Source organism: Glycine max, chromosome 9 (genome assembly GCF_000004515.6).
Source record: "Glycine max cultivar Williams 82 chromosome 9, Glycine_max_v4.0, whole genome shotgun sequence".
In the NCBI taxonomy this organism is placed as follows: Eukaryota; Viridiplantae; Streptophyta; class Magnoliopsida; order Fabales; family Fabaceae; genus Glycine; species Glycine max.
In genome coordinates, this window is record NC_038245.2 from 9516530 (window position 1) to 9588618 (window position 72089).

Below are 72089 nucleotides of genomic sequence, written 5' to 3' on the forward strand. Positions count from 1 at the left end.
GGTAGACCTTGCTTACCTTGAGTTCTTGTGGAGACGGAACTTAGCAACAGAGTGGCTCACCAAGGGTGAACCTTTGGTTTAAACAAGCCTTGGACGAGGGACATGTTTTCCCTAGGTTTGGTGAGGCTCACCAAGGGCTGACCTTGAGTTTCACAAGCTTGTAGAGTTGCGTCGAGGCTTACCAAGGGCGGGCCTTGGGTTTGACAAGCCTTTGGAGAAAAGAGGCTCACCAAGGGTGAACCTTAGGTTTGATAAGCCTTTGGAGAAAAGAATAAAGACGTGTCTGTCCTGGGTTTTGGCGAGTTTCACCAAGGGCGGGTCTTGGGTTTTGCGAGCCTTTGGAGAACTAAGACTCACCAAGGGTGAAACTTGGTTTGATGAGCCTTTGGAGAAGTGAGACTCACCAAGGGTGGACCTTGGGTTTTGTGAGCCTTTGGAGAACCAAGACTCACCAAGGGCGAACCTTGGGTTTTGCGAGTCTTTGGAGAATCGACCAGCGACGTCTATCCTGGATTTTGGCAAAACTCACTAAAGGTAGACCTTGGGTTTTGTGAGCCTTTGGAGAATCGAGACTCATCAAGGATGGACCTTGGGTTTAACAAGCCCTATAAAGTTGACACAAGAAAATCATAAAAATGAAGGGATGTAGAATTTTATTCAATGTAGTTGATTAGGTACAAATTCTCTTCATTACCCCTAGATGTGCCTCATGAAAACCTCTCAAGCCAAAACCCTAATTTTTCTCTTTTGAGACAAAAGGCTTTAGTAGGAAAAAGGTACAACACCCGATCTTGCAGTAGGTCAACTAAAGTAGAACTTCAAATGGGTAAGGTTCCACGTTCTTGGAATCGCTTTGCCATCTAGTTCCTGTAGTCTATACGCTCCATTGTCTAGGCTTGTTGTGACCCTTAATGGGCCTTCCCAATTGGGATCAAGCTTTCCTGCTTGGGGATCTTTTCTGGCTTCGCCTTGGACTCGCCATTCGAGGTTGTCGGGTTGAAAAGCTCGTGGTTGAACCTTTGTATTGTATCTTCTTGATTCTCGAAGCTTGGTAGCTTCTTCCCTAATTCTAGCCATTTCTTGAACTTCATCTGTTGTCTCGAGCTCTACCCTCATGTTTTCTTGATTTTGTTGTTGCAGGAACAATAATCTCCTTGTCAATGATTCCCTGACTTTGACGGGGATCATGATGTGTTTGTTATATATGAGTTGGTAAAGAGTTTCATTGGTCGTTGTTTGGGGTGAGTAATGGTAGGTCCAGAGTATACTGAGGAGTTCCTCTTTCCATAAACCCTTAGACTTGTCGACTCTAGTGTGTAGGACCTTGAGGATAATTTTGTTGGCTGCCTCTACCTGACTGTTGGTCCGAGGATGTTCGACAGAGGTGACGAGATGCTTGACCCCTAGCCTCGTCAGGAAGTCTTCATAAGCTTGAGTTTTGAATTGGGTGTCAGTTTTCGGTGACAATGGCGTAAGGGAGGCCATAACTGCATATGAGGTGTTTCCAATTGAACTTTTTCACTTCGTTGGCTGTGATTTCTCGTAGTGGTCTTGCCTCGATCTACTTGGTGAAGTAGTCGATAATGACTAGTAAGTATTTGACTGCTCTTGGGGCTTTTGATAGTGGTCCCTGTTAGTCATTATTTACAACTAACTTTTATATTGAATAGTTTCATTAAATTAGCATCTTTCCCCCAATTTATGGTTCTTTTTGTAGGAATTGTACATATTTTTATGTTTAGTTTGATTTTACTCAGTAGATACTCCCAATTTTGTGAATTAATGTGAATGAACTTCAGTTTCAGGCCAAAAGAAGAGAAGGTCTAGCAGCTGGTGTCTCGCCAAACGAGGTAGATGCGCTTAGTGAGTGACATTCACTAAGCGAGGCACTCAGCTCGCTTAGCGGGTTGGGAAACCCTATAAGAGGATCAGTCTCATATGCCCACGCCCAATGCGCCGCCAGCTCGCCCAGCAAGTCGTTTGTCCCTTCTCGCGCTTAGTGCGCCCAGCTTGCTAAGCCAAAATTCACTAACTTGCGCTTAGCAAGAAAATCGCGCTAAGCGAGCCTTCAGAATCTGAAACGTCAATGAGCCTTTAAAACACTGAAGTTGACATAAAATAAAGGGGAGTCAAAAAACAGGGCAAGAAAGGAAGCTAGAGCGACATAACACTAGCCTTCAAGAGAGTTTAGGTTAAAGGAGTGATTTTAGGGTTCTAGAGGTTAGAGGAGACATCCTCAACCATTTGTAGCCTTAGTCTTTTCTCAAAATCTATCCTTTGTGCTGAAAGTTGCTAACTTGTAATGGAAGGCTAAACCTCTTGTTGGGGAGTTCTGTTGTCCCTTTGATGTAACACTCTCTTACAATCTATTTAAAGTTGTTTTTTATGTGTTCGTTGCTTCTATATGCACTTATTTCTGTATGCTTGTGGCTTGATCACCCATTTGTATGCATAGTTAGGATTTTTAGTACTAGGAAGTGCTTTAAAGCCTTAGAACTTGATAGAGCAGGCTAGAGAACTGTAAGTCCGGGGACGAAGTGCAGTGATTTAGTTTCTATTATGCTGTAATCTTAATGCGACTCATTTAGACTAAGTTTGCTGAGAGATCAAGGACGAAGTTTAGATAGAGTTAAGACCATTCACTCGAGGGATCTTGGTTTGGGTAATTTATTTTTAGCATAAGAACACTAAAACAATGTTAAATAGAGAAAAATATTTCAATCATCAAAGTAAGTTTAGTAGAACAACCCAACGCCTTTACTTGACTGTTTTACTTCTCAACTTATAGATATTTTAGTTTGTAGTTAAGTAGATTTTCATATAAAAACCTCTTTTAATATTTACTTGCTTTATACAAATGTTTGCTCATTGGACATATATTTTCTAAATGAAACAAGTTCCCTGTGATTCGATACTCAATTCTTTTCGTTTTATATTACTTGTGCAACTCAGTACACTTGTTGATTAGCATCATGGATTATTATCGAAAAAGATTACTCCCGAACAAGTTTTTGCCGTGAACAATAGTCCCAGTATGTCCATTCCCTACATGGTGAAGGGTCAGGCTGTGGAGAATGCTAGAAGGGGTGCTCGTAATGTCTGCAAACTCTTGGCATCGTCTGCATCTCTTTGTGAAATCAAGGGCATCAACCATGAGTATCTGCCAATAGTAGCCGGCGCACACCACTTTGGTGGCAAGGGAGTGTCCCCTTGTATAAATGTATAAAGGCCACAAATCCCTTTGTGAAGATCTTTCATGATATAGTCTGCCTATTGGGTGTTTAGGCATTTTAACAAGGATATTGTCAACCCTCTTTTGAATAGCTCACCAACAAGGATGACGTAGTAGCTGGGCTTCCTATTCAGGCGTTGGGCTTTATTCTCATCTGATAGCAACACCCTTTAAATTAGAAAATTCTCGTATGGGTTCATCCAATCTAGTTCCTCCTCTTCTTCAGCCATAACTTCTTCAGTGTCTATGGTGAGAGTTTGGAGCATCTCCCGAATGATAGTTTTGAAGTGCCCATTCTTTTTGGTGCTAGCCAACTTGGAGAGCAAGTCTGCTCTGGTGTTGCTCTCCTTGGGTATGTAGTACATCTCAAAGCATTTGAAGTTGTCAATAATGAGAGTTTTGGCAATATGGTAGTACTTGAGCAACACTGTTTCCTTGGTCTGGTATTTGTTGGCAACCTGTCCCTGGACAAGCTGCAAGTCTGTGTAGCATCATAGCTTCTTGACCCCGACTTCTCTTGCTAGTTTTAGCCTTGCAATGAGCACATTGTACCCAGCCTGATTGTTTGAGGCTTTGAAGTTAAGCTTGAAGGCTTGCTCTAGAGTGACATTGTTAGGGCCTTCGAGGATGATTCCTGTCCCGCTCCCCTTCACATTGAACACACCTTCAACATAGAGGATCCACCAGTTTGGGGTGGCTTTGTCGTTTCCAGCAAATTCTGCTAGAAAGTCTGCCAAGAACTATGTCTTCATTGTTCATACTGGGGATCAAACTAAAAGTTCTACAAACCATGCCACTATCCTCCCTGCCAGTTCAAGTTTTCAAAAAACCTGTTTGATGGGGTAGTTCCTTTTGACTACCACTTGGTGACTCTGAAAGTATGGCCTAAGACGTTGGGTCGCGGTAATGAGTGCTAGCACCACATTTTCTATCATTTGGTAGTGTTTCTTAGCGTCATGAAGTATGCGGCTGGTGAAGTAGATGGGAAGTTGGTGTTTTCCTTCCTCTTGTATGAGGGCTGAGATAATGACTTTGTCAGCTATTGAGAGATATAGGAGTAGGGGTACTCCTGGCCTAGGTCGACCCAGGACTAGTGGTGTGGCAATGGTCTTCTTGAAAGCTAAGAAGGCTTGTTCGCAAGCATCACCTCCACGCCATCTAGGACAATGTGTCTAAACCTGTCCATGAATTTCTGGAGGAATTCATCAGATGCTTGTTGCAGGCTAGGCAGAGCGGCCGATGTCATACGATGTGACCGTGGTCGCATATTACGCACTAAAGCGCTCGATAAGAGTGTCAAAGTTGTCGATGGATCTTGGAGGAAGTCCACCATACCAGGTTAATGTTGCCTCTTTGAGGGACGTTGGGAAGACACGACACAAGATTACATCATCATTGGTGTACAAATTTGCTTGGGTGAGGAAAACATCCAGATGTTCATTCGGATCGACGGTTCCATCATACCGCTTTAGGTTGAGTGCTTTCCAACCTAGAGGCATGTCAGCTTCCATGAAGAAGGGGTGTCGACGAGTAGTCCGCCCCGTAGGACGGTGCATGTGGGAGAAAGTTGGATCATCTTAAGTGTTGATTGTATGTCGGGGGTGTGATTCCCTTTGAGTGCGCTTAGGTAATATGTGAGCAAAGTGCTTGTCGCCCTGGAGGCGTCTCACACGAGCCTCGAGCTGGTAGTGGTCAACCTTTAGGTTTCTCAGCTCCTCCTTATGGCGTTGTTCCATCTCTACAATGCGATTTTGGAGTTGCTGGAGAGTATTAGTATCTGGCATGGTTACTAAAGGAGGATTAGAGCCTTCGAAAGGGGTCTCGCATTGGAGGCTAGACCGTGTGCTAACCATGGGTGAAAAAGAGAGAGAGATCGTGGGTTATGTTTTACCGTGGCCCCATGGTGGGCGTCAAATGTACTTACCAAAATCCGGAGCTGGCACAAATCATGGTGGACGTGGCTAAGTTAGGCTCCTGACTTCGCACGTCAGACCGAGAGTAGTTTTTATTAAGAGGACAAAAGGGGTAACCTGCAAAATAAAAAAATTCGACGCTCAAGTAAGTACGTGAGTTAGGAGAGTATGAATGAGTGAGAATGTATATATGTAAAGAGTGCGAGGGAACCTGGTACTTATAGTATGGAGAAAAAGCTGTGGGTCCTTGTTGATATGGGTTGTTACGGTGATGTAATAATCCTTGCAGATAATTATCGGCTTGTAAATAATAGCTAGTAGATAAATGTGGCTTATAGATAATATTAGAGATAATGTATAGCTTAGAGATAAAAGCTAGTAGATAATTGTTACTTACAGATAATGTATAGCTTTGTTGATAATTGAATGTCTGCCAAGAGATAAAAAAATGATGATATTTGAATAATTAAATGGTTAGAGATAACTTGTCTGTTGAGAGCCCAACTGCTAAGGACTGATTTTTCGTGCTCCTGTGGCAAGACTGACATAGAAGACTAACGTGTGTAATGAAGTGTCATGTAACTTGTCACGTGTATTTTGTGAATCCTAAATAGTATAGTTTTCCTTGCTCTCTCTATATATCTAAAGTATATGCTTTCTTTCTTTAATATATGCTATATAGGGAAGCAAAGATAAGAAGCATAACACTAACTAAATAGAAAGGGCAAGAAACACACATAAAAAAAGACTTGCTTGTATCGTGGATTTAAATAGTAGTTTAGTTTTTAATTTTAGAGATTATTGCTTTATATGATAATTAATAAGTATTTTGTGTATTATATGAATATTATTAAAATTTAGGTAAATTATAACAATATAAATCAAAAGAAAATTATTTTTAAAAAATTGAGATTAATAAAAACAGGCATTCAAATATGTTGAACATGTGGTCTCAGAAATCTTAAGAAGGAGTGAATTAATTTCCCACTAACAAACTTTTAACCCTCTTCTAAAAGAGATAGGCTCAGAATGCAGAACAAGCAACAATCAATTTAATAATGTTCTTTAAACATGAAAGACAAAATTGATTGCAACAAAATAAATGAGATAAGGGAAGAGAGAATGCAAACACGGTTTTTATACTGGTTCGGCAAAGTCCGTGCCTACGTCTAGTACTCAAGCAACCCACTTGAGATTTTCCACTCCCTTTGTAAAAATCCGTTTACAAAGTCTGAACCACACAGAGACAACTCATCCCTTGTGTTCAGGAATCCTTACAACTTAAGAGACCCTCAATCCCTTAATCAATCTCTTTGAATGAGAAGAAAGAAAGAAGAATTCTCTCTTGAAGAGAAGGATATTACAATTGAAGTCCATGGAAAAACTCTTAATGGATTTTGATCGAGGCCGTACCCGAATCAAATAAACATTAAAAATGCAGTATCTAGGAAGTGATCCTAGGTCGTCTCCCAACGAGCAATGGTCAACCAAACGTTCATAACAGACAGTAATAAATCAGTAATGAATTGGGGGGGGGGGGGGTTTGTTTGTTTTTGTAAATTAAACAACGAGCAAATTCGAATTAAAGAAATAGCAGAATTAAAACATGTTGTTTCACCTTGATTCACAAACAAGTGTCTTATCCTAGGTTACGAGAATTTATCCCTAATCAGTTCAACCACTTAAGCCAACCCTAAATTAAATTACTAAGCGAATATTAACATAAGGCTGTCATTATGTGATTAAGCAACACATACACCAATTAATCATGAATGAAACTGATCATTAAGCATGAATGTAAATTAAGCGCAAAGACAATTAATCAAGCACTAAGCATGCATGGATTAATAGCAACAAATACAGAGTAATTGGTGAAGAGGAAAAACTTATCAGAATTCAATAGTAATAACAAAACCTCAAAGAGAGTTGTGCTTGATCCTCAAGAGAAAACAACATTGGAGACTTAGCCTTCCATTAATCAGTAGAAAACGAAATTGTAGATTGAAGGATAAACGAAATTGCAGAAAACAAATTTTATTCTACGTGAACAGTGCACATGAACAGTAAAAACTGGAATTCTAAAACCCTAGAATTATTATCCTCTCCCAAAAACTCCTAAACTAAAACCCTAGTGCTATTATATAGGTCCTCAGCCTCAAAGCTTACAAATCTATTTTAAGTCCAAGCCCAAGCCCATAAACGAAATAAAATAAAATCTGGACAAAATAAGATAAGATTGGATGAAATAAAATCTGGACGAAATAAAATCTAGATGAAATAAAATCTGGATAAGATAAGATTTGATAAAATAAAATTGTATGCTCTCTTCAAGTCCAAGCCCAATTCCGAATTCAAGCCCAATTGCTTATAATTCTCCTGAAATTAAATTAAAAACACAAAATTAGTCAAGTAGGCCCAAATGATAAAACTGCATAATTAATTTGACAATTAAGGCTAATCAGTAATTAAAATGGTGGCAAAAAAGGTTAAGAAATAGGAGAAAATAATGACACATCAGATTTGCAAGTGTTTGCCCAAGAGTTTCTTTTGAGAGAGCATTTGACAATGAAATTCTCTTGGAATCTCTCTCATTTCCTTTTGAGAGGATAAGACATTTTGAACAGACAAAACTCTCTCTTCAAAATTTGTGCCCAAGTCACCTATTTATAGGCCTTTGATGACCATTCACAAATCCAATCAAAAGATGTGACTGTTGGCAGATTTTCTGAAAACTCTCCACTGGTAATCGATTACAATATTTGTATAATCGATTACACAGTTATAATTTGAAGGGTTATGACTTTTGAATTTGAATTTCCAAAGTTCCGTTGTTGATAATTGATTACAAACATATGGTAATCGTTTACATGTTCAAAATTCAAATTCAAAACCCTTTTCAACAGCTCTTTCTCATTTTTCCCTTCTAGTAATCGATTACACTTCCTGGTAATCGATTATCAGAGCCTTGCATGACTTTGAAACCCTTTGTTTTGAGGCAAAGCTTGATATTTAGTGAATCTTGAAACAAGGTTTTGTTTGTTGAACCATTCTTGAATTAATTTTGAAGCAAATGCTTATCCTTTAAAGCGGCCTTGTTTGGTTCTTCTTTGGCATCATCAAAATTCATGTATTGATACATTTACAAAATACATAGCTAAGGTTATATGTAAATAATTCATAGAAAGACGAGTATTTTTGTAAACAAAATAAATTAATTTGGGTTGTATAAGTAGTGAAAAAATTGAGATGGAAAAAATTAACTTAATGTTTTCAGAAAGTAATTAATATTTTTTAAAATTCAAAAATAAATATTAAATAATAATAAAAGCAAATGGCATAATTAAAGAAAAAAGAGAGTATAATAAAAGTTACTCATTCTTAAAAATGATGACTATATTTTGGAAATGTAGACTGCTAGCGTACAATATGGAAGTAGTGAAAATTACTTTCACTGATACACTGCATGTTTGGTTTTAAGTTCAAATTGTTGCCGCACTAATTTTGAAAATAAATATAATGGACCAATATAAAAGGTAACTAAAAGGAAAGATTCTAATATGATTGCATTTAGTATGGCCTCACCAAGTTCAACCAAACATGCTTATAGAAGTGTTAACAACTTTTCTCTAGTAAGATTCTAGTTAAAATACAATTAAGTTTCGCTACCCTCTCACTTAAATTAGCACAAAAAATTAATAAAAAAATAGATTTAAATATAATTTTGATTCTTATAATTTAATAGTTTTTTACTTTTAGTCCTTCCAAATTATATTTATTTTAATATCTTAAAGACTAAAAATAAAATAAATATAATTTATAAGAATTAAAATAAAAAAAATATTTTACAAAAATAAGAAACATAAAATTGATAAATTATAAAAATTAAAAATGTATTTAATCATAACACAAAGTTGTGTTATGACAGACTATCTTTTACCCACTATTTTGAGCAGGTAGCTTTTAATTCTTCTTTTGATGGAATCCATTGAGCGCAGGTCCAAATTTTACTTTTCAGTGGGACAATAAATAGTTTTAATTTGGTTAAGAGGTTTTTTTAAATTTATTTATTAGGTTTAATTTAGTTTCTTTATTTTTAAATTTTTTAATTAGGTCATTTATTTTTAAAATAAGTTTAATTTGATCTTATTTTTTAAAAATATTCAAAGATAAATGAAGAAAAATAAGATCAAATTGAACACATTTAAAAACTAAAGGGCCTAATTGAATATTTTAAAAATAAAGAGTTAATCTAATAATAAATTAATAAACTAAGAAATCAAATAGAACATTTTATTAGATTAAATTAAACCTAAAAAATAAATTAGAAAATAATATATTAATTAAACTTAAAAATTACAAAGATAAAATAATATAATCAGTATAAATTATTATTTATTATTTCTTATATTTTTATATTCATTTTTAAAAAAATATCTTATAGTAGTGACAACTGCCTCGACACCCTTATACATGAATCCGCCCGTGGACCCATTTAAACTGATAAAAAAACATTGCATGAGTAACAAAATATAAATTAATCATAATTAATAGATAAATAAAATAAATCGTAAACAAAACAATTAGTGTTCAACAAATGTCAAAGTTGTCAGGGTTGTGAGTTTTGGTTTGCTACTAGCTCATAATAATCTTGTTGTTTAGTGATATATATCTATTACTAAATCACCAAATTAGCCAATAATAATTGGTGTATTTTATAAGGATCAACTCATATCTTATAAGAATATAAAATTATTTTTAATCGTTAGCGCATAAATTTTTTCTTTAATTAAAAATATAGATTATATATGTTTTTATTTCCGAGGAACGAATCAACTCTTAAAGAAAATGCGCATGAATCAAGTAATGTTTATTTTAAACTCCAAAAAAAAAAATCGTCTCCTCTGATCCTTTATTTTTAAAAATATGTCAAATATAATTTTTTTCCTTTTTTAAAAAGAAAATAAAAAAGTTCTATCATTTTATGAATAAAGATCACATATACACATTTAGATTAAAAGGAAACAATTAATTTTTGAGAGACTAAACTAAACTAAACAATATACTATTTACAGAGGCTAAAAATCATATCTGATCCTAAAGATATTTGATACTCCTTAATCATTACTCTGACTTCTAATGGCACTTTTTAATATTATTATACATTTACATTTACAAAATAGACAAATATGATTTTAAATTATGGTTCGCAATAATTGTAATTGTGGACGTAACATAAAAATATTTCAATTCACCGCAATCGCACGTTAATCTCATTTTTATGTAATTACTTAAAACGTAAAGATTTTTTTATTCACGGTGTGATAGTAACACAATTTAAAATTATGAGTATCATAGCTTTGTAATGACTAAATTCAAACAAGACTGGCTCTATATATGCTGAAACGTGAAGCAATGAGCACCCTTTCACGCCTTTGAAACAATTGCAATTGAGACTGCCAAGTTACACGTCTTGCTGAGTCAGACAATGTCCTGTTTGGATAGAGATATGTGGCAGTGAAAACAGAAACCCATCTCATTTAATCGCAGCTTGATGACGCACTTATCTTGGACCAGAACAACTTTCCTTAAAGAAGTAACAATGGACCACATAACCAATACACAAGCCTGGCTTGTGTGTCATACGAACGTATGCAAACTTAGGTCTTTCAAGCCAATCATTACTCCACACAGTGTAGTGTAGGCAGCTTGTGTTAAAAATGTTTAAGAATCACTCAATAACACACGGACCTACTTCTTTGTTCTCCTTTTTTGTGTTGTTCTCATACTGTCCCTTCAAAAGGACATAATTTTGATTTAAAATGATGTTATTTTGAAAACAATTTTTAAAACGATGTCATTTAAAAAGAACAGAACGGAAACAATACGAAAAATGACAGCAAAAAAATTAGTTTCGTAACACATAAGTTTACAATGAAAGAGGATGATTTTGAGTTTAATTTTTTATAGAATATATATTTTAAAAGAATAAAGAATTTTAAGTGTGATTAACAATTTGTTTAGTTGCGTGTAAAAAGTTATGAAGATGAATCTAATAAAAATATGTTATATTAGCTTTTATGTCCATTTTAAAAGATTAGATGTCAAAATTTTAGAATATATAAGTATGAAATATTTAATCAAATATACTAAATTTTAGATCTAAGATTAATCTTAGAATCCCTTTAAAAAACCAAACAGCTTCATTGTAATAGTTAAGAAAAAAAAATGTCTAAGGATCACACACATATTTATATTTATTTGATTGACAATGCGGGACTTTTCTTTCTCTTTCACTCATCCACGTGTTGCTCTTCCTCTTCAAGAGTGTGATTAATTCAATAATTCCTCTGTAACATTGAGGAGGGCCTTCACCCTTCATCAACCCTTATTGGGTATGTAGTTATGTGCTGCCTTCAACAACGGTTTTGCTGCTTGGAGGGTTATGGCATGTAGAGTTTTTTATTTTTTGGATAAGGGAGGTTAAAAAATGAAGTTGGAATTGATTGAGGGCCTATAGGTCTTCATCAACATTCGCAGATAAAAACACCATTGATAGGATTAACCTCGCCTACCGAGGACACAGATGAATAATCATGATTGAATAATCGGTAAATTTTAATTTATTAATTTTATTAAAAATATTAATAAAAGAATTCAAACATATAACATCTCTCTATTTCTCCCTTCACCCTTCAAATCCCCATACTATAACAAGACAACTTTATGTCTTTTCTATTTCAACCTATGGATTGAATATGCTCTTTAATGTTACGGTGTGAAGAACATCAAGAATAAAAAATACTTATGTTAGTTGGACACAATTTTTTTTTACATTATTTTTATGTTAATTAAGGATGACTTTCAGATAAACTATTAGCATATTATTAATATATTATTCAATTTATAGTATATACAGTAATAATTATATGAAAATTTCCGCATGCCAAAATGGTTTGAGAAGTAAGAACAATAACAAATACAAATAAAAAAATATGAAAGAGAGAAATGGAAAAAGACAGAAACAGGAAGAAAGAGAGTCGAGAGAGGAGAGGAGAGAAATTTGAAGAAACAGCAAAGGAAAATTTCCAATTTTGATGTCTTCTCTTTTACTGTATGTAATGTGAGTCATGTCACTTCCCAACACCTACCACTGATAATTCCATGCCTTCTTCTTATTAACCCCACCACTTGCCTCTCAGAATTTCATGTGCCTCATCTTGTGTTCTCCACTTCCCTCCAACTGCACCACAACAGGGCCTGGTTAGTGCCATTGCTGTGACCTCCTCCTTCAAGTGATGAGAGGGGGTCTCAGAAGTTCACATTTCAGGTTGGAATCAGACACCCTTTTGAGCAATTAAGAAAAGCCAGAAAGCAAAATCTCAAATTGGTAAGGTTTTGTCAATGGGGTTGAACTTGTGGTGCTACAATGGCTTCACAACCAAGAGGGTTTTGGGAGCATAAGAGATCTAGTGTTTAAGTTGCTTCAGGGTCTGAAAAAGGTGCTTGAGAGTTGGGACAAATCTGTGAAGGATTTGGGTTGTGAACAGGTATTCATTGTACCTTCTCAGTTCCAAAGAGTTGTTGCCTCTTTTTCACATAATATGTAAGAAATTTGTTGCAATGTTGATGGTAACAACCAAAGAGGTGTTAACAAAAGATGGTTCCTTTTTTGTTGTTTTTTCATTGGCTCTCTTGCAACTGGGCTCAATTATTTCGGGTTGGCTGAAATTTGAAATTTTATGGGACTTGTTTCTTCCTGTGTACTAAGAACAAAGTCCCGGTCCTTCTCGCTTACTTTGTTTTCAAGTGCTGTATAAAAAAACATTTTTCTTTGTTTTTATGCTCTTTTGGCTTCTTCCGATTTTGTATTTTGCAATAAGTTTGAAATCAAGTTTGTTAGACCTTTCTCCACATCATATGTGCTTCATTTATTGGGATGAGAATACTATAACAAAATGCAGTGCTTATTTCTCCAAACTTTTTTCCCCCTATTTTTCTTCTGGGAAATGTACTCCTGTTGCCTCTCATTTTTCAGCTATTTCTGTATATGGTAGCAAGTATAATTCAGTTTGTTGCTGACATTTTTTACGGCTAATTGTGTTATTAACTTTCTTAAATCTTGTGTAAGATTTGAGGAATCCAGTTAAAAAATCTGGTGTCATAATTCATATCCATAGTTAGTCTAATCAAATGTTTTAATTTTTGCTGCTTGATTTGCTGAATTCATCCAAGTGCCTTCTGATAATTTAACACTTCTGCATATTTGTTTGGCTTTGGCAGCAGCAAAATGGCATCTGATCTGAATTCGGGGTTGTCCAAGAAAACATTTGTTTTTGGATTGAAAGTGTGGGTACTAATGGGAATAATAGTTGGATTATTCATCATAATCATTCTCGTGGTGCTATCAATATGTCTCACTTTACGAAAGAAGTTCAGAAGAGTCAATGGCAAGCTTCCACTTAGCCATGTGATATCTGTTTCAGACGAGATCAAAGAAATCAAAGTTGATCAAGTTTCAGCAAATAATCATCCTCAAAATGGTGTTTTTAAGAGTCTGAATGACAAATTTGGTGACAGGGAGTCTGAAAAGGTTTTGAACCAAACAATGAATGGGGATAATAGTAGTCAATCAGGTTCATTTAATCATTTAGAGAAAGATGCTAATGGCTCTCAATCAGGTGAAGACTGCCGTGTTAAGAGCATTTCTGCTTACAGATCTTCTTCACATCCTATAACCGCACCATCCCCTTTGTCTGGTCTGCCTGAATTCTCTCACCTTGGTTGGGGCCACTGGTTTACATTGAGGGACCTGGAACTTGCAACAAACAGGTTTGCAAAAGATAATGTTATTGGTGAAGGTGGGTATGGAATTGTTTATCGTGGTCAATTAATCAATGGGAATCCTGTGGCCATTAAGAAGCTCCTCAATAATTTGTAAGTTTTGTCATTATTTTGTTGCATTGATGCCTTTGTTTTCATTTTTAATTTTAGCATAGTTTTTATAACATCTGTTTCAAGTTTTATTAGAACTACAGATGCAGCTAGTTTATCTAATAACTGTTGATACTCATCATGCAGAGGACAAGCTGAAAAAGAATTCAGGGTGGAAGTTGAGGCTATTGGTCATGTGCGGCATAAGAACTTGGTTCGACTTTTGGGCTATTGCATTGAAGGCACTCACAGGTAACAAATTGTTTGTGCTTTGTGCGTGTTTGACTGTTTGATTCACTACTTGATTTGATCATTTGACTGGCAGCTTAAAGGCTTACCTTATGGTTAATGTCTCCATCATTATCATATTACAAATCTATTAACTGTTTGAACAATTAAGTCCAAAAGCCTTTTCTAGGATGGAATTTCTTGATGATTGACATATATGTCTTTATATCACAGTTTGTGTTTGCTCATTAAATTTTAATTACTATTTACTGGTTTGTATTATTTGTAGATTTTATTGAACCTTTTATTAATTTCAGGTTGTTGATTTATGAGTATGTTAATAATGGAAATTTAGAGCAGTGGCTTCATGGAGCCATGCGACAACATGGCTTTCTTACTTGGGATGCTCGGATAAAAATTCTCCTTGGAACAGCTAAAGCGTATGCTCATTTGTTCCTGAAAAAAATAATAATCTACTAATTGTCTTGAGCTTCATTTTTTAAGGGTATGAATTTTGTTTTGATCTCTGATTATTGTATCCTGCAGGCTGGCCTACTTGCATGAGGCAATTGAGCCAAAAGTTGTGCATCGAGATATTAAGTCGAGCAATATTCTAATTGATGAGGACTTTAATGCCAAAATATCGGACTTTGGGTTGGCTAAGTTACTTGGAGCTGGAAAAAGTCATATTACAACCAGAGTTATGGGTACTTTTGGGTAAGCTTGTTTACAAATTTGGGACTTTTTTGTTCTCTGTGTAAAAATTAGTTTCTTCATAAATGTTTAGTTAGGCATGGTAATTAAACAACTAAGCATCATTTGTTCTTTTTCTTATATTTTATACTGCAAATGGAGATATTGTTCACTTTTATGGGGTGTTGTTTGAGGGTTTAGATTTACATTCCTAGGAATGTTGAAATGGGTATGTCACATTCTTAGTTTTGTTTTAAGCTTTGTATAAACATTTCCATCTAAAATTGTACCTAGGCATTTTGAGCGTTATTCTCACCAATTGGGTGGTTATAGAGGGCAGTGGGAGAAAAAAAGAAATTTTTATTCTTTTAGGGTATTTTTATCTTATAATTACCTATTTCTGGGAAAAAAATTAAATGATATAAGATATGATAATATATTTTTAGAAGTGTCATTGCTGAGTATTTTATTCCCAATTATGTAACATTATTCCCCAAAATAAATGCAATCTTGATTAGAATTTTCCTCAGTGATCTCAGACCTGTAGTCTAATCATGATTAGATTATATATCTACCATACATAATATAAACTATATAGTAGTTCATTTGCTTAAAAAATTCATGATGATTATCCCAAAACATAGAAGATAGTCGCACAAAAATAGACAGTTGGCCTTTTTATTCCTTAGACTGAATATATATGTGGAGGAATGTAACTGTCTCTAGTTGTCTTCTTTTCATGCTTGCATTGCATTTTCCGGATATGCGACTCCAGAATATGCCAATTCTGGCTTACTAAACAAAAAAGAGTGGTCAAGTGTTTCATTTTGCTTAAAAGATTACGAAAAGTTGTCATCTCGTATTTCAATTCAACCATATCGTAGCAAACATTCATTTGCATTCTAAAATTGATGAAGTTGACCTTTTATGTTCTTTAGACATGATATTATGGAAATTGAAACGCCTCTAACTTGCTCATTCTTCTTTACATGTTTGCATTGCATTTCCCCAGATATGTAGCTCCAGAATATGCCAATTCTGGCTTGCTAAATGAGAAGAGTGATGTTTATAGCTTTGGGGTATTGCTCCTTGAAGCAATTACAGGAAGAGACCCTGTGGATTATAGCCGACCAGCAGCTGAGGTGTGTCATTAGTTTTTGTGAAGCAATCTTTTAGACTGACATGCTTTTTTGTATTTATGTATATTGATTCACTTTACTATTTTATGGGCTGGTTTGTTTGAAAGTTGAGTATAATTGATTTTGATAAAATTAATTTTGAATCATTAAATGTAGTTAAGATGTGTACTCAACTAAATCTCAAAGATTTTTACTGTGAAATGTATGCCACGGTGGGAGGAATTGATTGAGTAATTGCCAAATGGGCACTATGTCCTCACATGAAATATGAATTTGAAAGAATGAAATACATAAAAAATCTCACATGGAATACACTACAGCTTGGTTTATTTCATACTTTTCTTTCTATTCTGACAGTTTTGATTCATTTTACCGTCATTAGACTTTCCTTAATACTATCAGGTGGTTCTTGTAGGTAAATTTGGTTGACTGGCTCAAGATGATGGTGGGGTGTCGATGCTCAGAAGAGGTGTTGGATCCTAACATTGAAACTAGGCCATCGACTAGTACCCTTAAGCGTGCCCTCTTGACTGCTTTGAGGTGCGTTGATCCAGATGCTGAAAAAAGACCAAGGATGAGCCAAGTTGTTCGCATGCTTGAATCAGAGGAATATCCTATACCGCGAGAGGTTTGAGTTATATTTGGTTGTGTTTTATGAAATTATATTTGCTTCCTTGCAAGAACATATAAAAAGGTCAAACAAAACAAATGTCAAAATGTGTAGATTTCATGAGAGAAACTACATTTGCAACAATCAATATTCCTTTTTCTAAAAAATCTGACATTTATTTTGGGATCCCTTTGAAGCAACTTATCCCATTTTTAAATTTACATTTGGTGGTGTGTTTGGAATGTGGTGTTCCTAAAATTGTGAGTGACATTTCAGGATCGAAGACGCCGAAGGAGTCAGGCAGGAAACATGGAGGTAGAGACTCATAGGGAGAACTCTGATACTGATAAGAGCGACAATCCAGATTATAAGCCCAGTGGCTTAAGGAACCAACGCGTGTAGCGCCAGTGATCTCAAAGAATTTCCAGAATGAAGAACACAAGTGAACTGGGAAATTTTTCATTCTTTTGAGCTTCTGTAAGTTCTGATGCCTTCCACTTTTTACATGAAAAACATGGAGCCGGAACCAGTTACTTTGGGGTGGTTTAAATATAACTGTCGTTATAGCTTAGTTGTAGATGTTAGAATGTAGATTATCGTGTCTGAATATGGGATTGAACAGCTCCCTTGTACTAATTGTGGTGTGTACAGTTCATTACTATTCTTTCCTTTTGTCCTTTCATTTGTTTCATTGTCATGGAGGAACACCTGCACTTGCTTTCTGGAAGATCAGAAAAAGATAATTGCAGTGCAAGAATTTCTTTTCCTTTTCATTTTCTTTTCTTTTATTTCTTTTTGGTAAAGGGAGGCAGGGGTTATGGAATTTGTTTTTTGAAAATCATTTAAATTAAAATTAATTTATCCTTTCAGAATCTAATTTAAATAAGTAATGCTCTTTCTGGAACTTATTTTTTCTTAACATCATATCATGGATGTTTATAAGTTAGTTCAAATACATCTGATAAGCTACTACATCTGTCCCTAAATATAAGCTTATAAGGTACTATCTAGTTAATTCTATTTCAGAACACTTTAAATTGCAATCATATCTATTTTTAAAATTTGGAAAATTAATTTTAATACATGTATTTTTTTGGGTGAATTTTAATACATGTATGCTCACGTTTCAAAATGTGAATTGTTTGTTTTTTTTTTTTCGAAAGGCATGAATAGAGGGGGATCCTCTCAGATATTAACATAATAATATATCTTCACGTTACATTCAAAACCCAATAGTTTTTAGTTTAAAAAAACAGTAGTACTGGAAATCAATCAACTAAATGAAGTAAAATTTTCTCATGTATTTCAGATATAAATATATATTCATCGAATATCTAATCTGTTGTTAATGAATCAAAATTATATATAACTTGTTTCTTTTTCTTCAATCCATTGTCTATCAACATATTTCTCTTTATTCCTTCACTTATCAGTCTTGATTGTCATATCTTCTTTTGCCTTTATTATGAACATAAATTTTCTCTTGATCAACATGAAGAAAGTTGCAACAAAAAAAGAAAATAATTTAACATAAAATTAAAAATCAATATTATGTTTATTCATTTTCCCGAACAATGCATATTGGAATATTAAAATTCACACAATTAGTATAAAGAATGGCTATTGATATTCAAACGTTAAACAAACGTAATTAACAATTAATGAAAACATAATTAAGGCAAAAATTTATGCACACGTTAAAATGTCAAGTTAAATTTTTTTCATTAAATTACTAATTTAGCCTACATTTATGCTCAACAGTTTTCAAAGTCCCTCTTGCCAAAAACACTGGTTCCATAACCAATTTGCCCGATTTTAATCCATCCATGAATCTTGTTCACGTGGAAGGTAACATGTATCACTTCAAGGAGAATGACTCCACGGAGGACTCTCAAATCACCAAGGTTGATAAACCTCCTGGCACGGTTATGATGACGACATGAGCCTTGTGGCTTAACCTTAATATTTGCTCTCCATGAATAGCTTCAAAGATTTAAATATGGTTTGTTGGAATATTAGAGGTGCCATTAACGTGAAGGGGTGAAGAAGAGTACGTGAACTGATGAACATGTATAAACCGTCCATATTCATTGTTTTAGAGACACATTGTGTTTCTGCAACATCGGAAAAGTTCTGGGCATTCCAGTGGGATCTGGGTCCTCGTGGAGAACAATAGTAATCTTCAAACACACAAGAGGTCAAAGTTTTTTGGCAAGCTCTTACCTTTCGAATCAGTAAGGGGACTCATTCATGGATTTGTTCTGCAGTCTATGCTGGCCCCCGTCTAGCTGAACAAGTGGCTTTATTTTATGGGAGCACTTAACAACTCTAAGGCAGGAAATTCGGGATCCTTGGTGCATGCTTGACGATTTTAACGAAATTGTTGGTCCTTCAGAAGTTAGATGGGTTCCTTCTCTTTATCAAGAGCTTCCAACTTTATCCAGATGATTGATGAATGTAATTTGGTTGATCTAGGAGCTGTTGGCATTAGATATACACACTTGGTACAAACAACAAACTGGGTCCTTTTTAGCAAAAAGATTGGATCGAGTTTTGGTTGATCAAAGCTGGCAATATTGGGATTTTTGGAGGCCTATGTGGAGAACCTATGTAGGGTTTACTTCGACCACTGCCCATTGCTTCTCCGATATGGAGGGTGCCCCTCATCCCGTTGAGATCGTCCTTTCAGGTTCGAGGCTACCTGGGCTATACACAGGAGCTTCAAACATGTGGTAAGGAAAGCCTGGACTGAGAACATTCTCACTCTCACGAGAGGCCTAAATGCAGTTAGAGAAGATGTTATCACTTTTAATAAACTATCTTTGGTAGTATTTCTGTCTAGAATCATCAGTCTAATTATGTGGGGTGTAAGGGGTTCCTTTTTGTCCCTCCTTTTGAATGGATCTCAGTCTTGATAGTTTCTTCCCCTCAAGGGGTCTTTGGCAAGGGTACCCTTTATCACCATATCTTTTCGTTTTATGTATTGAACGATTAACCCTCAGGAACCAAGATTGGCTTGGCGTAGGTAATCTTTGCAATTTGGTTCCCTATGTTCACATCATGGACACTAATCTAAAGGTGAGCGATTTTTGAAAGATTTAGTTTGGGACCTAGCCCAGCTTTGCACCTCTCTCCCATCATTCGTAGTGGATAAGATCATGTAAGTTGTTATAGCAGCCAAGCCGAATGGTGAGGATAATATAGTCTAGCTTAGGGATATCTCGGGGCAATAATACTCCACAGTTTCTGCTTATAGCTGGCTCTCGGCAACACCTACAACTCCCATCAATCCTATGTAGAAAAGCATTTGGAAGATGTGGGTACCCGAGAAGATTCGCTTCTTCCTCTGGCAGGCTGATATATGGCTCTCTGTTTCTCTTTGCAGCAACAAACGACACCACAAGCTACTCCATCTTCTCTATTTGGTGTTGCAGTCAAAACCTTCTCTCTACTGCATAGAGCAAGAGCAACGCCTGAGTTCCGAGTGTGAGTGGCGTGAGATTTTCATGTTTCAAAACTTTTTAGTGCTACAATGCTTTTTTTACTTTTCTCAATGTTAATCAATTAACGGTTGAAGTAACATTTGTTGTTAAGACACAAATCACGAAGTCTATTTTTCTTTTTCCATTAGTCATTTCACGTTACATTGGAATTTGGTAGATGGAAAGTAGCTTTTTCTTTCTTTCTTTTATTGTTTGCACTTGATTAGTTTTTTTTTTTATTGCATTTATATATTATATATTACTACTTTTTAATATTAACATTTCTTGCATTCGTTTAGAATGTTTGTATATATTTTTTTTAAGGTTAAATTATTAATTTGATTTCAATAATTTTATGATTATTATTTTTTTAGTATTTATAATTTTATATTTTAATTTTTTTTATTCTCTGTATTTTAAATATATATTTTTTAATTCTTATCATTTATATTTTATTTTTCTTTTAATCTATATAATTTAAAAACAATCTTTTTAACTTCTATATTTTTTATTTTAATTTCTTTTTAAATTTTACCATCTTATATATGATATACAACCATGACCAACTCAAAGTTACTTAGTCACACCAACATTATATGGCAAGTTCTATAAATAACATGAACATCAGTCTATAACTTCTCACGAGAACGTTCTCTTGGACATCAAAAAAGCAAACACTCAAACAGCAGTTGCACAATCAACAGCAAAAACTAAAACTGACCATGTCACATAGTCTATGTGACATAAGCTGAAACTACAAGTCAAGCAAAGTTTAACAAGAAATGAGAAACAGAAACAGAGTAACCTCAAAGTCTTCACTCAGGGTATATATATATATATAGTTTTCATCTCTATAATTTGTCAGTTAAATCATTTTTAATTATATATCTACTACATTCTGGCACTTAAATGGGAATTCATTTCTAGAATTATGATTATCTATATTTCTTTACAAGCATTTTCTAGCACGGGTTATCAGTTTTTCTACACTTTTCTATCTGAAAATTGTCATCTTTCAATACATATCATCATCATTGTCAAATCAACAAACCTAACCTACATTTTCTATCTCGTTACATAATAAACCATGAAGCACGGATTCACGGACACATGTCCAACACGATGTTCACCGCATGTCTGAGAATTCTTGGTATAAAAAACATGTCTGACACGTGGATACGACATTCATTGGAAGTGTCCGTACTTCCTAATAAATCAAAAAATAATTGAATCTTCCATATGTATCCACTTTTTTTCACGCATTTGTTTTCCATCTTGTTGGGTTTAGACGACGCACAAATACGTTCAACCAAAGTCCACTGCACCCTAGTTGGATGCATATACTGAAATACGAAGAAAAACACCATAAAATTGAAAATTTATATAATTAAATACTACTAAAAAAACAACACAGACCTCTAAAGAAACAAAAGAAAGATTGTACACATGAGTTTTCCTTATTCTGCGCCGTGTGCAGAACAAGGCCATTTCTGTCACTGTTTTAGCGAATGGACTGGACAAATGAGTATGGAAAGTAGATAAAGGAGAATACATGGTTAAATCAGTGTGGATATGGATTTGCTCTAAATCGAAGGATTTTTGCCTCCCATAGTTGACATGCAAACCCAATAACATAGTGCAGTAGAAAGTTATAAGGTTAGTTTGAAGGAAAAAGAATAAAAAAAGAAAGAAAAAGATAATGAATTCAATCATTCCTGTTATCAAAATAGTAATCATTAACAATTAATATTTATATTAAGAAATATTGAATACCGGGTTTGATGGAAGCTTGCTTGTGGAGCTTCTATGGAGGCTGGATCTTTGAATTTTAATGAGGTCCTTTAATGATGATTTTCCACTATGAAGATGCAGCGGAAGACAAATGAGAAGAGGTAAGAGGCGGCGTCATCCATTAGGGAATAAGCCATGGAAGAAAGAGTTTCATCACCAAGATGAGTCTTGGATAAGAAGCTTGGAGAGGATGCTTCAATGGAGGAAAAGAAAGAGGGAGAGAAAGAGAGAGAGGGAAACACGAAATTAAAGAAAGGAAAAGGGAGAGAAGTTGAACTTTGAGTTGTGTCTCACAAGACTCTCATTCATCAAAGTTACAACAAGTGTTACACATGCTTCTATTTATAGACTAGGTAGCTTCCTTGAGAAGCTTTCTTAAGAAAACTTCCTTGAGAAGCTTCTTTGAGAAAACTTCCTTGAGAAGCTAGAGCTTAGCTACACACACCCATCTAAAAACTAAGCCCACCTCCTTGAGAAGCTTCCTTGAGAAGTTAGAGCTTAGCTACATACACCCATCTAAAAACTAAGCTCACCTCCTTGACAAAATACATGAAAATACAAAAAAAAAGTCCCTACTACAAAGACTATTCAAAATCCCTGAAATACAAGGCTAAAACCCTATACTACTAGAATGGTCAAAATACAAGGCCCAAAAGAAGGAAAAACCTATTCTAATATTTACAAAGAAGAGTGGATTCAACCTTGACCCATGGGCTCAAAAATCTACCCTACGGGTCATGAGAACCCTAGGGCCTTCTTTAGTAGCTCTAGTCCAAGCCTCTTGGAGTCTTCTATCCAATACCCTTGGGGGGTAGGATTGCATCAGAGTTTGCATGGTTAGTGTGCAGTCATGGTATTAGTAAATAGAAGTGGCAAGTAATATGGTATTCTATTATATGGTCTATCTGGATTTTGCAGAGCTAGAAACAAGCTGGTTTTGGAATCCAAAAGAATGGGAACTGACGACATAGCTGAATGCACAAAAATGCAAGCTTGGAATTGGATTAGATCCTGTGAAGTAGGGATATGCAGTTTTCCTCCATGTATCACGGTATCGATCGGATACGTGAGGGATACATATCCCACAATTATCCAGTTTGACGCTGTTTGAAAAAGGAGAAAATCTTCCGATTACCATTACCATATGGTTAGTGTTAGAGTATAAGTGTAAGGTAAAATTTCATATAGAGTAAAAATGGAAAGATTAAAAATCATATAAATAAGGAAAAAATTTATAAACCTAAACCATGAGGTTTTAGATTAAAGTGTGATGTTAGGTTCACTTATATTGTTGCTCATGACTCGATGTAAATCTCCCATGTATTTATCCTCTTTGATGTTCCAATAATTGATATAAGAACTGATGGTTCGAGTTGGTGACCAGTTCGAACAAATAAGATGACGGCGAGCGAGATTGTTGGAGGACAAGTGTAAGGTGCAGTCCCATGTCGTGTAAGAATGAGAAGTAGTTTGAATATCATATAAGTAAAGACAAGATCCATAAAACTAAGTCTTAAGGTTTTGGGTTAAAGTATGTTGTCAAGTTTACTTATATGGTTACTCATGTCTCATTGGTCTAAAGTTACTTGGTGTTTACTCTCGTCGATTGCACCCGAATTGGTATCAAAGTCGATTGACTTGATGACCAAATCAAACGAGTAAGATGACGGTGACAGATTCATGGACATGGAAATGTCTAATATCGAAAGTCTTCCTGATGGGTGAGTCCATGCATGGATGTCAGGCAGCAAGTCCCGCAATGTTGTGGTGGTGCAAGGTAGTAGAATATGTTGGCGGCAGTGATTAGACGAGTCAGGACAATCACGGTTATATCAAGTGAAAATGAAAAAGTTGAGCATAATGAGGAGAAAACCCATAAATCCGAGTCTTAGAATTTTTGATTAAAGTGTGATATCAGATTCACTTATATGATTAACATACATTAGTTTCATATTAATCAAAATTTTTAAAATACCAAATATAGAAAGCCTATTAAAGAAACCTGATTTTTTTTTATATCTAATAAGATTAAGATTAAGATTATTCATTCCTTAAAGAAAGCCTATTGAAAAACATATTTTCTTAGAAAAGGAAAGATATATTGAGATACAAAACCTCCACAAGTGCAATTTATTTATATAATCCAAACCAACAGAGGAAACGTGAGAAGTTCAGATCTCTAAAAAATTTCTTAAGCAGCGTTGCTCCATCTTCTTCTTTGGATTGCTAATTTGTCAGCATCAGGTGAGAGTCTTATATCTCCGTGCTTCGAATTTCGCTTCTAATTTCTGATTCTCAGAGTTGGATTCTTCAATCTTCTTATCAGAGTATTTAAACTGAGCTTTGACGTAGTTTTCCTTGGCTTTTTTGAAACATTTACTAAGTTTTGTCTTTTATATCCATTGTCCAGCAACAAACAACGACTAGTATGTGTCTTTACCCAACAGATCATCACTCCATCTTTTGTCTATTCTTCACTCACAATAAGTGTCAATTTGTATAAAACTAGTTGTTTTTCTTTTAATGTTTCTTATATTTCCTTTCTTTTTCTTTTTACATTCTTTCTATTTTTTTTAGTTAAAGTTTTTTATATTCGAATATATTTTTCTAATCGAATATATTTTTCTAATACATTCTTCCTATAAAAATTAATTATTTTTATATCGTAATTAAGTTTGTTTCTTTAGTAGAAGCATGTCAACACCAAATCCTTGTAGTTCTAATGACAAAATTTCAAGTTTAAGTTTCTTTCTGTAAATGCTGGACAAGATGATATACTAGGAACCATTATAATCTTTTTGACAAAAGTTACAAATCCAACTCTTTTTTCCTCCTCTTTTGATTATTTACATAATATGCTAACATAAGTCCAAAGAGGAGCATAATCATCTTTGTTCAGCATTAGCAAAAGAAACTTACTTGAAATTTTGGAATTATAATTTAGAACTAGAAGAATTTGATGTTGACATGCTTCGACAAATAAACAAAAAAATAATAATTATCTTGTAACAATAATTAATTTTTATAGGAAGAATGTATTAGAAAAATATATTCAAATATAAAAAAACCTGTAACTAAAGAAAACGAATCTATTAGAAAAAAAACAATAGAAAGAAATTAAAGAATAGACAAAGGAAAAAGAATTGAAAGAAAGTATAAAATAAATATTGGTAATAACAACTACTTTATGCAAATTGATATGTATTGTGAATAGAGAGTGGACACATGAAGTGGTGATCTAACATATAAAGATACATATTGAAAGTTTAAAATAATCGTTGTTGCCGTATAATGGATATTGATAAACCATTATTTGACTCTGATTGAGTTCTAGTTTTTATTCCATTTTACTTTGTTTTCATTTATTTTTGTTAGTAGAACTCGTGTATTTGTTAAGTGTTAAACTTACCGTCCATGCTGCTTCAAGATGATCATGTTGGATTTCGACTAATCCCCCCTGTAACGACATGCATCCATTACATGATAACTCAGCTAAATAACAAAGTGGAAGACTTAGTGAATTTTTCGCAATTCCAAAACCAATAACTTATAACAAAAAACATGCATCTACTAAATATAACCCAATCAACACTAGTGACTCATAACACTTCAACTGTAAAAAGGAGACATACTTTTAATTACATAAAACTCCTGGAAGTTATACATAAGAGAAATATAAATAGGTCATTCCCATACAAAACTAAATCAAGGAAAATGAAGGGACTAATACAAGTTCTAGTCCTGTGTTTGCTCCATCTATCACTCCTCTAAGCGGAAGATCCAGCCTAAAAATCATCTGCTCCCCACATACACAGGTACAAGATTATCCTAGACACGAACCACATGTACAACATATAAGGATAAGCTCATTAGAACAAACATACATATGCAGACAACTAAAACAATTTATACATCAGATTCTATCCTTATTGTTGGTTTTGTGGAGGAAATTATAAAAAACAGAGGAGAGAAGAGAGACAATACGTATGTAGAGGAAATAGAATTATTCTATTCTGATTCAAATTGTTCTCAACAGCGATACAATAAATAGCAAAAGATAAACTAATTAGATAACAAGATATTAGCAAAACAGAATATTAAAACTAACTTGCTCCTTAAAGATAAGAACCACTTATTTGACTAGGCTAATCCATTAAAGCTGCCTTACTCCTAAAATATAGGGAATCAACTTATTTACTAAATCCTATTTTAAAAATTGAAAAATAAAATATTATGCAGTTACAAAAGTATATCTTCAACACTCCTCCTTGCTTTTGGAACTGCAAACTTCAATTCTTTGAGTTCAAGTTTGTTGATAGGTAGTGACTTTGTAAACATGTCAGCCAATTGATCTTTAGACTTGCAGTAAATTAAGTTCACTTCTCCACTTTGTTGCATCTTTATCAAATAATAGAACTTGATGTTGAAATGTTTAGTCTTCCCATGACACACGGGATTGTTTGCAATAGCAATGGCTACTTGATTGTCAACAAAAATTCCAATTTTGTTCTTTTGAGCAAATAGAATGTTTGGCCTTGTTGTAGTGAGATACATTAGACATCCAATCAAGCTCACACAATATCCTTCATCAATGTTATCAACACCTTCTTCCTTGCTAAACTTCTCCTTTTGATTCATTGGTGTGCTAACAGACTTGCATTCTTCCATTTGAAACTTTTTCAAATTTTCTTTTGCATATTTCCTTTTTTTCATGTTTAACATTCTTTCAAGATGGCAATGATCAAGTCTCTTGTGCCAGAGTTCCGTGGGTGTGACTTGAGTGAAATAGGCTGTATGCTCCTCCTCTGCTGGATCAAATGAAAAGCTTTTACCTTTCATTTTAACCCTTAGAACTTCCCGGCCAAAATTGTCATAGATAAAGCAATGTTGATGTTCAAAGGACACTTTAAATCCCTTTTTAATCAACTGACCTACGCTTAGCAAGTTTTGGTCAATGTTAGGTACATAAAGAACATCTGATATTAATTTGGTACCTGAACACGTTGAAATTGTAACAGTTCCTTTTCCTTTTATTGGAATATAGTCACCATTCCCAATTCTAACCTTTGAGACATTAGTTGGCTTCAAATCTTTGAATAAAGTCTTATCATATGTCATGTGGTTCGTACAACCACTATCAATCAACCAACTTTCACTTGATTCACTACTCAAGAAGCATGTGGCCACAACCAGTTGGTCCTCCTCTTCTTGATTAGCAATCTGAGCTCCCTCATCATGGTGATTTTTGTTGGGACAGATCACCGCTTCATGCCCTATCTGGTTGCACTTGTTACATTTTGCATTTGGTCTCCTCCAACATCTGAAAGGTGCATGACCTTTTTTGCCACAATGCTGACAAGGTGGATAATTTTTCTTTTTATCCTTACCTTGGTTGTTTGCACTGTTTTCGCTACTTGTTGGTTGATTCTTCTTGAAAAAATCCTTTTTGCTTTCATCAACTTCATGATGTTTGGCAGGCAAAGCACCTTCGACAACACGATCTTGCCTCATCAACCTTCGCTGCTCTTGAGCTTGCAGGGCATGTAGTACTTCTGCCAATGTGATTTTCGACAGATCCTTTGTGTTCTCCAATGAAGCTATAGATGCTTCATACCTCTCCGGCACCGTTACCAAAATTTTCTCTACAATTCTCGAATCAGTAAAATCACTTCCCAACAACTTTATCTTGTTAGCAATACCCAACAATTTGTTTGACTATTCTTTGATTGTCTCTGACTCTTTCATCCTTTGAAGCTCAAATTCCCTCCTTAAATTTAGCACTTGCATGCTTCGTATTCTATCATCTCCAGCATATTCCTCTTTCAGATAATCCCAAATTGCTTTGGGTGATTTAAGAGTCATGATTCTGATGAATATCATTTGTGAAACACCAGTGAACAAACATGACCTCGCCTTTGCCTTCTTCATCTTTCTTTCCTTGTGATTTTTAATTTGGGCCATGGTGGGATTTTCAGGCAGCGGATATATTTCATAATCCTCTTCCACAGCATCCCATAAATCCAAAGACTCCATGTAGGATTGCATTTTCACTTCCCAAATATCATAATTCTCTCCATCAAAGATTGGAAGAGTTATGTGGGAAAAACTTGCTTCACCTTCCATGGTAGAGGTCCCGTAAGAATAAGGCTCTGATACCAATTGTTGGTTTTGTGGAGGAAATTATAAAAAACAGAGGAGAGAAGAGAGACAATACGTATGTAGAGGAAATAGAATTATTCTATTCTGATTCAAATTGTTCTCAACAGCGATACAATAAATAGCAAAAGATAAACTAATTAGATAACAAGATATTAGCAAAACAGAATATTAAAACTAACTTGCTCCTTAAAGATAAGAACCACTTATTTGACTAGGCTAATCCATTAAAACTGCCTTACTCCTAAAATATAGGGAATCAACTTATTTACTAAATCCTATTTTAAAAATTGAAAAATAAAATATTATGCAGTTACAAAAGTATATCTTCAACACCTATAATAATCAATAAACACCCATAATAACTTTTTCTTAATCGTCTCAAATGAAATATACAACATACAAACATCAAACAACACAATCATAATACAAGTCCTTAAGTATCAACAACAACATATATCAATTACTCATCATCAAGAGTCATAAACATCACGCATCACATAAACCATAGTTGACATCAACACTCACAAATTCTCATCATACACAATCATCACAACTAATACACATACTGACAGTCAACCAAACCAAGGTCATCACTATTGACATACACCAGCAACCAACTAGGTCACCCCAAACTTGGACATCAACATTGACTCTACTCCATGGAGTTTCAACACAATATGAGCGGTCCCCCATAAGCTTCATCCCCTAGCATAATACTCACCTTTGACTATTCGGGGAGTCTCTTGGGTTGACCCTATGAAGGAAGTGTAGTTTTATCGAATATAGATGAGTGTGACAATGGCTTACCTCTATAGGCTTGCAAGACCTTACATTTATAAGGATTCATCCACTCGTTTATTCTATAGGTCCATTCCCGTTAGTCACCACGAAAACCTCCAAACACTAGGTTGGGAGCCCACCTAATACCCTCAACTTACATGCCTACTCATATGTCTGTGCACCCACCGTATACCAATGACAACAATACATTTTTTTGCACCCACCATGTACTAACAGCAACAACTGTACATTACTATAGAATAATAAAATCATAGGCAAAACCACACATTATAAATATACATCACTCTACCATCATAACATCTCTTAAGTTTTTGGGTTACTATCTCATTCATTTCCTACTATGCGTCTATGACCTTAATGATTTATAAACATGATAATTAAAGCTATACTAACTCAAATAAGTTTGTTCTTGTCTCATTTGAAATCTAAAAAAACTATCTCCAACTTTTATATTTACCTTAGGACCTAGTTTGGAAGCATACCTTGCCAAAAATTACAACCTACATGAAACCCTTACTTATTTCCAACCACTTGACTTGTGTTCATTAATTTGATCATTTCTATAGTTATACACAACATTTTAAAGTGAAACCAAATCCATTAGTTGGCTAACATCTAGGACTACAACTTTCATGAAGATCATTTTTCCTAATTTGGTCATCTAAGTCACCTAGAAGGTCACTCAACTCGCCAAGCGTGTTTTGCTTGCACATCGAGTAAAATTGTCTTATCTTTCTTTTAGAATTTTCTCAAGGTAATGGGGGTTTGCTCATCCAGTGAGACTGCAAAATTCCGCAGTTCGTGATTTTTCCTACAAACAAAGTATCCTTAGGCATGATAATTCTCCCCGCAACTCAGGGATCCCTGCGGGGACTGCCCTATTCAGGGCCCTATAGTCGGGGAAAAATATACCGCGGGGATGGGGATGAGAATGAAAAACCCCCCGTAGCTAATTCGGGGACGGGGACGGGAACTATGCTCCCCGCCCCGCAGGGTCCCCGTATCCTCGTGTATATAGAATTTTACTTATATACCCTCATAACTTATAATATGTATAACATAAATATAAGGGTTAATATAGTATTTTACTAGTAAAAAAATACAAAATAAAATTATCATATATATAATTAATATCTCACAAGTCACAAAGACACAAATATTACCCAAACCCTAAAACACCGCATCAAACATTCAGACTTCGATCCTTGACTTCCTTCTTCAACTTTGTTCCTTCTTCACTGCTTCACCTTCGTTCTTTCTTCACTTCACCGTTCATTTCATCGTTTCACACTATCTTCACCCTCTTCACTTCTTCACCATTCGTTTCACCGTTCCTTCTTCACTGTTCATTTCAGCCGTGAACTCGTGGAAGTCTTCGTTGCACCTTTTTCTTCTTCGAGTTGGTTTCGCAACTTCGAATTGTTCTTCCTCTATTGTATGTTCTTCCTATGTTTTATTTATTTATTTCTGTTGTATTTTCAATTCTTTGTTCTGCTGCTAGCTTATTGTGATGTTTTGGTTTGGCTGATTCATTGAGTTTAAAATTTGTAATCTAGAAATAAGAGTTAGATATGTGCATTTACAATTTTACATGACTCATATTTGTAAATTTTATTACTTGTTTGTTGTACACAAAATGGGTACACCTATTGATCCATTCGTTAATAGTATTGTTCCATTAGAAACACAACAAGTTGCTAATGACGCACAAAGCAATCTGGTGGAAGAAGCAGAAAATTCTCCAAATATAGAAGTTGAAAATGTTGAAAGAAGTCCAAATAAAAGAGGATTAACTTCCGCTGCTTGGACCCACTTCAAAAGAAAGAAAATAGAGGGAAAATGGAAAGCTATATGTAAATATTGTGAAAAGAAACTTGGTGGTGATACAAGATCAGGTACGAAGCATTTGCACGACCACATTAGAACCTGTAAGCTTCGAACAGTGAGGGGTTCAAAGCAATCAATACTAAAAACTCTTCAACAATGATCATCTTCAGTAGGAGATAGAGGCGAATCTATTTTAGTTGGAAACTATACCTTTAATCAAGATGCTGCTAGGATGGAATTGACAAAGATGATTGCATTCATGAATACCCTCTTGCTATGGTTGGGTTTCGAAGGTTTTATAATGCTGTCCAACCTTTGTTCAAAGTAATATCCCGTAATACATTGAAGCTGGATATACTAAAGTTCTATGAGAGTGAAAAGACCAAAACTATGAAGTTAATTCAAAAAAATTCAAGTCGCATAGCTATAACAATGGACATGTGGACTGTATCGAATCAAAACAAAGGCTATATGACTATTATAGCCCATTTCATTGATAACAATTGGAATTTGCAAAGTCGGCTTATGAGGTAAATAATCATTCACTTGAAAGTTTTATGATTTTAATTTTATATAATTGGTAATATGTGTAGTTATAGTAACATGTATTCATAGAACTTGGTTTTAAGATGAATAATTATTTTATTTTAGGTTTATGTATGTTCCTGCACTACATACTGCTGAAGTTCTTGCAGTGATTATAATTGAACATTTTTTTGAATGGAATCTAGATAGAAAGGTATCTACAATAACTGTTGATAATTGTAGTACTAATGATACAATGATTCCTAAAATTCTTAGCAAGTTTGGACATAGTTCATTTATTTTGGGAGGGACTTACTTCCATATGTGGTGTTGTGCCCATATTTTAAACTTGATTATGAAGGATGGAATGTCAATTATCCATGATTCCATTGAGAAGATTAGGGATAATGTTTCCTTTTGGGTTGAAACACCTAAGAGGGAAGAAAAATTTATTGAGGCTTGTGAACAATTGAAAATTCCTTATTCAAAGAAACTTAGGATGGATTATAGAAGTATATGGAATTCAACTTATTTAATACTTGTTTCTGCATTGCCATTTCTTGAAGTTTTCAAGCATTGGACTCAACGAGATCCTCAATATAAGTCATTGTCAAGTGATGATGATTGGAAAATGGCAACTGAAATTTGTGAGAAGTTGGAAATCTTTTATAAAGTTACTGAGTTATTTTTGGGTACACAATATCCAACTTCAAATGTTTATTTTCCAAAAGTGTGTGAAATTCGATTGGCTTTGAATGAATGAATTTTTTCTTCTAATAGCACCATTCAAGGTATGGCTAATAGTATGATTCCCAAGTTTGAAAAGTATTGGGGCATGATCAATGAGGTGATGACAATAGAGGTTATTTTGGACCCTAGGTTGAAAATGAAGTTGCTAAATTATTTTTTCCCTCTCATGTATGGAAGTGAAAGCACAAATCAATTGAATAAGGTGACAAAATTATTAGAAGATTTGGTTTCTGAATATCAATCTAGGGAAAAGAGGACTACTTCTATTTCCACTTCATCTTCAATAGTGTCTAGTTTGGATAATAATGGTGGAAAGGTTGATTGGAGTTCTAACTTTTTAAAATATGTTCAAGAAACTTCTTCTGGTGATTGTGTTAAATCTGAATTGGATTTATACTTGGAGGAGCCTGTATTGTTTAATCAATCAAATATTAGTAACTTTGATATTTTGAGATATTGGAAAAATATTGGAGTCAAGTATCCTACTTTGCAAAGGATTGCTAAAGACTTTCTAGCTATTCCTATCTCAACGGTTGTTTTAGAGTCTACATTTAGCATTGGTGGACAGTTTCTGACTCCAAATCGTAGCAAATTAAATGAAGACACCGTTGAGGCATTGATGTGCTCTCAAGATTGGTTGCGATATGAGATTGAAGGTAATAAATTTAATTTTACTTGTAAAATTTTCTTCTAAGTAATTAATTTATTTTAATGATTGTATAATTGTGTCATTAGGTTCCTTAAAATCAAAGATGGAATTTTGCTCAATAGTTGACGATGTAGACACATCAACGCCAATGGTATGAAAATTTTATTATATTAATTCAGGACTTTTTTATATTTTCTAAACACATATTTACATGTTTCATTGTGTAGGTTTTGATGTTGAAGATGTTTCATTGCACTTGGATGGAAGTATGAAGACTTGATTCAATATGATGATGTTAATTTGTTGTATGAAGACTTGTAATGTTATGCTAGTTTTATTGTTTTTATTGTGTAATACTGTAACATTAATGTGTATTTGGATATTTCTTGGATGCTTTTATGCTTGTGTGATTTTATTACTATTATTATTGATTTATTTTGGTATTTTTAGTCGTGTTTTAAACTTATAATCAAACCTTAAATTTATTATTGTTGAAAAATTGAGATAAAACAAAAAAATTATATTTTTAATAATTTTTTACATTTTTTAATGTAAAACAGGATCCCCGCAAGTCCCCACGGGGAGCCGGGGAACGGGGACGGAGCAAAAAATACCCCTACCACGGGAAGCGAGGATGGGACGGGGACGGGGAGCGGGGGAGTATTCCCCGCCCCGCGTGGGTGCCATGCCTAAGCATCCTACCCCCAAATCCACCCTAACACTAACTCAAGAACTCAACGTTCAATCATCAAACATCATGAAATCAACATAACAAACTCAATTCAAACAAAAATTTCACAAATAAAAGCTTCCCTTACCTAAAATAATCCATTAGGTATTCAAGCTCTTGAAGGAGAAGGAATCAATGTTGGGCTTGGTGAATTCCGAGTGAACCTCTTCGGCTTGTGATCTTAGACCAGTTAATAGACCCTAGGCCAACATCAAAACATCTTCAAAAACAAGATCCTAACACAACCTATAAGAGAGCTCATGCAAAAAGGGGAGAAAATGAGCTAAATGGACCAAATGGAGAAGGATTGATACATACCTATTGAAATCAAGTAAGGAACCTCTAGGATTTCACAGAATCTAGGCACCATTGGCTGGGTTTCAACATGCAAGCTCGATCTATAGGAGGAGATTTTGAGCACAAATGGGAGTGGAGAGGAAGAAAATGAGATGAAGGGGATATTTGGAGTTTTGAATGTTGTAATTGGAATGGTGAGAAAGGGGAGGCTGATATACTTAGCTCATTTCTAATTGGCTACCCCTTTCTTCTATTCTCACCCCTCATCAATATGTTTTTATGACTAGACATTTGGGCCCATAAATGCCTAATCCCAATTACACTCACAATACACCAAAACTCAACAATCTTTACTAAACAAACACCTCAATTAACATAATTACACACTCAAACATCTATCTTGCAATATCAAATAAATTAAACACTTAATCACACCATTGATAAAATCATGACATTACAAATAACTCAAGGACACCTAACAAAACAATTTATTTATTAAATTCAGTTATAAATATCATGAATCTAAATTTAATTTCCTCTTACGTATTTATCAATACTTAACATACATTATGAAAATCAATTATGTTACACCCCTCCCAGTGTGACTCATACGAGAGCGGTTGTGCTATAGCATGACTGTGCTACCCCATGTAAAAAAATCAACATCAGAATCACTGCATCTCAAGAATGCTCATATTGCCTTCAACACGGCCTATGCTGACTCAACATGGTCTATGCTGATCTCCACACTGTTGTTATAATAGTCTTTAGTATAAATAGAAATGGGGTTTTTGAGCATTTTAGGTTACCTTTTACACATTTTTGAATAACAAGGGGTTTTTAAGCATAGAATTATGCAAGGGGCACTACTAAAAAAAACAAGATTTAACATCGTCAAGTTAACATCAGTTTTGATGAAAACCGATGTTACAAAATGTGTGATGGCATTTTTGTAAATAAAATGTCATTGTTAACATCGGTTTTAAAAAACCGATGTTGAAATGAGAATTTTAACATTGGTTTTAAAAAAATTGATGTTGTCAATACTCATTTAACATTGATTTTTTAAAAATTGATATGAAGATTCCTATTTCAACATTGGTTTTTTAATAACCGATGTTATGCATTCTTAGTCAACATTGGTTTTTAAACCGATGTTAACACATTTTATTTACTCCTTCTCTATCTCTCTATTTCTTTCTTTGTTTCTTTTGAAGTCATTAGATGAGTGAGTGAGTGAGCACCGCACTACCGCCCTAACCTTCTCTCTCACTATCACAAAAGAAAACCTTATTTCTTCGATCATCATCGTCAAGATATTAGAACTCCGTCTCGTGCAAGGCTCCCTCCTGAAGAAGGTTTTGGAATCCATTAAGGAGCTCATGAATGATGCGAACTTCAACTGCTCCTCCACCAAGTTCTCCCTCCAAGCCATGGACTTTAGCCATGTCGCCCTCGTCCTCTGATCTGAGGGCTTCGAGCACTGTTGTTACAATCGAAACATCTCCATGGGCTGGTATTGACGTCATCATCACCATCAAGGTTGACGACAGTAGCGACATTGTCACTTTCATGTTCGAAAGCCCTAGTACGTTCCCTCTTTTCTTCAACATTTTTTTCAATTCTTGAGTTTATTTCCGATTTTGATGTTTTAGGGTTTTCTTTTCATCTTTGAATGTGTTCAAGCCAACTAATTGCTCTAGTTTCACCACAACATTCTTTAATTTCAACCAATTTAGAGTCTTATCCCCAGTTTTTGCCCCTATGAATTCCAGCAGCCTCGCTCATTTGAGCACTAGTGTAAGTTTCTTATCTGGAAAATCAACAATGGACGTCACTTTCACGCACGTCACCATGGAATCAGACAAGTACATTTGTGTTAGGGAAACTACGCCGCAAAATAGTGTATGAACCCTAACACCAGAATTTTACCGCTTAAAGGTAACCAACCATTCGCACTTTCGATTGTTTGCGTTATATGATTTCAATTCGCCATTTTTAACAATGATGAAGCAAGGGTCAACAAACAACCAATAGGTATTGTTTCTTTCTTTACCAAGAGCTTGTGCATGGCTTCTTTCTGCATGCTTGTGAGAGTTGGTGTTTTGGGGTTTGTTGATCTTTTGAAACCGAGGCACAGTGAAAAGGACTTGGGCTAAGAGTTGGATGTGCTTTTTTGGTTTGGTGTTTGCATGCCGCTCTTGTGGGCAAGAGTGGTTATGCGCAAATGGCTTAACAAGGCAAGTAACGAGCCTGATGATAATGAGGATGACCCTGAAAGTGACTCAGATAATGAAGGTGACTGTTTACAATAATGTTTCTAAATTTCTATTGTTATGAGCATGTTTGTGTTTATGTGTGTGTGTATGTGTGTGTGCGCGTGTGTTTATTTGAAGATTGGAAAAGTTGGTTGCAACATGTTGAATTTTATTAGAATATGGAATTTTTTTAGTGCCAAAATGATATGAAAATTTAGAATTGAGACTGTATAACTCCTTTTCAGTTTGGTTGTTTCTATGATTTGTCTCAATTTGATTATGCAAAGTGGGGAAAACAGACACAATTTAGGGACAATAGAGAGGAACAACCTCCAATTGAGTCAAATAGTAATTATTTTTTTTCCTTCTCATATACGAAATTATAGTTTCTGAATTTTCTTAATCTGAGAATTGCAAAGATTAGTATGTTACTCTTCTTAATTGTCTTTATCACACCCTCTCAGTTTTTAATGAACTGTAGAATTTCTTCCAAGGTTAAGGAGGCAAAAGTCATTAACCTCTAGGTCTCAGTATATAAACAAAGGAACTAAGGTGAGGCACTACTCTTGTGATTATTTAGCAAGAGAAGACTCTAATTGTGATGATTTGAAAGAGTAGAAAGCATAGTTCATTTGTTGGTATTGCTCAAGCCTCTCATATCCGGATTCCTTTTATTGATAGATAATTATAATTTGTCCTCTGTACACCACCAGGTATCAATTGATCAAAGTGTTGTGGATCTTGACATTCCTTTTAGACTTGGTGGATTTGCTTCAACTACAATACAACTTATTGGTATTGTTGATGTAATGACTGAAGATACATGGCAAGTTTTGCTTCTTTTATAAATTTGATTTAATTTTCGTTAGCTGAATTTTTTAAAGATTTGATTGATACACGTAACTTTAATTCAATTTTTTTTAGTATTTTTAATATCAATTGTCTATTTTTCTTTCTAATCTTAAAATTCTGTTGTTATTAGTTATTCTAATTTCTTATTTTATGATTTTTTCATTTGAAACATCTCATATATATATATATATATATATATATATATATATATATATATATATATATATATATATATATATATACGAACGCTTTTTTGCTACAGACATACATAAATTAGTGTAGGTAAATCTCAAAAAGACTTTTACCTACAACTGACTAATGTAGGTAAAACTCAACCACTTGTACCAACCATTATTTGGTGTAGGCAAATTCATTAAAACTAAAAAAATACTTCTACCTACAACTATGTTGTGTAGGTAAAACTCCAAAAAAATTGTGCCTATGGTTGATTAGTGTAGGTAAAACTCAAAAGAATTACTACCTACAGAAGCACACTGTAGGCAAAATTTTAAAAAACTTAAACCTACACACTACAAGAAAAATGACATATACCTACGGAAATTTTTGCCTATAGATATAACTTATCATAAGTAAAATTCAAAAAATACTTATACCTACAATTGTTTGTTTGTTATAGGTAAAGTTCAAAGATTTTTACCTACTATTATTTGATGTAGGTAGAACCTAAAATAACTTCTACTTACAAATGTCCAGTGTTGGAAGAATTTCAAAAAACATATACCTACGATTATTTGGTTACTTGTTGTTGGTCAAATCCTATAAAACTTGTACCTAGGATCTATTGATGTAGATAAAATTTAAAAAGTTTCTACCTACAAATACATGCAAGTAAAATCCCATAAAAAATAGAAAGAAAATAAAAAGATAATTAAGAAGTTATACCAGAAGAAAGTTGAATTTAGAGAGAATGATAATGATAATGTATATTCATTTCAAGATAAAAAGATAATTAAGAAGTTGTAAAAGATAAAGAAAAATAGAAAATAACATATAAAGAAAAATATAGATTACTTATAAGATTACCATCTTCCTTCTCATCCTCTCTCTTGATTGGCTTTCTTTGTTTGCTTTCCTTTCCCTAAACTTAATCGAATCTAAGTTATCACCACACACACAAGCCTAGCTCCTCATCATACCAATGTTTTTCTCTTCCCTCTATCGTTCGTCTGTTCCTTTATTCACTCTCGGCGCCGTGCGTGCTAAGAACCGTCTATTCAAGAATGGGCAGCGAGGGCGTGCCGTTGATAGTGGTGGAGGTCATGTCGGTGGCCGTCGTCGAGCTCACTGATGCCTCCAGCTGGTGGCACGAAATCGATGACTCTCCAGCCTGGTAGGATCGTATTTCCTACACTCTCGTTGTACTCTACGATATCATGGCCACCGTAGCTTTGGTATCGTTGTGTCGCGTACTCTTTCAATTCCAAATTAGGGTTTTATTTTTGTTTATTCGATTTTCTTTTATAATTTTTTTTATTTTGATTGAACTTTAGGTTCAACTGGCTTGGATACAATTGAGAGTGGTCTTTCACCTTATCAATATTTTGGTGAATGGGGGTTTGTATCGTTCAAACCTTTTGTTATTTTACTTTTTAAAATTATTTGTGTAGTAACTGCTTAATAATGTGATGTTTTGTTAAGGGATTGTGCACTCTTTTTAATTTTGCAGTTCAGTGTGTAGTTTTTATCTTCTATCAGAACGTGCAGAGGTTGAAGCTAGAGGTATTGGAGTATAGGGAATAGAATGTAGCATTTAATATGAGTAATTTTTTCTTAACATAAGATTAGTTGTTTATTATTTTCTAATTATAGAATGTGGTTAGACTCACACTTATACTCACTCACTGCGTTTGCCTGTGTTTGTAGATTGTTCAACACATCTTGCTTGACATGTCGAGTCTTGCTTTCTTTACAACATATGCACTTTTGGTCCTGTTCTAGGCTGAGATTTATTACCAAGCAAGTTTGATTTGTGGTGCATTTGCTTCTACATGGTTGGTTTGCCTCCTATGATTTTCTTCTTCCATGGCAGTGTGTTTTGCTGATTGGTTTTGATGGGCTAATTACCACCTCGGTGTTAAATGCTTTTGCAGGCACATGTTGTATCAACTAATGGGTTGAAACCAAGTTTCAATACGATTAATATTGTGGTTTATGTTGTTCAGGTGAAAATTCTACTGTTTACAAAGTTTATGTATGTGATCAACTATTGAATGATGTTTGACTTTGGTTGTGATTCACTATATGGTGGCTAGAAGGAAAATTTTGTGTGATATCCAATAATAGGATATAGTAGTATAGTTGTACAACTAGGTTATGGTTGTAGAGATATGAAGGAATAGATAAATAATATTGGTTTCTAAATTCTAAGTGAGCAATATGCAAGCATTTAATAATAACAAACTAGATTCAATTTTTTTCTATTTTACCTTGAAACATCAAACTGAATTCTTTTGCTTCCTCTATGTTGGCATCCTAGATTTGTTAACATGCTTCTTTCCATTGACAAGTGACTCCCACTCTCATAGCTTCCTTTGATTCCTCTGCCTTCTCTATGTAGAAGTGAATCAAGCTAGGCCTAGCTGAAGCATAGCTCCATTAGGCAGTTTGTTAGACTATATTCTCTCCTAAGTCTGATCAGGTGCATTGCAATAGGGCTCTCTTTGTGTGTATCCATTGGCTTTCTTCTCTATGGTGGAAGGTAATTGTTGTATTCATATCCAACTCCCTTTGATGCATGAAACTATTGCATTAAGCTACAAGATGTCACCCATTAAGTCAAACTTAGCAGTATAGACTGATCTTTACCACGTTTGAAATCTTTTTTACAAGTGAATTATTTTCAATTCCAAGATAGTTCCTTTGTATCTTGATTACCGCTTTCAATATTTGGGATCTAGTCTTCTCTGAAATTTCTGGTTTTGTGAGGTGGTAGGATATATGATTGTAACCAAAATATCCATGAAGAAGGATAAAGGGATAACAATTATGGCCTTTGAGAGTCCTAATTTTGAAATAGCATAATGTTTGTCATATGATGTATTATTATGATCTTTAATTGTCCTAGAGCTGATTTAATGGCAATGCCACACCTATGAAAATGCATGCATTCCAGACCAATGAACTGAAGAAGTACAATAAAGTATTGTATATGCTTTACTCTACCACTAAATATTGGCCTCTTTACTTTTGCCAAAACCTTTAAAATAAAATGGCAGGAATTAGTGTTCCAAAAGTATTGTTCCAAGGGATAGTAGCTACCTTGAGGCCAACAAATTTGTAGCAAATCATTTTTGTTGATGTCTTATTAAGCACCGTAGCTTAAAGTAAATATTTGTAGAGCTTTAGATTTCCAAACGGGTTTGTTGATAAGGAAGAATTGACTTTTGGGAAAAAAGGAATTTACAAGAAAACATGCTAGAAGAGTGAAGAATCCACTTTTCTTTCAGACTCATCCAATGTACAAAGCAAAATCAAGTTAGAAACAATTTTTGTTTGTGTTTTTTTTTCCTTCATTTTTTTTTATTCCTAACCCCAAAGAAAGTACTTAGTTGTATGTGAAGATAAAGAAATGGATATTATCTAAAAATGTTCACTTTTGCTTTACTTTTTCAATTGTTGCTTGTACTTTGCATTTGTCTACTTATTGTAGTGCCAGCTGAATTCAGAAATACTGATGAGTGATTATTTACTTTATGTATTGATGGGCTGCTTGCATTTTATTTAGGGAATAGAGGCTGCAAGGTAGCTGGAATCTGAAGGTATACATACACATTTAACCTTTGTCTACAGGTAGTTTTTTTTTTAAAAAAAATATTTTACAGCAAGCTCTTGAGCTTAATACATGAAGGATTCTGATTAATGGGGTACTGAGATTCCACTTGTACCATCTAAAGGGTACTCAGATTATTGTTGTAAAAAGTTGCTTTTGCTCTTTGAATTTACATCTTTTATTTGGTTGTTATTGGACAGAAGGACATATGAGACTTTCAAAAGCTTCTACGGTCTTTGATCCCTAGGTAATAGACTATTATTTGATGGCATTATTATTAAGGTCTATCTTCTTTAGCTTTCAATTTCAATAAGTTGGACCAGCTTTGTTTGTGACATAAATGGGTTTCATTTTCTTTTGTGCCTACCTGGCTTATTTAGTCCACGATTTTATAGGCTAGCCTGTGGACCAAGAATAAACAATAAAATGTAAAAACTAATAATAAGTAAACTAAAAATTTGAAAATTTTATAACTTATATTTTTATTTTTAATTGATTAAATTTCAATATACAGTAAATATATCATGAAACACAAGTCTGTTTAGTGGGTGTGGTAAAAGAAAAATAGAAAAAGAATGTTATGTATGACAACTCTGTTTAGTTGGAAGTGTCAATGAGAAAAATATTGGAACAAAAATTAAAAAAGAAAAAATAAAAAATAGAAAAAAATTAGAGGACTAAAGTAGGATGAGAAAACTTTTTTGTCATAGAGCCCATTTCAGTTGGTTTACTCCAAAACTTTTTTGTACCTGAGTTAGAGTACCCGTGTACCCCATTTTTAGAAATATTTATTTATTTGCTGATAGAAAAAACGTAGGAATGACAATTTAGAACCATATTGAATGAATACCTATAAAAATTCTCACAATATATACGATATATATACCAATCAAATGAGTTAAGTTCTAATGAGTAATTACTTAAGCATATTCAATGTCTTACTATCTTTAGAGTTTCTTTAATGATGTCTTAGCATATTTTGAAAGTTCAAAATCAAATTAATTCTTAACAATAGGTTCAGGTCATGTAGATTTCTACATTGTTTCCTTTTGTTATTTTCTTTTGGTTCTTTTGTTGTTGTCTTTAATTTATACTTCCATAAAGCTTTTGTGGACATTTCTGACTTTCGCCAGTAATTGGTGTAAATTAGGATCCAAAACCCTTGGTCAAGACTCATTCATGTCTGTTCCTAATGAGGAAAACTTGTTGTCACATTCCCAGGTGTGCTCTTTAATTCTGCAAGTCCCTGTCCCAACAAAGATGCTATGATTTGAAGTTTAACATCAATGGGTATCATCATTCAGTTGTTGTTGTTGTTGTTTTTCTTTTCAGAGAAAGATGGTTCAGTGATGCATGGACTAGAAAGTCTATCTTGAACAACCAACTTTTGTATCTGCTATCAAATCTTTCTTTTATAATAAGGAGGGAGGGAATCGTAAATGGAACTCTTCAATCCTTATTTTGTTACCTTAAATAAATGAATAACTAAATGTTAGATGCTAGTCACAGTAGTGTACCTTCTATCATATTTGTATTTCTTTGTATTGTGGAATAACTTTCACGTGCATGTGCCTAAAGTAATTGGTTATGTCTCAGTGAATTGAAACATTCAGAGTAATACAAATATTTTCCTTCTATATACTTATATGGCTATTTGCTTCCACTGGGATGTTTTGCAGCTTTCTTATTTTTTCTTGGATCTCCTTGATTTGGATGAGGAGGCTGGCATGATCCAGAAGTCAACTAACCAAACTGACTAAAATGAGAATGCTGAGGAACAAGCTAATGCTGAGTCAACTAACCAAACTCTTATGCCAGGTAAATACAATGTAAATATTATTATTATTATTATAATATTTTGAATTGCAGATTCTAGTTCGGTTAATACTTAATTCTGATGAGAATAATTAATTAATTAATTAATTTGAATTGCAGATTTCATGAAGCCAGCTCACGATCAGTACGTTTACCGCCATGCCAATGGGTATATACTATTCATTCATTCTTTTGAGATTCTACTTGGAATTGAATTGTGTTGGTATTTTTTTCTTTTTTTTAAGTCTCTATAATTGTTGTTGTTACCTTAAAGCTTGTGTGTGATTGGGTTGGCTCCTTCCCACATTGCTTTCAAGGATGAAGGTGGAATCACAGCCGTTGATTTCAATGTTGGAAAGTCTGATCGCAGCAGGATAAAAGTCATTGGAAAGCAGAAGAAGGTACTTATTTTTCTCAAGTTTGAATTTTCACACTCTCCTTCTCTTAGTTTCTGGATATGTATGAAGAATTAGTAAAGCTGATTCCTGCCTGATTCCTATTGTTTTTTGGTGCAAAATTGAAAAATACTTTCATATTAGTGATATTACTTTTAAGACTAGAAGTCTAGAATGAATGGCTTTGTCGTTGTTAATGATATCCTTTCATTATTTCTCCAAGTGAATTGAGTTGCAAATTTTAGCAATTAATAATTAAACTTGTAAGCATTAGGCACTTATCCAACTCACAGTTGTGATATTGGTGCATTCATTGGCAGCCATTTCCTTGGTTTAGAGTCTCCTATTTTGTTCTCTGGAGCTGTGGCTACGTCATTTTTTCTCCTAAACCCTAATAGTTCACCATGCTTTGAAAAGAAACTAGAGATGCAGCTTTTAAACCCGCTCCTCTGGTTCAGAAGCCAATTTCTTCGATCTTGGAGAAAATTCGGCAGAGGAAATTGGAGATTTTACAGAAGTAGGTTGATTTGCGTTAAGATTGTTGTTGTTCATTGGGGTATGGATAAAATAAACATTTGTTTGTTTATTTTGGTCTATGGTGTATATGAATCTACATTTAATACGCATATTATGTACTTCTATCTCAAATTGAAAAGCGATTAATTTCCTTAATATTATTGCATGTGGACATCCATATATTGATTTTTATGCTTTCGTATGAGATTGAAATGATAATTAATGACAGTCTGTAATACATTGTTCTGGTCATCATACAGAGGGATTTGTGGGCTCTCATTCGCAAACAAGGGACGTCTTCTTCACATTGTTGGACATAATGGGGTAGCATACGGGGTTAATACTGAAACAGGAGAGCTTTTAAAAATTATATGACATTTACCTACAGAAGACCGTAGGTACAAGTAAATTGACTTTTACCTACAGTTAGAGATTATAGGTATAAATTAATATCTTTTACCTACACATTTGAAATAGTAGGTGTTACCTATAGTGATAGTTAAATTTAACTGTAGGTAAAAATATATCCGTAGGTAAAGCCTATAGTGACAGACTATTAGTTGTCACTATATACCCCCTCAAAGTTGACGCAAAAAACGTCTGTAGGACAAAGTTCTTTATACATCTACCTACGAATTTTGGACTTCTAGTGATAGATTTTGACTGTAGGTAAAAGTCATTTTTCTTGTAGTATATATATATATATATACACACACACACACACTACTACTACTACTACTACAAAAGCATGTTTTTACATCGATTCTACAACACATTCAAAGTTTTAAACCCTCTTTGTAGCCAACGCCGTAAAAAATCAAAGCTTTTGACTATGGTCCTAGAAACAATCGTCTTAAAATTATTTACCTCTTTAAAGAACTGTCTTAGAATTCTCAATATATTTAAAAAAATTTAAAACCTATTAAATTAATTACCTCTAAATAGTTATTACTAAACTCATAACCAACAAAAAAATTTAATGAAAAAATTAAGCAATTTATCATACACTTAATTTAAAAACATAAGAGGCAAATGTTACATAGAAAAAAACACCAATACATTTAATCTATAAATTCTAGAACCAAAAGATTTGTCATTACTATTTTGCAGTCAAATATTTAGCATACACCAAAAACATGGATAAAGGTGGACACTACTGCAAAAACGCGATTCTAAGACGGTGGAAAGCAGGATACAACGACGGTGGACGACCGTCGTTGTATCCAATGTCGTGGAAAATAAAACCGTTCAACGACGGGTCAAAATTCTACGTTGTCGAAAGGGATCCACTTTCAAAGACGTTGCTTACATAAGCAACATCTTTGAAAGTTCGCAAACAAAGACGGTGCTTACGCCAGCAACGTCTTTGAAAGTTCGCAAACGAAGACGGTGCTTACGTAAGCAGATGAGAAATAGGGTTTATTTTAGGTTGTGAACCATGGAATTTCAAGTCCTGTCAATCTCACTTTTGTGAACCATGGAATTTCAAATTCATTAGAGTTAAAAATCACCACTTAAAAGGTAATATGTACTTCCAAACATAAATGAAAATAAAAAGACAAATTAACGGAATCAAAATATGAACATGAATTCAAGCAACAAACCCTATATCTTGTTAAACAAAAAACGTTAGGCATCAAAGAACACGAACCTGGAAAGCGATAAATCTTCTTGTCGCAAAATACAACTAGCTAGGGGTCCCAACCCAGCCTATGAACCACAGAGGGAGGAAGTTTTTGAAGATAGAAGTTCCTGAAAAGTCAAAATTGGACAATATTAGTGCAACGAAAATACAATATCTCAAACCACCACACCCAACTCTTGATGCAACCAGGCCGATGTTACCTCCATGAACAATGTCACCGCAATGACCTTTGGGTTCTCAAAAGCTGAAAAACTCACTCACGAGCAACGTAGCGCGGGAAGGTTTGGTGTGAAGGAGTCAAGGTGCTGCGAAACTCACTTAGGAACTCACTCACGAGAAGCTAGCGCGGGAGGTTTCGTTCAGATGTACTCACTAAGAACAAGAAGAATGCGCGGGACAACTTTTATAATATATGGTTCACGACTGTGTAAATTTCAAACCTGTTTGTGTATTTAGGGATTTCAACGACGTTGTTTAGATACACAGTCTTAGTAAATTTTTTTATAATTACAAAAATGCCCCTGTCTCCCTTTCAAAGACGTTGTCAAATGAAAACGTCCTTAAATATGTAAAATATTTACCAAAATGCCACCGCTCCTAATACAAAGACGGTCGTGTTGCGACCGACCTTGAAAGTACGTCATAAAAAGCATTTATTTTAGTAGTGGGAAAACAGACACAAACACATAAGCATATTTTTGTTAAATAAACTAATTATATTATAATTACAATAAATGCATGCAAATTATTTGACTTGTAAGGTGGCCAGTATTGATTACTACAATTACCTACAACATCTCCTACCTACAATTATCTGACTTTTAATATTTCCATATTTAATTAAGACAAAAATTAAGGGTGTATTTGGTTTGCATTTTCATTTTCTGAAAATTGTTTTCATTTTCAAAAGATTAGAATTCTGAAAACATGTTTGATTTGACTTCTTGTTTTCTGCTTTCAAGAAATAAAAACACTGAAAATACGTTTTCAAAAGGAAATGCATTTTTAGATTTGCTTAAAATTACGTTCCTTGCCACTGCGTTTTCATTTTACCCAAAATGAGATTATTGGTTTCAACTGAAAACGAGATTTTATTGTTTCCCGTTTTTGGTTCGTTTGGAAAAATATTTTCACTGAAAATGAAAATAGAAATGCAACCAATCACATTTCCATCACCATTTTATATTTTCAGTAAAAATAAAAATAGAAAATAACCAAACCAAACACCTCTGAGGTAATATATTAAGTATTGTTAGTATTATATTTTTAATTTAGTTTATTAGGTAAAGGAAGCTATATATTTTTAACTTTAATTAATTTATAATTACTAAATGAAGAGGTGCACTTACAGACAAAATATTCTTCAGAATTGAAGCAATACATAACACTATGTGTAGTGCCAAGCCTGACAAAAATGCTATGAAGTAGTAGCTTTGTAAAAGAGATATGGATAACATCTGCATAGGACAAAAGTAGCATGACATACTTCAAATAACAAAAAAATGAAATGTTGAAATGTAATAGTTGCCACAATTAGATGAAAACTCACCGTTGAGATGCGGGCAATACCAATAGGACCACTAGCAGTTTCCACATATGTATCTTTTTAATATTTATAGCACCATTGACTCCAGACCCCCTGTGCCAACATTGACTGCATTCAAAAGTTGAAATTGGAAACAACCTTATAAACCAAACGAGGCACAAAGAAATTACATCGAATAACCAACCTCAGAGACACAGAAAATAAAATTCGTATATAGCAAGGATGTAGAAAATGACTTACCACTTCCCGCTCCTCCACTTCCTCCAGATACTCGCGGATTGTAACGACCGGCTCAGCTTCATTGTCAAACGTACCGTCCATTTTTTACTTGGAAACCAAACAGGCTTCGACGATCTTCGAGCTCGGCGATGGAAAGAATGAAAGGACGAGATGATGCCAGAGCAAACGAACTCGGCGAGGGAACTGGCCAGCAGTCTTCGAGCGAGCCTGATGATGACGACACAATAATTATTATTGGGGAACGAATATGAATACGGTTCTTTCTTGTAACCTTTAAGTTCTCAATAATTACAAAAATAAATATTATATTATTGTGTCATATTTTAAAATTATTTCGCATAACTATCTTAAAATTAGAAAATTAGAATATGTATCATAAAAATAAAATACAGTAATTTTAATTATAAAAATATCATTCTGTCATATGTCGTAAAAAAATAAATTTTTTTAATAGTGATATATAATAGATTATATAACAGTAAAAGATAGACATATTTATTAAAAATAAAAAAATAGACAGAAAATATTATTATATAAATTTTTGAATAAATGAAAACTTAATTATAAATAACCTTGTAAGTCAAAAGTCATTGTTGAATTGACGTATCTAGCGGTTATAGTATATAAAATATTGATTGCTGCGGGTGTTTGGTTAACCCAAGAAGAATTGTTTCAGCTTATTTTTAGTGTTTTTTTAATAATAAAAAAAGTAAATTTTTACTTTTTTAATGTGTTTGTTTAATTTTTTTATTTAAAATAAGCAGATTTTATTTTTTAATAAATAAATCTTATGTATTTTTAAAATATATTTTTTCTAAAAAAAACACTTATTTTAAGATACTTATCGGAGAGGGACTGATTTTCTTTTGCAACAGAGAGAAGGCCCGACGAAAATTGGTTTTTTACGAGATTGGTAGCATAATTTTATTAATTTTTTGTTGCACTCATTAAAGTGACAATTGACCAAACTCGTGAACTTAAAATAGTTAGTTCATGGGGTCTTCTTTATCGATTAAAGACCTGTTCCTGAAAAAAAAATCCAGTTACTAGATAATATGAAAGAAAAATGTAAAAAAGAAAAGTGACCGAACTTGTAAGATGGCATAAAACTCAAGACAATATAATTATAAACGTCAGAAGCCTTGAACCTGCCCACTTCATGTCACGTTTCCTATGCCTAACCTATTAGCCCAGTTTTAATTAATGAGTTATTGATGCAAGAAACCCTATTTAGAACCTTCTAAACCTTCTAAACCTAAACTTGCGTCAAAGTTGACGAAAATGGTGAAAATAAATCTTACGGGTACTCCTCAATTCTCATTTCTCGCCCTTCAAATCAGCATACCGAGAAATCATATGTTTATATTTATAAGTTATATATGGTAAACTCTTTAATACTTTTGATTTTCATAAATAAAAAATATATTAATCTTCGAAATTGAGATATTTATATGTGAGGCATTTAATAACATAGTAAAAGAACAATGGTACATTTTTTCATAAATCTCCTCACAATTTTCTTATAAAAATTATTAAAAAAAGTAAATATATTCAATTTCTTAAAAACTAATAAAAAAGTATTTTCTTTATTTAGGAGGAATAGTGGAAGGATTTTATAAGAGAATTTAGAATTATTTATAGCGAAAGTCTTGTGATACCTAAGTAGTGCAAATTTCTTTCGTTTAAGGAAAAAACAGTACACACCAAGGATTTTTGAATATGGAAACATAACATAAAATACATGATAGAAAAAACAATAAAAATACAAATTTAACCTGGTTTAACACTTTTTATCTTGAATCAATAAAAAAGAAGAAAACAAACACATAATGTATTTTATGTGAGTGTAGTGTCTCACATCGAACTGATCGGAGCATTAACAACAAAAAAGAGCTGAGCTGCATTAAGATATAACAACTAAATCTTAAAAGTTTTGAGAAAGATGATCTTATTATGAGAAGGGTGTCAATATAGGAGGAGGGGATTCTATCCATGGGAAGTTGGCTGCAAACTACCTAGGAAGGCCGGGCCTTTATAGGGTATTTCTTCTCTCACTGTAAACAAGCACTAACTCTGAGGACATGCTCTCACGTCAATTTACTATTTATTTCTTTTCATCTTTATCTTTTTTCTCTTCAAACGAACAGGGCTAACAGTTAGTATGGTCTTTTTCATGATGATTGCTATTATCCTAAAAAAATAAGAGTTCTTTTTATATTATCATTACATTGGTATGATATATATATATATATATATATATATATATATATATATATATATAATCAGTGATTAATATCTTTTCCCTTTAATTATATTTTTTTCATTTATAAAATTTGAATATGAGATATTAATTGCTTAAAATGATCAAATTCAAATTATACTCGGAACAATATCATATTGTTGCTAAAATAAGAGTTGTACCTAAAAATAAAGACAGGATGTACACCCTCCATAGTGTAATAAGAGCTAAAAGAATTAACAATGTTCTGGACCTATTTGTAGATTGAAAGCCTATCAGTACAAGAGTGTAGCCTTATCTTAATCAATCTGAGTGCGTGACTTAATCATTGTGTTAGCTAGGAATAGCATTTGATCAGTTTACGAGCGCATCCAGCAGAACGTGACATATGATGTGCCTTTTATACTTGTTAGAGCAATATCAACAAAAAATGAAAAGAAAGAACAATCTAATCGAGCAGAATAAAAAATGTAACAGAATATTTTTTTGTGATACATATTTCTGGCATATGCACTAAAGATAGGTATTTCATGTTTGTAAATGAAGTTGAGAGGAGTGGATTTTGGATGTTGAGGTCGACGAAAGTGATGTAATGTTCTAAAGGAACAGTGTATAATGATACTTGAACAAACACGTGATAGAGTCTATGGAATATATTTAAAGAAACTTAATTAATTATCTTATATTCTATAAGGTGATACTAATTAAAAAGAAAATTAAATTAGATAAATTGGAAAAAAAATAAAAAGAAAAAAGAAAACTCAAGGAACACACAAAAGCCCTTGTATTTGGGCAAAACAGCTTCTCTATCTATTGTTAGTTTGACCCTAGAGCAAATCAATATTACATAAAAGAAACCTCAAGGATTTTTTTATTGTAATCTAGGAGGTATATGAGATTTTTATTTGAGATAATTTAAAGCGATATTATCAGCCTTAACTCCATGCCCAAATTAAGAATTCAACCTTAAACCTGTTAAAAAATGCAAATCGTAATCAGTTGTATCAACGACTTTTGGTGACACGTTTGGACTTTGATCTTTATGAACAAAGAGAGAGAAAAGAGAAGGAGCAATTGTAGGACAAATATTAGGTCCACATTAACAAAGAGGCAATGTCGTCCATACCAAGCACATGAGTTGCCAACCATTGGTTTTGGGGACCGCAAATAGAGTACTATATTACACTATTTTGCTTGGATTACTGGCTTGGTCTTGGCTACAATATTAATATTATGTATTTGTACAAACCCCACCTCCCATGTAATCACTTCTTGACACTTTAGCTTGCCTGGGGTTTCGGTGGGTGGGGACAAGGGAAGACCCGTCCAGAACTTCGTCCTCATCTATGCACTGCAAAAAGTTTGATAATAACCTCCATTTAATGCATGAATAACACTATAAGGTGCAATGGTTAACGGTACTAGTACCATATATGCTAGCTTGCGATCAAAGGGAAGAAGCCAACACCCAGAACCATCCTATGCTGACTTTACATTAGACTAGAGCATCAATCTAAATCATAAATAATTTTTGAGTATGGAATTTAAATCAAGACCAATTGCATGGGATTTGGGAGGACACACTCTTATATAATGATGAAGAGCGTGGTTGAGGTTTTCTAGTCCAAAGAGAGATGAGGTGTCACGACCCACTCTTGGGCCATGACTGACACATAGACTATGACTTCCTTAGTCTGGTCAGCCTACACTATATAAAATAACCTGTAAAACAACACATAATATATATCTAGACAAATCTATATACATATATCTCATTCCATTCATTTAATATCAAGGTCTCAGGTCACAACACAGACACTTAACATATTGTTCAAAATATCCACTAATATCAATGTTGATTATAAATACTAATCATGAAATGCCTCAAAACATCATAAGTTCATCATCATCATATCTATAAGAGAGAATCATTTACATTTCAAAATAAAGGAATTCTCTCTAAATCTATTACTACCCTAGTCCCTATAGTTGCATTATACTGGAGTTACAAACAAAATATCCATAAGACGCAATGGAGGCCTACCAAAAGATAATCAAATTCCTGGGTATATCAACAAATTAAATTCCAGGAAGTCAGTTACTCCACTATTGTGTATCTGAGAAAAATGAAATAAGATAGGGGTAAGTCACAAGGACTTAGTGAGAGCACAATATACAAAGCGGACAGGAAGGAGAGCACAACATAGCACGAGTCTTTACATTCCAAAGAAATTTAAAAAAATCACATTAAATAAATAAATAAATAAAATACATTTGCTTTTAGAAATCAATGTACTCAAAGAAATATAATTTCAGAACTACTCATAAACTGGTATTCAAGAATAATAACTTTATAGTCAAACTTCCATTCCACTTTGTGCACATAGACCACATTATCTCTTCGTTGTGGTGAACGGTAATTATATGACTACAACATTTAGCTCGTAGGCTGCATTATTTCTTCGTTGCAGCGAACGGAACATAAAAATATACTATGAGTCTCTTACTCATAGGCTATATTATCTCTTCGTTGTAGCAAATGACAAATATAATCATACTATGAGAATTTTACTCATAGGCTACATTATCTCTTCATTGTAGCAAACGACAAATATAATCATACTATGAGAATTTTACTCATAGGTTACATTATCTCTTCGTTGTAGCAAACGACAAATATATTTATACTATGAGGATTTTACTCATAGGCTACATTATCTCTTTGTTGTAGCAAATGACAAATATAATCATACTATGAGAATTTTACTCATAGGCTACATTATCTCTTCATTGTAGCAAATGGCAAATGTATTTATACTATGAGGATTTTACTCATAGGCTACATTATCTCTTCATTGTAGCAAACAATAATCATCATGAACTCCCAATAAATAAATAATTCAACATTCATCCTTTTTATATATAATACCAAAATCTCAAAATAAATTTCCAAGATCATAAAGAATATATATACATTTTGAAGTTTAATTGCTTCTCCTAAATGAACTTTAAAAATGTCGCTAAGTAGATTAACTACTCACCTAAATAGCGCAATCAATGTCTTCCACTGCTGTTGGGAAGATCAACCACCGTATTTTCCACGGGATCTAAGCATTTAGAATAATAGAACAAGGGATTAGACAAAATGCCCAATTTTAGCAAACCTAGGGTTTTGAGAAAACCACAATAATCCCTAATACTTAGTTTCTAACTCTTTTCATACAACCCATAATTAATCAGTGCCATAAAAATTCATCTAACACAATGGGTCATAGATTTTTACCTTAAAGAGATCAAATAGAAAAATCTAAGGAAATGAGTAGTGTTCCCATTTTTCTCCCGTCACCTTCTTGTGCTTGGAAAGACCTAAGGATGCGAAAGCTTGAAAATTTCAGAACAATGGAAGGAGATGATTGAAAGATTGGGAGATGAGATAGGGTTTTAGAGAGGGGTGAATTACTGCAAAAAGAAAAAAAAAAGGAGTTTGGAAATTGGGAGGGGTCTCGGGGTTTAAAACTGGAGGGGAGGGGGAGGTCTCGGGTAATGGAAAGGGGGTGGGGTTGTATTATTTTTTTTTCTTTTAGTGAAACAATGCGTTTCATTCTCCCCTCCTTAAAAAAATTCGTCCTTGAATTTGATCTATGACTAACCTTGAGTCTCAAACAAGTGAGGGTACTTCTCACGCATAATGGTTTTTGGTTCCCAAGTCATCTCCTCACCAGCTGGTCCTCTCCAAGCCACTTTTACTGATGCAACATCCTTAGAACATAAACGTTTCACACGTTTGTCCATTATAGCCACTAGTTGTTCTGTATAACTGAGATTCTCATCAAGTTGCACTGACTGAAGTTGAATAATGTGAGAAGGGTCATGAACATACTTTAGAATCATCAACACATGAAAAACTGGATGAACACTCGATAGATCTGGCAGAAGGGCTAAACGATAAGCCACTTGCCCCACCCTCTCTAGAATCTCAAAAGGACCAATAAACCTGGGGTTAAGCTTACCTCTCCGACCAAAACGTAAGATACCTTTCATGGGAGACACACGCAAAAATACATGTTCTCCTACACTGAACTCTAAAGGTCGACGTCTCTGGTCTGAATAAGACTTTTTGTCTACTTTGAGCAGTCAGCAAGTGATCTCGAATTATCTTGTCCTTCTCAACAGTTTCTTGAATTAGATTTGGGCCTACCAACCTAGGCTCTCCAACTTCAAACCGTCAAATCGGTGATCTACAACGCCTCCCATACAAGGCCTCAAAAGGTGCCATTTGAATACTAGATTGATAGCTATTATTATAAGCAAACTCGGCCAAAGGCAGGTATTGATCCCAACTACCTCCAAAATCAAGCATGCAAGCACGCAACATATCTTCTAGGATTTGTATTGTTCTTTCTGATTGACCATCCGTCTGAGGGTGAAAAGCAGTACTCAAATTCAATCTAGTCTCTAAGTCCTGTTAAAAAGATCTCCAAAATTGAGCTGTGAACTGAGGGCCCCGATCTGATATGATAGACAATGGAACTCCATGCAAGGATACTATCCTCTCTAAATAAATCTTGGCATATTGAGTTGTTGAGTAGGTAGTTTTCACAGGCAAAAAGTGTGCTGACTTAGTCAATCGATCTACAATCACCCACACTAAGTCATAACCCTTTGAGGTTTTTGGTAACCCCGTCACAAAATCCATAGTACTCCTCTCCCATTTCCATTCAGGTATATCAATTTGTTGAAATAAGCCTGCGAGCTTTTGATGCTCTGCTTTAACTTGTTGACATACTATTCATTTAGATACAAATTCAGCTGCATCCTTTTTCATCCCTTCCTGACGAGTCAAGGTGAACACATGAGCCTGCCCTCCACTTGTCTGCCCCTGTCCTTTGCCTCCTGATCCTCTGCCACCTCGATATAATCCATTTGGTGCACATGATCCTGAACCACTAGATTGTCTCATTTGGACCATGGGTGTTGCCACTCCACTAGGAAATGGCTGAAAAGGTGACATAGGGCAGCTCCTAGCAAAATGTCCAACTTGCCCACATCGATAGAAACTTGTTGATCCTTGCCTGCTAGGTCCGGTATGCGCCTTTCCACATGTAACACAAGTAATAGGGTCCCATCAAAAGTCGCACGATGTTGTGAAACACCCCAACTATGAGCTATACTAGTTACTTGACTAGCTTGAGTGACTTGTGGCAGTCAACCTCCCTGTTGACCTCGTTGAGGTTGACTTGTATCATTTCTAAAACCTCCACCACCATGGCCCTAATGACCACCACAAGATGTATCTGAGTGAAACCTCTTGCGTGAGTCACAAGAATTTCCACCCCTGTCTCTGTTTCCTCACTCAATAGTTAAAGCCCTATTCAGAGCCTGATCATAAGTCATGTCACCATGCCCTGCAATTGCCCTGAACAAATAACTCTTCAAACCTTCCATGAACCTCTAAACTCGTAACTTCTCAGTAGCCACCAAGTGTGGTGCATGTTTAGAAAGTCACATGAATTGGATATTATACTCCATCACTGACATCTGCTTTGTTTGCACAAGGGTCTCAAACTCACGTGCTCTGCTGTCTCTAACACTTTGAGGCAAAAAGTGAGCTAAGAACATCTCGACAAACTCATTGTTAGCCGGTGAATACGACTAACTTTTGTGTATAAAACTTGTGTAAATTGTATCAAACTCTTTCAATTTATGGTTATTTTGTAGTGTTATAAGTATTTTCTGTTAAGTATAGGTAATAATTACTTAGCACTTTCATTTTGTTTGTTTAATAATCATTTTCTCTCAATTTCGGGTTAATTAGGCAAACTTTGGAAAGTGTTGTTTTCCACCTTCTCGCCAAGCCAATCTGCTGGCTTAGCGAGCGTCTGCTAAGCGTAACACTCATGAACTAAGCACGAGGAAGACTCTGGAAGAAGATGAGCTGTACAGGTTCGCTAAGCGCATCACTTCAGTTCATTCGCTAAGCGAGAAAGGCACGCGCTAAGCCGAAATTCACTAATGTGCGCTAAGCGGTCCATAAGTGCGCTAAGCGCACGAGCACGAACAAGGCCACCTATTTAAGCCTGAAATCAGATTTTATAAAGAGAGTTTGGACTGGGATTCAGAGCTTTGCATGTCTAGGGTTTCTAGAGAGAGAAAGGTCTAAGTTCTAGAGAGTTTTGAGAGATTTTGTTGTGTGAAGATCTGCAAAGACCAGAGCTTGAAGCAGGAGCCGGTTTGAGAGCTTGAGATGAGTTTGTTAGTGATTGTGAGATCCTAGAGGTGAAGAAGACATCCTCACCACTTGTATTTTTGCAATATTTCATCTTGTTCTTCTCTTTGTTGTAAAGAAGGCTTCCTGGTATGGAAAGCTAAATCCTCTGTTAGATCTTCCCTGTAGGTACCTGATGTAAATATATTTCTATCTATTCAATGATCTTTTGTGTGTTCTCTGTGCTATCTTCTTGTCACTCCAGTATGCCTTTACCTTGATCACGTAGATGCATGCTTTGTTAGGGTCATTCAACAGTGGAAACTGGTCTAACTCTAAAGTCCTTGATAGTACAAAGCTAAGTTGTCGTACTATCACGAGGAATCGGGGTGCGATAAGTTAGTTGCGTATGTGTCTTAATGCGGTCCTGGTTGAGTTTAGTCTTACAAGAGGAATCTGCGGACGATGCTTGATTAGGATTAGGCTAAACTATCATGAGGAATCGAGGTTTAGTATCTCAGGAGAAACCATAAGAACACATGAGCATTGTTAGATAGAGAATATCTTTTCAGCATCAGGCACCTATTAGGAAGGCCAACGTGTTTGTACTTGTTTTCACACATCATTTCTCTCGCGTGATTTTCTTTCTTTTTGCACAGATAGTTTATACACATGTTCATATTCACACTTATCTTTGCATACCAGACACTTAATTGTTGAAATAGCTTACCAAATAACACAAGTTCCCCGAGAGTTCGATACTCGATTCTTACCGTTTTATACTACTTGTGTGATCCGGTGCACTTGCCGGAAGCCGAACACTCATCCCATGCTAAAGGAGGTGATCCTGCTAGTCTTGCAAGAAGCATAGTCTCATACCATCCCCTCGTTACATCACGCAAACGAAAAGCTGCAAACTGGACCATCCAAGTAGGGGAACAACCTAAACCTGGACATATCCACAACACCTCATCTACAAAGGTCTGAGGGTCCTCATGAATGTTTGAGCCTCTGAAAGTCGGTGGATTAAGCTTTGTGAATGCACTTAATGGAACCTCCGCCATAGTGAGCTGAACCAGGGGATGTCCATGCTGTGCACCATCCTAACCAATCTCAGAAACCGGTTGTTGTTGCTCTGCCTATTGTTGCCTTTGTTCCCCAACCACATCAACTAATTGTAATAGAATATCTTTCATATTTTTCATATTAGCCATCAACTGAGCTAGTGTTGGGTTCCCACGTGTAGCTCTAGGAACCTCAACCTCTAGCATTCCACCACCACTACCAAGTCTTCCCCGACCATAACCACGACCACATCCACGGCCCCTTGGGGCTACATTTTGGGGTTGAGTAGAAGCCTCGTCAGAGACTGGCTCACCAACACGCCTATTCCTGGGTGGCATCTTAACCTAAGACAATAGTAAAGGACAAAGATTTAATTATGAGGAAGAACTAGAAAAATAAATTAAAATCACATACACTAAGACAATAACTCTAGTCTAACATGGATTGTCATTGCCTCTTGCATGTAAATTGTGCTCGGGTACACAAGTTACAAACAAGATTCTATAACAAACCAACCAATGCAGCTATATGGCCTATCAACCTGGGCTTTGATACCAACTTTGTCACAACCCACCCTTGGGCCATGACCGGCGCACAAACTATGACTTCCTTAGTCTGGCCAACCTATCCTATATAAATTGTAAAAGAACACATAATATATATCTAGACAAATCTATATGCATATATCTCATTCCATCCATTTAATATCAAGGTCTCAGGTCACAACATAGACCCTTAACATATTGTCCAAAATATCCACTAATATCAATGTTGATTATAAATACTAATCATTTAGTGCCTCAAAACATCATAAGTTCATCATCATCATATCTATAAGAGAGAATCATTTACATTTCAAAATAAAGGAATTCTTTCTAAATCTATTACTACCCTGGTCCCTATAATTGCATTATACTAGAGTTACAAACAAAATATCCACCAGACACAATGGAGGCCTACTAAAAGATAATCAAATTCCCGGGTATGTCAGCAAATCCCAGGAAGTCAGTTACTTCACTATTGTGTATCTGAGAAAAATGAAATAAGATAGGGGGTAAGTCTGATGTGTCATTATTTTATCCCATTTTCTTAACCCTTTTTGCACCATTTTAATTACCGATTAGTCTTAATTATCAAATTAATTAGGTAGTTTTATTATTTGGGCTCATTCAGCTAATTTGATATTTTTAATCTAATTTTAGGAATTAATGAAGCATTGAACTTAATCCGGATTTTGGTTGTGGACTTAAAGAGGGCAAATAAAGCAACGTTTACCTTAGTTAATTTCTAATTAGGAGATTGCAATCTTATTTTATGTTGTTCAGTTTTTATTTCGTTTTGGGCCAGAATAATGTAATTAGGCTCAGTGACTTTGAGTGACCTTTATAAATACCAGCCTTGGGATTCGTGGAGGAGGCTATTCTATTTTCTGGAGACTATTCTGAATGCATGGAGTTTTAGGGTTTTACGTTTTTAGCTCTTCACTGTTTACTTTGAATTTAATTTCCATTTACTGTTCCATTGCAATATCATTTTGTTCTTTCTTTTGCCTTTAGTTACATTTTCGTTTTTCTGTTTCCAGTTCATTTACATTTTCTGCCTTTAGTTTCATTTACGTTTTCTGCTTTTGTTGAAATTATGGAAGGCTAAATTTCTGATGTTGTTTCCTTCAGAGGACGAAGCTTAACTCTCTTCGAGGTTCTGTTTATAATGTAACTTCCTGGCAGTTTTCCCTTCACCAATTAACTCACATTCGTTAATGTTAATCTATGCACGCTTCGTGTTCGATTAATTGCTTCTGAGCTTAACTTACATTCATGCTTAATGAACTAAGGGTTAATTGGTGTGTGTGTTGCCTAATCATGTATTGACAACCCTAAGTTGATTTTCGCTTAGTCAATTAACATAGGGTTGGATTAAGTGGTTAACTATTAGGGACGAATTCTTCATAACCTAGGACAAGAGAATGGCTTCTGAATCAGAGGAAACAACACGTTTTTAATACTATTAATTTCGTATTCCAGTTCGCTTGTTCTTTAATCCACAAAACAAACAACCCCCCCCCCCCCCCCAATTGTTACTGTTACTACAAGTATATTATGAACATTTGGTTTATCATTGCTCATTAGGAAACGACCTAGGATCACTTCCTAGTTACTGCATTTTAATGTTTATTTGATTTGGGTACGGTCTCAATCAAATTTGTCGCCGTTGCCGGGGAGCAGTGTCCAAAGGTTCATAATAGCTAGTGATTCATGTTTTATGTTTAGTTGTTTTATGCTTTAGTGGTGTTAATGTTGTGTTAGTGTTGTTTAGTGTCTTGTTATTTTGTTTAGTGTGGTGTTTTGTTTTAGTTTTTCTGTTCAGCGCTTCCCCTGTTTCAATTTTTGTGTTTTGTTGTGAATTGTGTTTTGCGACGGATTTAGCAACCACTTTTGCTGACCTGGAAAACTAAGTAGTAGTGCAAATCCATTAGTGACTGAATTAGTGACTGCTGCTGACAATTTAATTGGTGATTTTTGTTTTGACAATTAGGGTTGTTATTTTTGGCTGAATTTTGGTGTGGTAGGTTCTTTTGACTCATATTTTGTGTGAAAAATACCAGGAACACTTGTTGTGGCTAGATATGAGAAATTCAAGAAATTTTGAGAACTTGTGTTTAGCAAAACTTCAAACGGGCATAACTTTTGCTCCGGGTATCAGAATGACTATTATTATATATGTATTTGGGGTAGAAAAAATTTCCCATACCGTGGCTGCCGGCCAAAGGCCGGCTAAGGTCTTTAACTAGCCAAAATTGCCTGTTTACTAGTTTTTTTTTTTCAAGTTTTATTGTTTTATTTTTCTAAACCTTCCTTAGGTAGTTTCCATAGTTAGACTTTGAATTTTTTGTCTAAAATTTTTTGTGCTATCTTTTCTTGATTTTAGGGTGTTGCTCACAAAATTTCAAGTCATTTGGATATCATTTGATGGTAGCTATAGTTCAAACCTACATTGTTACTTGCATAAGAAGACAACTAGTTGTGCATGCTGAATGTAGTGTATGACTAGAGGCAATCCATCTGACTTACAACCCCTTGATCCTGAAATAGATAGAACATTTCATAGATTAGTTAGGCATAGTGTGCATCCTACTTTCCCTGAACATTTTGTGCCTTTTGAACATCCTGAGCATTCTGTTACTGGTGAGTCTGTGCATTCTGTTATTGGTGATTTTGAACATCCTGATTTTGAGCATTATAATTTTGAACATTCTGAGAACATGGCACAACCTCCACCCCGTGAGAGGACTCTAAGGGAAATGGCTGCACCTAATTTCACTTATGAAAGCTTGTGCATCCAATACCCTGATGAGGATGTCCTATATGTTCTTAAAACTGGACCAATCCATTTGCTTCCAAAGTTTCATGGCCTTGCAGGTGAAGACCCTCATAAACATTTGAAAGAATTCCATATTGTCTGCTCCACCATGAAACCTCCAGATGTCCAAGAAGATCACATCTTTCTGAAGGCCTTTCCTCATTCTTTAGAGGGAGTGGCAAAGGACTGGCTATATTACCTTGCTCCAAGGTCCATCACAAGTTGGGATGACCTCAAGAGAGTATTCTTAGAAAAAATTTTCCCTGCTTCCAGGACCACGACCATTAGAAAGGATATTTCAGGCATTAGGCAACTCAGTGGAGAGAGCCTATATGAATACAGGGAGAGATTTAAAAAACTATGCACCAATTGCCCTCACCACCAGATTTCTGAGCAGCTTCTTCTCCAATATTTTTATGAAGGACTCAGTAACATGGAGAGAAGTATGATAGATGCTGTCAGTGGTGGAACCATTGGAGACATGACCCCTGCTGAAGCCAGGAATTTAATTGAGAAGATGGCTTCCAACTCCCAGCAATTTAGTGCCAGAAATGATGCTATTGTCATTAGAGGAGTACATGAAGTAGCCACGAATTCATCTTCATCAGCTGAAACTAAGAAGCTTGAAGGTAAACTAGATGCCTTAGTTAACCTGGTAACCCAGCTGGCCTTGAATTAGAAATATGCACCTGTCGCAAGAGTTTGTGGTTTATGCTCCTCTGCCGACCACCATACAGACCTTTGCCCTTCTATGCAACAACCTGGAGTAATTGAGCAGGCTGAAGCTTATGCTGCAAACATTTACAATAGACCTCTTCAACCTCAACAGCAAAATAAGCCACAACAGAACAAGTATGACCTCTCCAGCAACAAGTATAATCCCGGGTGGAGGAATCATCCCAACCTTAGATGGTCGAGTCCTTCACAACAACAACAACAACAATAGCCTTATTTTCATAATGCTGCTGGCCCAAGCAGACCATACGTTCCTCCACCAGTCCAGCAGCAACAACAACAACAGCAGCAACAGCAACAGCCCCAGAAACAACAAACAGTTGAGGCTCCTCCACAACCTTCCCTTGAAGAACTTGTGAGGCAAATGACTATGCAAAACATGCAGTTTCAACAAGAGACCAGAGCCTACATTCAGAGCTTAACTAATCAAATGGGACAATTGGCTACACAGCTAAATCAACAACAATCCCAGAATTCTGACAGATTACCTTCTCAATCTGTCCAGAATCCCAAAAATATGAGTGCCATTACATTGAGGTCGGGAAAGCAGTGTCAAGGACCTCAACCAGCAACATCTTCCTCATCCGCAAATGAACCTGCCCAACTTCACTCTACTCCAGAAAAAGATGATGACAAAAATTTAAAGAGTAAGTTACCTAACAATTTCTATGCAGGTGAATCTTCCACTGGTAATTGTGATTTACAGAAGCAACATATCCCTCTTCCATTCCCTCCAAAAGCAATTTCCAACAAAAAAATGGAAGAGACAGAGAAGGAGATATTGGAAACATTTAGAAAAGTAGAGGTAAACATACCTCTGCTGGATGCAATAAAGCAAATTCCAAGATATGCTAAATTCTTGAAGGAGTTGTGCACTAATAAGCGGAAGCTTAAAGGAAGTGAAAGAATTAGCATGGGTAGAAATGTCTCCGCATTGATTGGTAAATCTGTTCCCCAAATCCCTGAAAAATGTCTTAGTTGGTGAACTGATTTTCCCTGTTGATTTTTATATTTTGAATATGGAGCAGGGATTTTCTCAAGGATCAGTTCCCATCATTCTAGGTAGACCTTTTATGAAAACTGCTAGAACTAAGATAGATGTATATGCAGGCACACTATCTATGGAGTTTGGTGATATAACTGTTCATTTTAATATTCTTGATGCTATGAAACACCCATTTGAAGATCTTTCTGTATTTCGTGTTGAAATAATTGACCATATTGTTGATGAATACATAACTAGTATTCATTCTAATCTGCATGCCTATCACTCTTCATGCATTGAATTTGAATTTGTACTTGATCATATGTCTGAATTTGATGCTGAGAGTGAATCTGAATTTGATATTGATTACATGTCTGGTGATGTTTTACCTCTTGAGATTGATTTTCTAGAGTTAGATAGAACTAACCATGTTTTAGGAAGTACATATACCTCTGACTTTCTTTATGAGGTACAGGCTGAGAAACCATCTCTTTCTACCACTATCCAGCCGCCCACACCAGAATTGAAGCCTCTGGCATCAAATTTTAAATATGCTTACTTGGATGATAGCAAAAGTTTTCCAGTAATTATATCTGCCTCCCTTGTTGATGAGCAAGAGGAGAAGCTGTTATCAGTTCTCAAGAAGCATAAGAAGGCTATAGGCTGGACCCTGGCGGACATTCCTGGTATTAGCCCATCCATATGTATGCATCGGATAAATTTAGAGGATGGGGCTAAACTAGTAAGACAGTCACAGAGAAGACTCAACCCGGTGATTCTTGATGTAGTGAAGAAGGAGATAACCAAGCTTTTGCAAGCTAGAATCATTTATCCTATCTCCGATAGCCAATGGGTGAGTCCCGTCCAGGTAGTTCCGAAGAAAATCGGCCTCACCGTGATAAAAAATGAGAAGGAGGAGCTGATTCCTACTCGGGTGCAGAATAGTTGGAGAGTCTGCATCGACTATAGGAGGTTGAACCAGGTTACCAAAAAGGACCATTTTCCCCTGCCTTTCATTGACCAGATGCTTGAATGCCTGACAGGTAAATCTCACTACTGTTTCCTTGATGGTTTTTCTGGTTATATGCAAATCACCATTGCTCCTGAGGATCAGGAAAAAACCACATTCACCTGCCCCTTCGACACTTTTGCCTATAGGATGATGCCTTTTGGCCTGTGCAATGCCCTTGGTACCTTCCAACGGTGCATGATCAGTATTTTCAGTGATTTTTTAGAAAATTGCATAGAGGTGTTTATGGATGATTTCACTGTATATGGATCCTCTTTTGATGTTTGTTTGGATAGTCTGGAAAAGGTTTTGAATAGATGCATTGAAACTAATCTTGTTCTAAATTTTGAAAAATGTCAATTTATGGTTGAGCAAGGTATAGTTTTAGGCCACATTATTTCCAATAAGGGCATTGAAATAGATCCTGCAAAAATTTATGTTATTTCACAATTGTCTTACCCCTCTTGCATGCGAGAGGTGCGATATTTTCTTGGTCATGCAAGATTCTACAGGCGCTTTATAAGAGACTTTAGCAAAGTAGCCCTTCCACTATCCAACTCGTTGCAAAAGGAGGTGGAGTTTGACTTTAATGATAAATGCAAAGAGGCTTTTGATTGCCTCAAAATAGCACTAACTACCACCCTCATCATCCACGCACCCGACTGGACAGACCATTTTGAGCTTATGTGTGATGCATCAAATTATGCATTGGGGGTTGTTCTTGCTCAGAAAATTGATAAATTGCCTAGGGTGATATATTATGCTTCTAGGACTTTAGATGCTGCCCAAGCGAATTATACTACTACTGAGAAAGAGCTACTAGCCATAGTTTTTGCTCTTGAAAAATTTCGTTCTTATTTGCTTGGTACTCGCATTATTGTTTATACTGACCATGCAACTCTAAAGTACTTGTTGAAGAAGGCTGATTCAAAGCCTAGGTTGATCCGATGGATGCTCTAGCTCCAAGAGTTTGACTTGGAGATCCGTGATAGGAGCGGAGCACAAAATTTAGTTGCTGATCATTTGAGTCGGATCGAACGTGTGGCTGATGAGGACTCACCCATTCAGGATGATTTCCTGAATGATCATTTGTATATATTGTATAGTATTTCTGATTCTTTTTCTACTCCCTGGTTTGCTAACATTGTAAATTATTTAGTTGCTTCTGTTTTTCCTCCCTTAGCATCTAAGGCCCAAAAAGATAAAATTAAAAGTGATGCTAAACATTTTATTTGGGATGACGCCTACTTGTGGAAATTGTGCAGTGATCAGGTCATTAGACGATGCATTCCAGATCATGAGACTGACTCAGTCCTGGAGTTCTATCATTCTTCCGCACCGGGAGGTCATCTGGGTGTTCAAAGGACAGCTCGCAAAGTGCTTGACTGTGGCTTTTATTGGCCCACCATCTTTAAAGATGCGTGGAAGATTTGTAGCACCTGTGAGCAGTGTCAGAGAGTAGGAAGTGCACTTACATGGTGACAACAAATGCCTCAGCAACCTATGCTATTCTGTGAGGTGTTTGATGTCTGGGGCATAGATTTCATGGGCTCTTTTCCTGTCTCTTTTGGTTATGTTTACATTCTCCTTACAGTTGATTATGTTTCAAAATGGGTGGAAGCCAAGCCCACTAGAACTAATGATGCTAAGGTTGTTGCAGATTTTGTCAAATCTAATCTATTTTGCAGGTTTGGAGTACCTAAAGCAATCGTTAGTGATCAAGGAACCCATTTTTGCAACAAATCAATGCATGCCTTGCTTAAAAAGTACGGGGTTGTACACAGGGTATCCACACCATACCACCCCCAAACCAATGAACGGGCAGAAATTTCTAACAGGGAGATCAAAAGAATTTTAGAGAAGATTGTGCAACCAAGTAGGAAAGATTGGAGTAGCAGGCTTGATGATGCTCTTTGGGCACATCGGACTGCCTACAAAGAACCCATAGGAATGTCTCCTTATCGGGTTGTCTTTGGAAAGGCATGTCATCTTCCAGTGGAGATTGAGCACAAAGCATACTGGGCAGTGAAGACCTGCAACTTCTCTATGGATCAAGCTGGTGAGGAAAGAAAGTTGCAACTGAGTGAGTTAGATGAGATCCACCTAGAAGCCTACGAGAATGCCAAGTTCTACAAAGAAAATACCAAGAAGTTCCATGATAGCATGATAATTAAGAAGGACTTCATGGTTGGGCAAAAAGTGTTATTGTATAATTCTAGGCTTGGACTCATGAGTGGTAAGTTGAGGTCTAAGTGGATTGGTCCTTTTGTTGTTACTAATGTTTTTCCTTATGGTACAGTTGAGATCAAAAGCGACTCCACAAACAAGAGCTTCAAGGTCAATGGACACCGACTTAAGTCATTCTTCACAAACCCTTCTTTAGTGGACGTAGTGGTGGAAGAGACTTCCTTACTCCACCCTACTCTTCCTCCACCATGACTTAGGGAGTTCTTCTTTTCCTGTCTCCTTCTTTGCTTTTATTACATTTGTCCGATTCTATTTGATGGTTTAATTGCTTTTAATCTTTTAATTGTGCTACATTGAGGACAATGTGTTGTTTAAGTATGGGGGGAGTGTTCTTTGGTTTTGCTAGTTTTGTTGGTTTTGTTAATTTTGTTAGTTGTGTTAATTTGTTAATGTTGTTAGTTTTTTTGGGTTTCTAGTTTAATATTTTAGGTCAATTCTGTTTGCATGTACAACTTTGCATATTTTTCTTTGAATTATAGGATATGTTCAAGTAATGGGTAATTGTTTTGAAAATAAAAGTCTCTTGACATTTTGTGATTTGAAATCCTTGTTTTTCCTCTACATGTCATGATAGTTTTGAAAGCTCAATTTGAAAGTGATAAGTTTACCTTTGTGAGAATTTGAGCCATCCATCATCATAATCATTTGGTGTGTTTTGCCCCATTGATTGCTTGCACAATAGCGTTGGCTTGATTCTTGTTGATGCTTCCTAATTCACAGGCATATTTGGAAATGATTTAGGCAATTTTGTTCTTATAAGCCTCTAGCCAAATGGACTTACCTTGAATTAATTCCTTTGATAGCCCTTTGATCCTATGTTTCCCTTTCTTTGTTTTGAAGCTCACTACAAGCCTTAAATGAAAAACCATGATATCACCATATCCTTAAGGAATGTTGGAGCTTTGGAATTGTTTTGGGAATAAGTGTGGGGGGGTTTTGTTGGATAACATGTTTTATTGGCTATGCTTCATGATGTATTTTTGGGCCATACTGATGTACATTGTATATGGGTTAAATGTTGGACATGCTGCTGAATGATATGCTAGTTCTCAAATGCTACTGTTCAAAAAAAAAAATTAAGTTGAATAAATTCGAAAAAGAGAAAGAAAAGCAATAAAGTTGAGTGAATAAGATCTTAAATAGAAAAAGAATGATGAGACTCTTGGTTCTACTCTTTGTGTTTAAATTTTATCTTTAGGTTTTCTTATTTTTTTTTCTTAATATGCACTTATTCCCTATTGCTCCTCTATTCCTTTGGGATTTAGCTACTTATTCCATATTTTTCCCTACCTTGTCCTTGGCCCCATTACAACCTTAAAAGACCTTTTGATCCTCATGTGCTTGTGTTTATGGGTTGATTGTCAATTTTAAAATCTTGCCAAGTTTATGTGGTGTTGGTTTTCATGAGTGCTTTGAGGGTAAATAGTAGCCTAGACACTTGAGAGATAGAGTGTATATCTTGTGAGGCTTTATCACTTTTCATTCTTGAGCTGATTAACTATTTTGCCATGATTGGGTTGCTTGGATGATTTTCATGAATGTCTTGACTCTTTGGATCTCTTCATGTTAGATGTTACCCATTCCTTTCATTCCTTGATGCATTGAGAAATATGTAAATGTTTTTGTTTGTCTCTCTTTGATATCTTTGGATTTTGTTCTTTGTTTCATTTTGCCCAGGAGTGCAAAAGACTAAGTATGGGGGGATTTGATGTGTCATTATTTTATCTCATTTTCTTAACCTTTTTTGCACCATTTTAATTACCGGTTAGTCTTAATTGTCAAATTAATTAGGCAATTTTATTATTTGGGCTCATTCAGCTAATTTGATGTTTTTAATCTAATTTCAGGAATTAATGAAGTATTGAACTTAATCCGGATTTTGGTTGTGGACTTAAAGAGGGCAAATAAAGCAACGTTTACCTTAGTTAATTTCTAATTAGGAGATTGCAATTTTATTTTATGTTATTCAGTTTTTATTTCGTTTTGGGCCAGAATAATGTAATTAGGCTCAGTGACTTTGAGTGACCTTTATAAATACCAGCCTTGGGATTCGTGGAGGAGGCTATTCTATTTTCTGGAGACTATTCTGAATGCATGGAGTTTTAGGGTTTTACGTTTTTAGCTCTTCACTGTTTACTTTGAATTTAATTTCCATTTACTGTTCCATTGCAATATCATTTTGTTCTTTCTTTTGCCTTTAGTTCCATTTTCGTTTTTCTGTTTCCAGTTCATTTACGTTTTCTGCCTTTAGTTTCATTTACGTTTTCTGCTTTTGTTGAAATTATGGAAGGCTAAATTTCTGATGTTGTTTCCTTCAGAGGACGAAGCTTAACTCTCTTCGAGGTTCTATTTATAATGTAGCTTCCTGGTAGTTTTCCCTTCACCAATTAACTCACATTCTTTAATGTTAATCTATGCATGCTTCGTGTTCGATTAATTGCTTCTGAGCTTAACTTACGTTCATGCTTAATGAACGAAGGGTTAATTGGTGTGTGTGTTGCCTAATCACGTATTGACAACCCTAAGTTGATTTTCACTTAGTCAATTAACATAAGGTTAGATTAAGTGGTTAACTGTTAGGGACGAATTCTTCATAACCTAGGACAAGAGAATGGCTTCTGAATCAGAGGAAACAACACGTTTTAATACTATTAATTTCCTATTCCAGTTCGCTTGTTCTTTAATCCTCAAAACAAACAACCCCCCCCCCCCCAATTGTTACTGTTACTACAAGTATATTATGAACATTTGGTTTATCATTGCTCATTGGGAAACGACCTAGGATCACTTCCTAGTTACTGCATTTTAATGTTTATTTGATTCAGGTACGGCCTCGATCAAAGTCACAAGGACTTAGTGAGAGCATAATATACAAAGCGGACATGAAGGAGAGCACAACATAGCACGAGTCTTTGCATTCCAAAGAAATTTAAAAAATGACATTAAATAAATAAATAAATCAAATACATTTGCTTTTAGAAATCAATGTACTCAAAGAAATATAATTTCAGAACTACTCATAAACTGGCATTCAAGAATAATAACTTTATAATCAAACTTTCATTCCACTATGTGCACATAGACCACATTATCTCTTCGTTGTGGTGAACGGTAATTATATGACTATGACATTTAGCTCGTAGGCTGCATTATCTCTTCGTTGCAGCGAACGGAACATAAAAATATACTATGAGTCTCTTACCCATAGGCTACATTATCTCTTCGTTGTAGCGAACAACAAATATAATCATACTATGATAATTTTGCTCATAGGCTACATTAACTCCTTGTTGTAGCAAACGACAAATATAATCATACTATAAGAATTTTACTCATAGGCTTCATTATCTCTTCGTTGTAGCAAACGACAAATATATTTATACTATGAGGATTTTACTCATAGGCTACATTATCTCTTTGTTGTAGCAAATGGAAAATATATTTATACTATGAGGATTTTACTCATAGGCTACATTATTTTTTCATTGTAGCAAACGGTAAATATAATCATACTATGAGAATTTTACTCATAGACTACATTATCTCTTCGTTGTAGCAAACGACAATCATTATGAACTCCCAATAAATAAATAATTCAACATTCATCCTTTTTATATATAATACCAAAATCTCAAAATAAATTTCCAAGATCATAAAGAATATATATACATTTTGAAGTTTAATTGCTTCTCCTAAAGGAACTTTAAAAATGTCGCTAAGTAGATTAGCTACTCACCTAAATAGCGCAATCAATGTCTTTCACTGCTGTTGGGAAGATCAACTACCATATTTTCCACGGGATCTAAGCATTTAGAATAATAGAACAAGGGATTAGACAAAATCCCCAATTTTAGCAAACCTAGGGTTTTGAGAAAACCACAATAATCCCTAATACTTAGTTTCTAACCCTCTTCATACAACCCATAACTAATCAGTGCCATAAAAACTCATCTAACACAATGGGTCATAGATTTTTACCTTAAAGAGATCAAATAGAAAAATCTAAGGAAATGAGTAGTGTTCCGCTTTTTCTCCGGTCACCTTCTTGTACTTGGAAAGACCCAAGGATGCGAAAGCTTTTCGGAACAATGGAAGGAGATGACTGAAAGATTGGGAGATGAAATTTTGGGGGAAGATGAGATAGGGTTTTAGAGAGGGGTGAGTTACTGCAAAAAGAAAAAAAAGGAGTTTGGAAATGGGGAGGGGTCTCGGGGTTTAAAACTGGAGGGGAGGGGGAGGTCTCGGGTAATGGAAAGGGGGTGGGGTTGTATTATTTTATTATTTTTTTTCTTTTAGTGAAACAGTGTGTTTCATTCTCCCCCCCTTAAAAAAATTCATCCTCGAATTTGATCTATGACTAACCTTGAGTCTCAAACAAGTGAGGGTACTTCTCACGCATAATGGTTTCTAGTTCCCAAGTCATCTCCTCACCAGCTGGTCCTCTCCAAGCCACTTTTACTGATACAACATCCTTAGGACATAAACGTTTCACACGTTTGTCCATTATAGCCATTGGTTGTCTCGGGTAATGGAAAGGGGGTGGGTTGTATTATTTTATTATTTTTTTTCTTTTAGTGAAACGGTGCGTTTCATGAGGATTGAGCATCAACGTAGTTCCACCTTACATTCACTATTGTATTATTTAATAATTTTTTATTAGATCGACAACATTATCTCAAAATTTATTATTGGATTAAATTATTCTCATGTATAAATTTTATATTAATTTAAAATTATTTGTATCAAAATTAATATAATATATACCTTTAATATTATTATTCATTTTTATATGATTTGAAACAAATAATCTAGATATTGTATAGTTATAATTCAACATCGATTAAAAAATATATTTTGTATAAAATTCTTGGTGGTGTAAAAATATATGCATGTGATAAAAGTATTTTCATTTTTTTATGTTTAAGGTTAGTGCACATATGCATAAAAAAATTTCTCTCCCTATGAGTAGGTTTCTCTCCTTTTTAGGATTCCCTATTTGGTTAGTTGTTGTGAGCTTTTTACCTGTGTTACCATGGAGCAACTAGACATTCAAGGTCCGTCTCTTGACGATGAGGATGAGATGGTGTTTGTGAATGATGTTACTAAAGAGGGGTTGAACCATTTGTTGTGTTTGGTGGACATGTTTCTCACAAAGAAAACCATACAAGTGAATATTATGAAGGAGCGAATGATGGATGTTTGAAATCAGGTGGAGGGAATCACGACCAATAAGGCTAGTAAAGGTATTTTTACATTCCAATTTTATCATCATAGGGATATGTAGAGGGTTTTAAAGGGAGAGCCGTGGACATTTGATAAGAACCTTCTTATTCTCAACATTATCAAATTAGGTGAGGTTCCAAAATCAAGTGTCGTTACATAAAATACCAATTTGGGTTCAGTTGCACAACATTTCCCCTAATTTTATGATGATAGTTATCCGCCAGAACATAGGAAGCTTCTTAGGTGAGTTTCTGAATTATGATGACAAACATAATTCAAGTCCTCAGATGTCCTTCATGAGAATTGAAGTCCTTGTCAACGTAAATGAGCCTCTTAAATGCACAAAGAGAATAAAAAAGGTGAACGGGGAAGCCAATGTTATCAGTTTCAAGTATGAGAGGTTGTGATTATTTTGATACTATTATGGTTTTCTTGGGCATACTGAAGATTTATGTGGAATCTTTTCAAAGTGGAGAACGACAATGACCAACGTTCATGGGGTTCAGAGCTTCGTGCTTACATACGCCCCTTAGCCATGACAGAGGGATCTTACTATCTCAGGGAAGAAGGCCAACCCTCACTTGTGGCATCCCATGATTTGGGGGTTACAAATTCAATGCCAATAAATGTGAATTTGAAACAACCAAATAGTGAGGATATGATTGGTGTTGACAGGAAACATAGTGAACTCTTAATTGTTGCATTCAAGTCACCCGAATATTCTAACATCAAATCACACCAACGGTGCATTAACGGCCAATAACATAAATCCCAATAATGGTGTTGAAATAGATGATGACTTATAGACAAATTTAATTATGGTGAATGTTACCATGGTGGTGAATGTCTAGATCAGTTCAAGGTTCATTGTTTACCTAGAGGATCTCATCAAAATCGAAAGGGACAAACATTTTTAATGGTGGGACCTAGTGGTCACGCTCGCTAGGGATTATGAGTTGCCTAAGCTAGAATTGTTGGGGCTTGGGCAACTTGCACGCAGTTAATTCTCTCTATGACCTTGTTTGGGTTCATAAGCTAGATGCTATTTTCCTTTTTGAAACCTTGGTTCATGCTAAAAGAGTTGGTGAAATAAAAATAAAGCTGAATTTTGATTATTATTTTTTCATTGATAGTTGTGGTAGAAGTGGAGGCTTGGCTTTCTTTAGGAGAAAGCCTTTCAATTGTCGTCTCATAAACTTATTTGGTGTCTCATGGGTTTCTATGGTTTCCCATAAAGGATTAAAAGGAGGGATTCCTAGGATCTTCTTCGAACCCTTGCGCAAGATACCAATCTCCCATGGTGCATAGTTGGTGATTTTAATGACTTTCTTTCAATTGATGATAAAAAAAGGGTTGTGTTAATCACCCCATTGGCTTTTGGGGGTTTTCAAGATGCCATTGTTGATGAAAACCTTGTTGGCATCCCTCTCCAAGGCTATCCCTATACATGGTGGAGAAGTAAAGGCACAGTTGATGAAGTTGAGGAAAAGTTGGATAGAGCTTTAGCAAGGCAAGACTAGCTTGACATCTTTCTAAATTGTATTCTTTTGAACTCTTTTACTAGAGTTTCATACCATTCATGCATTATTTTATGTCTCTTCCTTTGTGAAAATATGTGACCTAGAAGGAAATTTTGGTTTGACAATTACTGGCTTGATGAGAATGATCTTGTTTTAGTAGTGGAAAATGGTTGGGCATGAAATTTCTCTTATGATTTTCTTTCCAAGCTCCACACGTGCTCAGATGAATTGCTGGTTTAAGGTACCGTATCCATTCTTGCTTCAAGGAATACATCAAAAATTGTAAACAAAAGTTGGAGCTTCTAAGGTGCAATCCTGATCCTAGTTGTTTGGGTGATTTGAAGAATACCAAGGATGAATTGAATTTATTGCTTGCTTAAGAAGAAACTTTTTGGGGACGTATCTAAATTTTATTGGATTAGAGATAGAGATGCTAATACTAAAAAAATTTCATGCTACTACAAATGCCAGGAAGAAATGAATCTTATTTCCAAGCTTTAATGGCATTGTTGTTTCTAACCAAAATGATATATGTTCTCTAGCTACAAATTACTTTGAATCATTGTATGCTTGTAATGAGGCTAATATTGATGCAAATGTGGAGCATAACTTTATGGTTATATCTTCTAATGGCTATATGCTTCTCATTACTTCTTTAGAAAAATGGGAGTTCAAAGATGTTGTTTT

At 35.0% G+C, this 72089-nt stretch overlaps 2 protein-coding genes, 1 long non-coding RNA gene, 1 other non-coding gene and 1 pseudogene across 11 annotated transcripts; 3 read left to right on the forward strand and 2 right to left on the reverse strand.

Moving 5' to 3' along the window:
* The first annotated feature begins 12009 nt into the window (after positions 1–12009).
* Positions 12010–17500, forward strand: LOC100818864 (probable receptor-like protein kinase At5g18500). 7 transcript variants are annotated; one of them, XM_014762011.3, is made up of 8 exons: positions 12010–12692; positions 13429–14079; positions 14224–14328; positions 14622–14744; positions 14851–15021; positions 16010–16139; positions 16552–16764; positions 17023–17500. In XM_014762011.3, exons 2-8 carry the CDS (start codon positions 13433–13435, stop codon positions 17146–17148), a joined length of 1515 nt encoding a protein of 504 aa, XP_014617497.1. In that variant the 5' UTR covers positions 12010–12692; positions 13429–13432; the 3' UTR covers positions 17149–17500. The 7 variants fall into 7 exon arrangements, with proteins under 7 accessions (XP_014617497.1, XP_006587104.1, XP_006587103.1 ...); XM_006587041.4 differs by having other exon boundaries at positions 12674–12692; positions 13426–14079; XM_006587040.4 differs by lacking the exon at positions 12010–12692 and adding an exon at positions 12813–13153 and having other exon boundaries at positions 13426–14079.
* Positions 17501–24979: 7479 nt separating this feature from the next.
* Positions 24980–47137, reverse strand: LOC102659925 (uncharacterized). Of its 2 annotated transcripts, XR_005886302.1 has the most exons (6): positions 46815–47137; positions 46578–46682; positions 46378–46485; positions 45229–45468; positions 45035–45135; positions 24980–25847 (listed from the first exon to the last, which is right to left on the reverse strand). It is a non-coding gene; the product is annotated as an uncharacterized lncRNA (long non-coding RNA). The 2 variants fall into 2 exon arrangements; XR_001382515.3 differs by lacking the exon at positions 45229–45468.
* LOC112997753 (tobamovirus multiplication protein 3-like) lies at positions 38109–39118 on the forward strand (annotated as a pseudogene).
* On the forward strand, positions 42166–43328 carry LOC100819401 (protein Abitram-like). The gene is made up of 4 exons (XM_014762012.3): positions 42166–42475; positions 42593–42641; positions 42747–42873; positions 43188–43328. Exons 1-4 carry the CDS (start codon positions 42469–42471, stop codon positions 43260–43262), a joined length of 258 nt encoding a protein of 85 aa, XP_014617498.1. The 5' UTR covers positions 42166–42468; the 3' UTR covers positions 43263–43328.
* A 12826-nt stretch (positions 47138–59963) lies between the features above and the next one.
* Positions 59964–60070, reverse strand: LOC112998005 (small nucleolar RNA R71). The gene has a single exon (XR_003263052.1). It is a non-coding gene; the product is annotated as a small nucleolar RNA R71 (small nucleolar RNA).
* Between the last annotated feature and the right edge of the window lie 12019 nt (positions 60071–72089).

Coding starts and splice junctions, on each gene's coding strand:
- LOC100818864 (XM_006587038.4), top strand. CDS start 13,063: ATGTGCTTCATTTATTGGGATGAGAATACTATAACAAAATGCAGTGCT. Junction 13,203..13,425: donor ATTTCTGTATATGGTAGCAA/GTATAATTCAGT, acceptor TGGCTTTGGCAG/CAGCAAAATGGCATCTGATC. Junction 14,745..14,850: donor CTCCTTGGAACAGCTAAAGC/GTATGCTCATTT, acceptor TGTATCCTGCAG/GCTGGCCTACTTGCATGAGG.
- LOC100819401 (XM_014762012.3), top strand. Junction 42,642..42,746: donor GTTTACCGCCATGCCAATGG/GTATATACTATT, acceptor GTTACCTTAAAG/CTTGTGTGTGATTGGGTTGG. Junction 42,874..43,187: donor TCATTGGAAAGCAGAAGAAG/GTACTTATTTTT, acceptor ATTCATTGGCAG/CCATTTCCTTGGTTTAGAGT.